Source organism: Schistocerca nitens, chromosome 6, assembly GCF_023898315.1.
Source record: "Schistocerca nitens isolate TAMUIC-IGC-003100 chromosome 6, iqSchNite1.1, whole genome shotgun sequence".
In the NCBI taxonomy this organism is placed as follows: Eukaryota; Metazoa; Arthropoda; class Insecta; order Orthoptera; family Acrididae; genus Schistocerca; species Schistocerca nitens.
In genome coordinates this window covers 660930732-660991679 of record NC_064619.1, presented here as the reverse complement: position 1 = coordinate 660991679, position 60948 = coordinate 660930732, and the positions used below count along the sequence as shown (strand labels likewise).

Sequence of the window (60948 nt, the reverse complement as noted above, 5' to 3'; positions counted from 1 at the left end):
CCAATTTGCCGTGGCATACGGAGCTCCATCGCAGTCTTTAACACTGGTAGCATGCCGCGACAGCGTGGACGTGAACCGTATGTGCAGTTGACGGACTTTGAGCGAGGGCGTATAGTGGGCATGCGGGAGGCCGGGTGGACGTACCGCCGAATTGCTCAACACGTGGGGCGTGAGGTCTCCACAGTACATCGATGTTGTCGCCAGTGGTCGGCGGAAGGTGCACGTGCCCGTCGACCTGGGACCGGACCGGACCGCAGCGACGCACGGATGCACGCCAAGACCGTAGGATCCTACGCAGTGCCGTAGGGGACCGCACCGCCACTTCCCAGCAAATTAGGGACACTGTTGCTCCTGGGGTATCGGCGAGGACCATTCGCAACCGTCTCCATGAAGCTGGGCTACGGTCCCGCACACCGTGAGGCCGTCTTCCGCTCACGCCCCAACATCGTGCAGCCCGCCTCCAGTGGTGTCGCGACAGGCGTGAATGGAGGGACGAATGGAGACGTGTCGTCTTCAGCGATGAGAGTCGCTTCTGCCTTGGTGCCAATGATGGTCGTATGCGTGTTTGGCGCCGTGCAGATGAGCGCCACAATCAGGACTGCATACGACCGAGGCACACAGGGCCAACACCCGGCATCATGGTGTGGGGAGTGATCTCCTACACTGGCCGTACACCACTAGTGATCGTCGAGGGGACACTGAATAGTGCACGGTACATCCAAACCGTCATCGAACCCATCGTTCTACCATTCCTAGACCGGCAAGGGAACTTGCTGTTCCAACAGGACAATGCACGTCCGCATGTATCCCGTGCCACCCAACGTCCTCTAGAAGGTGTAAGTCAACTACCCTGGCCAGCAAGATCTCCGGATCTGTCCCCCATTGAGCATGTTTGGGACTGGATGAAGCGTCGTCTCACGCGGTCTGCACGTCCAGCACGAACGCTGGTCCAACTGAGGCGCCAGGTGGAAATGGCATGGCAAGCCGTTCCACAGGACTACATCCAGCATCTCTACGATCGTCTCCATGGGAGAATAGCAGCCTGCATTGCTGCGAAAGGTGGATATACACTGTACTAGTGCCGACATTGTGCATGCTCTGTTGCCTGTGTCTATGTGTCTGTGGTTCTGTCAGTGTGATCATGTGATGTATCTGACCCCAGGAATGTGTCAATAAAGTTTCCCCTTCCTGGGACAATGAATTCACGGTGTTCTTATTTCAATTTCCAGGAGTGTATTTCGTCAGCAAGTTAGGTGCACAGATGTGCAACTTTAGCCTGTTACAGCAAGGAAGCAAGTGACTCGATGCCCATTCTTCTCTGCCAATCTATCAAACTGCGGACAAGTGGTCATTCAGCATTACATGATACATAAACCTCGGCAACCACCATACAATGGGCTATATACTGTACTCAGCAGAGTCAACATCATGGGAACGCCAACAACAGTTTTCACTGACAACCTTAAACCAACATATAGCACTGCTGATACTGGCACAGGCAAATCAGTTACCACACCACCTACAGACATGTCTGAACCACCCACTACCCAATCAGCTGCCGTCCATAAGTCACCACGGACATTGAGTTCTACAACTGACAATTTACAACAGCAACACCTGTTGTCATGTGATATGGACTCCAGGTTAAGTTTAATTGAGGATATCATTAACCTATGAGGGGGGAGGAGAGGGAGGGGAGTGATGTAGTGGCTGCATAGTGTTTGTGCTCTGAAGTGCATCAAGGTGTAGAAGTGTGCAAGTTGTACAGTGATTACATATGGATGTAATTTCTTGGGTTAGTATTTATTTTTTGTTTTATGGCATTATATTTATAGAGTGGTCTCAGATTGTGTTGTGTGAGCACACCAAACAATAAATGTTGTTTCAGATTTAAATTCATACTTGTTGCAACAAGCATTTTGTTTCAAGCTGCAGTTCACAGCATTCACAAGACAGAGAGGGCAAACTGCAAACGCATATAGATTACATTCTGGCAAATTATAAACTGGATGATGTAAGAAAATTCTGTATTGTTTTTAGAGCTACAAAAAGTAAATGAACCAGTGCTAGGAAAACGTGCAATAGACAGTACTTCAGCAAACAAAATAGAAACTTGTTCTATTGTAGAAGTAACTGGCAATTAGATCGTAAAATTAAAATTCTGAAAATTATGACAGACGTTTCGAAAGTTTTTTTGCACATTTTTACCAAAATTGTTTCCCCTCTAGATTTTGCCATAAAAAATGACAAGTGAACTAAAATGTACAACTGCTGGTATAACAGTGTTAAGGCCTTTGAAAAAAATAGATACATTATAAACAGAATTTTATTCAAATTTAGATGTTATAAACTATGTAATACTATATTTAGAAGACTAGTTAATGTAGTTAAAGAAACTGCACATAAAAAGTTAATTCCGAATCAAACAAATAAATCAAAGACAGTAGGTTCTGTCATAAAAATCTGAATTTGGTGTCATAGCTGACATTCCAAAAATCTCCAGAGAAAAAGAGTTAGGTGACAAAGAAGTTGTAAATTCAACAGAAACATCAAAATATTTGAACTTTTCTTTGCATACATCGAAATCAGATGGTGATGTAAGTTGTTGGTTAGCTAATGTTTAGAAACAGTAGTATTACACTTTAAAAAATTGACTAAATGGGATGAAATAATCACTAGAGTAACTAGCACAGTTTCTGGTATAATATCAGGGCTGCTTTCTGTAATAATCAGTTATTTGAAGAAGTGTGCTTCCTAGGTGCTTTAAAGCACATACTAGTAAAGCCACTATTCACGAAAGCCTCAAAAGAAGATACAGAAAACTACTGAGCAATAAGACTTCTCCCAAGCTTTTGAAAAGCAAATATTTTAAAATATTGCAACCAAGATCCGAAATGTCATATCAGAATCTAATATTGTGACGTTAAATCAGCTTGGCTTCCAGAAAGGCAAATGTACAATATGTGCCATCAACAAATTTGTTGAGAAAATTTGCTTGCCTTTGGACAAGTTTCAAAAACCAAAGGCATTTTACGTGACCTTGAGAAGAATTTTGACTGTGTAAACTACTTCCTTCTGCTTCATAAACTAGAAATATGTGGTTTCAACAGTAGTGCTTTGAAGTCATTGAAATCATATTTAGCAGAGAGAAAGCAAAGGGTAGTCGTAATGTCAGGTAAGGAAATTTTTATTAGTCTGGAAAATTGTTTCACAAGGATTTCCACAAAGTTCCATTTTAGGTGCAGTCCTGTTTTTATGTTAGACACTGCCTGGTAAAAGAAGTGAAATATTGAGAAGACATTGTCAGATGTCAATATATCTTCATAAACACCACTGTCAGTTATGTAATTGACTAGAGAGGCAAGCATCTGTGACTGGTAGAACTGCCACCAGAGTGGTTGTACTTCCTGGGAACATGGGGCAGTCATACTCGTTGTTAGGCTTCCAGATGACTACATCTGACCACCACAAGAGGGAACTGCCATCTTGTGCACCAAGAACATTGTAAGTCCTTCACACCTGCACCTGCCTTCTGAGAACAATTAATGGAGTAGCTGCAACATGCTGGGGTCATTCCACATCATTGGTCAGGGACTAGCAGCAGCGATATTATGGAATTCTCATCCCATGTCTAGGCTGCCATTAACATCGCAGAACAAATCGCTGTGTTTGGAGTAGTATCATGACTCGTATGCATATACTACTGATGAATTACAACGCATTTTGTTCATTTATGCACTAATCCAGATGACCCTCAACAGTGTGTATGGAAGCGATCTGGCGAGAGATTCCATTCCTCCAATGTTTTGGAGAGGCACAACAATGATGCTCCTGGCATCGTGGTGTGGGGAGCCATCAGGTATGACTCCAGGTCACAGTTGGTAAAAACTGAGGGAATTCTGATGGGCTCAGGAGTATATTACAGACATCGTGTTTCACCATATGTTATGTCACACGCAACAGTACGTGGTGCAGTTTTTGAACACCACAATACCTGTTCACATATGGCACATTTTTCTATGAACCATATACATGATGTAGAGGTATTCCCAGAGCCAGCAAGACCCCAGATCTGTCTCCTATACAACGTATTTGGGACTAGCTCAGATGTCAATTCTATTCCAATCCCAGTATCCAGGATATCAAATATGAGTTACAACAGTTGTGAGCCAGTTTGCATCATGGGAGTTTACAATTGCTTCATGACAGCTTTTCGACCAAATCTCTACATCTACGTACATCTACATATATACTCCGCTAGTCACCAAGCAGTGTGTAGTAGAGGGCACAATTCGCACCAAAGACTTATTCCCCCCCCCGTTCCAATCGCGGATAGCGCAAGGGAAAAACGACTGTCTGAACGCCTCAGTACGAGCTCCAATTTCCCATATCTTTGAATGGTGATCATTGCGTGATTTGAAATTTGGTGTAATAATATATGCTCTACATCCTCGGCGAAGATCGGACTTCGGAATTTAGTGAACAGCCCCTTCCGTTTAGCGCGTCGTCAATCTGCAAGTTTGTCCCACTTCAAACTTTCTATGAGTTTTGTAGCGCTCTCGCGATGGCTAAATGAACCAGTCACGAATCTTGCCGCTCTTATTTGGACCTTCTCAATCTCTTGAATCAAACCCAACTGGTAAGGGTCCCATACAGACGAACAATACTCTAAGACTCGACGAACTAACTTGTTGTAAGCAACTTCCTTTGTTAAAGGACTGCATCGCTTCAGGATTCTACCAATAAACGGCAATCTAGAGTTCCCCTTGCCCATTACTTGTGTAATCTGATCGTTCCATCTATATCTACATCTACATGGTTACTCTCCAATTCACACTGGCAGTGGGTTCATCAAACCGTTTTCATACTACTTCTCTACCATTCTACTATCGAATGGCGCGTGGGCAAAAGGAACACCTATATCTTCGAGCTCTGATTTCTCTTATTTTATTATGATGATCATATGTCCCTACATAGGTGGGTGTCAACAAAATATTTACGCATTCGGAAGAGGAAGTTGGTGATTGAAATTTCGTAAATAGATCTCGCTGCAAAGAAAACTGCCTTTGTTTCAGTGACTGCCATCCCAACTCGCGTGACACTCTCACCCCTATTGCGAAACGAGCTACCCTTCTTTGCACTTTTTCAATGTCCTCTGTCAATCCTACCTGGTAAGGATCCCATACCGCGCAGCAATATTCCAGCAGAGGACGGACAGGCTGTCTCTTTAGTGGGTTTGTCGCATCTTCTAAGTGTTCTGCCAACAAAGCGCAGTCTTTGTTTCGCCTTCCCCACAATATTATCTATGTGGTCTTTCTAATTTAAGTTGCTCGTAATTGTAATTCCTAGGTATTTAGTCGAATTGACAGCCCTTAGATTTGAGCGATTTATCGTATACCCAAAATTTATCGGATTTCTTTTAGTACCCATGTGGATGACCTCGCACTTTTCTTTGTTTAGTTGTAATTGCCAATTTTCGCACCATACAGAAATTCTCTCTAGATCATTTTGCATTTGGAATTGATCGTCTGATGCCGGCCGGTGTGGCCGAGCGGTTCTAGGCGCTACAGTCTGGAACCGCGCGACCGCTACGGTCGCAGGTTCGGATCCTTCCTCGGGCATGGATGTGTGTGGAGTCCTTAGGTTAGTTAGGTTTAAGTAGTTCTAAGTCCTAGGGGACTGATGACCTCAGCAGTTAAGTCCCATAGTGCTCAGAGCCATTTGATCGTCTGATGATTTTACTAGACAGCGCGTCATCTGCAAACAATCTAAGGGGGCTGCTCAGATTATCCGCTAGATCATTTATATAAATCAGAAACAGCAGAAAACCTAGTATGGCAATGCCTTGTGGAGCGCAAGATATCACTTCTGTTCTACTCGATGATTTACTGTCTATCACTACGAACTGTGATCTCTCTGAGAGTAAATCGCGAACTGAGATGATACTCCATATGCACGCAATTTGATTAATAGTTGCTTGTGAGGAACGGTATCAAAAGCATTCTGGAAATCTAGGAATATAGAATCGATCTGAGATCCCTTGCCGGCAGCACCCATTACTTCATGTGAATAAAGAACTAGCTGTTGGACAAGAACGATATTTTCTGAATCCGTGTTGGTTATGTATCAATAAGCCATTTTCTTCAAGGTGATTCATAATGTTAGAGTACAGTATATGCTCCAAAATCCTACTGCAAATTGAGGTCAGTGATTTGGGTCTGTAATTCAATGGGTTACTCCTATTTCCTTTCTTGAATATTGGTGTGACCTGTGCTAGTTTCCAGTCTTTAGGAACAGACCTTTCGTCAAGTGAACGGTTGTATGTGATTGCTAAGAAAGGCGCTATTGTGTCTGCATACTCTGAAAGGAACCTGATTGGTATACCATCTGGACTGGAAGACTTGCCTTTGTTAAGTGATTTGAGTTGTTTCGCAACACCTAAGATATCTACTTTTATGTCACTCATGCTAACAGCTGCTCTGGTTTCGAAACCTGGAATATTTAGTTCGTCTTCTTTTGTGAAGGAATTACGGAAAACTGTGTTTTTAACTCCGCTTTAGTGGCACCGTCATTGGTAACATTTCCATCGCTATTGCGCAGTGTTGTTATTGACTGTTTTTTGCCACTGGTATACTTTAGATACGACCAGAATTTCTTTGAGTTTTCTACTATATTTTGAGACAATATTTCATTGTGGAAATTATTAAAAGAATCTCCCATTGACATCCGCACAAAATTTCGAGCTTCCATGAAACTTAGCCAGTCTTGGGGATTTTGCGTTCTTCTGAAATTGGCACCTTTTTTCGTTGCTTCTGCAACAGTGTTCTGATGTGCTTTTTGTTTTATGTTGGATTAGTCCCGTCTCTTATTAACTTATGCTGTATGAATCTACCTATTGCTGTCGATACCCTATTTTCGAATTTGAGCCATATCTGGTCTACACTCACATAATTAGCTTGGAAGGAATGAAGACTCTCTCTTAGGACGACATTAAGCGAATTTTTATCTGCTGTTTTAAATAGATATATTTTGCGTTTATTTTTAGTGCCTTTGGTTGATACGGTTTTGAGACTCACTACAATGACCTTGTGTTCAGTAATCCCTGTATCTGTCATGACGCTCTCTATTAGATCAGGATTGGTTTGTGTCTAAGATGTCAAGTGTGTTTTCGCAACCATTTACAATTCGTGTGGGCTCATGAACTAACTGTTCAAAGTAACTCTCAGAGAAAACATTTAGTACAATTTCGGAAGATGTTTTCTGTTTACCACCGTCTTTGAACATGTATTTACGTCAACAAATCGAAGGTAGATTGAAGTCTCCACCAATTATAACTGTATGAGTGGGGTACTTATTTGTAATGAGATTCAAGTTTTCTTCGAACCGTTCAGCTACTATATCATCTGAGTCGGGGGGCCTAGAAGGAGCCAACTATTATTTTGGTACGGCTGTTGAGTGTAACCTCTGCCCATAGTAATTCACATGAACTATCTATTTCGACTTCACTACAAGATAAACTACTACCAACAGACACAAACACACCACCACCTACTTTATTTAATCTATCCTTTCCGAAAACGGTTTGCGCCTCTATAACAATTTCGGCAGATTTTATCTCCAGCTTTAGCCAGCTTTCTGTTCCTATAACAATTTCAGCTTCAGTGCTTTCTATCAGCACTTGAAGCTCTGGTACTTTTCCAACACAGCTATGACAATTTACAACTACAATACCGACTGTTGCTTCCATTTGAGATCATTTCGAATAGTCACACCCAGATACTTGACGGATGTTACCACTTCCCAAGACTGGGCATTTATCTTGTACTCATACATTAATGGGGATTTTCGCCTTGTTATATGCAGTAGGTTACACTCACTAATATTGAGAGATAACTGCCAGTCATTACACCACACATTTATTTTCTGCAAATCCTCATTGACTTGATCACAACTTTCGTGTGATACTACTTTCCTGTAGACTACAGCATCATCGGCAAACAGTCTAATGCCGCTGTCAATATCATCAACCAGATCGTTTATGTAAATTATAAAAGGCAGCGGATCTATTACGCTGCCATGAGGCACACCTGAAGTTATGCTTGTTTCTGTGAAGTCACCTCATTCAGGACGACATACTGCTCTCTGTCTCTTAGAAAACTTTCTATCCAACCGCATATCTCATCAGATAGACTGTAAGCGCGCACTTTTTGGAGCAAGCGACAGTGCCGAACTGAGATGAACGCATTTCGAAAGTCGAGAAATATGGCATTAACTTGGGAGCCGGTATCTAGAGCCTGTTGTATATCATGCACAAAGAGGGCCAACTGTGTCTCTCCTGGCCGCTGTTTCCTAGAACCCTGCTGGTTTCTGCAGATGAGCTTCTCACAGTCTAGAACACAAAATATGTTCCATGATTCTACAACAAATCGATGTCAGTGAAATTGGCCGGTAATTACGTTCTTCCGATTTTCTCCCCTTTTTATAGATTGCTATGACCTCGGCCTTATTCCAGTCCCGCAGAACTTTCCACTGTTCCAATGATCTCTGATAGATGATGGATATGAATGATGCTATATTTGTAGCATAGTCAACATATAATCTTATGGGGATACCGCCTGGGCCAGATGCCATCCTGGCGTCTAAGGATCTTAGCTGTTTTCCAACACCAGATACACTAAACACTATGTCAGCCATCCTTGCGCTTGTTCGATAAATGAAAGGACATTACCCATACTGTCAGCAAGAGAAGGTATTGAATTATTTGTAGCGTTCATAGATTTTATGTACGACCAAAATTTTTTGGGGTTATTTTAGAATCTGCAGATAAAGTATTGCTTTCAACTTCGTTAAAAGAATCTCTCATTGACCTTTCGACAACTACTTTCATTTTGCATAATTTCTGTTTGTCAGTGGGGCAGTGACTACGTTTTAAACGACTGTGCAAAATTCTCTGATTTCTCAGCAACTTCCTAATATGTTTGTTGTACCAAGGTGGATCCTTTCCGTCCTCTATATTTTTGCTACACACATATTTCTCTAGCGAGTGGTGGACAACACCTTCAAATTCCGACCAAAGATGCTCAATAGCTTTGTGTCCCACGGCGAATGCTTGGAGCTGACTATGGAGTTATTCATTAATGACACTTTTACTTGCTTTCCCAAACAAGAAAACTCTACGCTCGTTCTTTGCTTTTTTTTGCAACTTCCACTGACATAGAAGACACAATGACATTATGGTCACTAATACCTTCTTCTAGATTAACTTCCTCAAAAACATCAGGTCTGTTTGTCGCCATGATACCTAATATGTTCCCATATTGAGTTGGTTTTCTAACCAATTGCTCAAGGCTGTATGTTGAGAGCGCTCCCAGAATAACTTCACACGAGTCTTTGCTTCTGCCACCTATGTTAAACGTGTAATTTTCCCAGTCAATGGATGCCAGATTAAAGTCTCCACCTATAACTAATGGATAATTTGGATATTTATTTCCTATGTACTCAAGACTTTCCCTGAAACGTTCGGCGACATTTGTTGAGGATACTGGTGGTCTATAAAAACATCCTAAAACAATGGTCAATCCTTGTCTGGTTGATAGCTTTATCCAGACTATTTCACAGTCTGACCCAGTATCGATCTCAATTGCGTTTAAACAGCTTTTAACTGTAATGAACACATCACCTCCCATAGCATCAGTTCTGTCCTTCCTAAACACTGTCCAGTCCGAGTTCATAATTTCACTGCTATTTATGTCTGGTTGCAACCAGCTTTCGGTACCTAATACAATATTGGCATCGCTACTGCTTATTTCGGGGAGTAACTCGAGGATCTTACTACAGACATTTCGACAATTTACTAGCATGAGATGCAGTATATTTAAATCCTTTGGAATGACCTGTTTAGGCGAACTAACCATTTTTACAGTTGAGACACCCACATCAGTGTCATGAACTGGTAATTTTTCAGGCCAATGGTTTGTTTCCCATGGGAAGGATCCTAATCTAAAAAAAGCCCCATGTGTATGCCACTTTCATCCAGGCCAGAGAGGGTGCAATGCCATATTCAGGGATGGTTTAAGGCGGAAGCGGCAGTAGACGTTACTTGGTGCGCCAAGCTGAGGGGCATCAGAGGTGACACAACTGTAAGATTTTTATATCCAACATAACACAATTAGCATCGGCCACTTGCAGTACCAAGCTGAAAGGGGCCCCCAACTGCGAAATTTGTATGCAGTGCATATCATATTATGTAGTAAATAGTGACATGGGTGAAAGTCTAAAAACATGATCTTGAACTGGCTATGGTCATATTGATTAGCAGGTTCATAATGACAAATTCGATTTTATAATCACTGCAATAATGTCACATACCCTTTCAATCTGTGAAGTTTCACTTCTTTTACTCTTGCCCTACTGGTTTGCTCACCTTCATTGTCAGTCAGTGCATAAATAATTAACCTCTAAATATAACAGCTCACTCAGATTTATTAGCAGACGATACATCTGTACCTACTCAAAGCAGAAAAAATTTTCCAGGCACTGACACCATAAACACCTTGGATTACTGACATGATTAAAATACATCAGAATTATACATGACAAAGACCCAAGTGACACAGTTTGAAACTAAAAAATCAAAATCAAAAAACTTTCAAGTTAACCATAAAATCCAGGAATGTAGGGATGCAGACACTGTCAAATTCCTAGGCATATTACTGCAAAATAATTTTTGGTGGTCTTTTCACATAAACTACTTCGCAGACAAGGTAACAGTCTTGCATTCATAATGACAATACTGTCCTCTGCAGTTGATGTAAACCTTAGACCTTTTAATCACAGAACTTTGAAACTGTTGTAAGCTATGGACAAGTCTTTTGATGAAATATAAATAGTATGTTATCATCAAAAAATTATTATCAGGATGTGTAAACTAATAAGCCAAGCAATTCACACTGACCGCTATTTATGGAGCTACATATTTGAAATATTCTGTGTATTTAGATTTATAAAATTTTTAAATTTATACATAACAATGTAGAATTATTTGTAGGAAACAATATAAGATAAATGTATGATACCAGAAACAAAGGTAATTTCATATCACCCTCTTGTTGTTTAAAACTCTACTCCCAGGCTCCTCAGTACGTATTTAAGAGAATTTACAATAAATTAAAAATATGAAACTTTCACAGAATGGAAGTAAACTTGCTGAAAAGAAAGTTACATACCATATTTGAGCAAAAATGTTATTATTCCGCTATGGACTTTTTAAGTTTTGCTAAAGCTCACTTTGTGGAGTTACATAATAAACATGTCCTGGTGGTTCTGAATTAAGATTCAATTTCGTTTTTGTCAAATTGTATGTCTCAGTTATATTACGTATATTGACAAGTCTTCTGACATTAAATCGATAACTTATGTATGTATCTAGTGAGATTATATTAGTCTGAGTCTGACACTTTTTAATTAGGTCCAACATATACCTGAACACTTTGTACATTAGTAAAATATATGAGTAGGCATCACACAAGGTCTTGTTGATAATTGGTGTGGTATGGTATTATTGATGATATCCTGAGAATCTTACAGTCATACACACAAAAGCAGTGACAGATTGTACTCAAATGGAGAGGAATATCATACGGACAGAGACAGAAACACAGGGTGTCACCAGCATTCAAAAATGTACTTTTCTTGTAGTTTAAAGGCACATTTGCAGGATGGGCGTGGACATATAACAAAAACGTACTATACATATAATTTCAGAATATAATAATGAATTACATAAAATATTAATTAATATAAGCAGTTGTGGCGTGCAACCACTGAAACAGAATAATTATGTTGTTCAGTTGTCTTACCAAGAAGACGGCACCATTTTGTTCTAGAAGCTGTCCTGATTGGAAGCATATCTCATATCGCTGCAGATGATTATTTGGCACACTGCCATTAGTCTATGAGACACAATATCACTAGGCATACTCATAGTTGCACACAGCAACAGAATAAGTGTAAGTGTCTAAGTAATGTAATTTAGTATAATATTTTGTGAATACAGTGATATTATTTAATCTTGTGTTTCATTTATGTTGCAAGCTGTCGTTCCAATTCAAAGGCGTCTTGGCAAGGCTAAAGGTTCTGTGTTACAAATTAAATCAAAAGTCCAGTACGAACAAAAGCTTTCGAATTATTCAATGTATGAAGTCCAATAGAGGAATATTTTCAGAAAATCTCTCATGGTCAATCTTCAATGAATGCACCTTACGCAAAAAGCCATTGTCAAGTGCACAAAGTTTGTATAAACTGATTACATGCTATTATCATTACTTATTATTATTTGTTTATTGTTCGATATTCTCAAACCAGACAGGAAAAACCACGATAAATCAAACTGGCGAATTCATGTCTGCACCTTTTACTTATTTGCTACATTGTTTTTCTTTGTTGCATGGATAATGGAATCATATCTGATGAGCCATTGCCATTGGATATTTGTAAAGACCAAGGAAAAATAGAAACCATTGAAATTGTTGATGAAACCTGAAATCTGCACTGAATACTTGGATCCAAGGTAAGACATCGCATTTTTACATTAGCACACTAGTCCAAGCGCTTTCAGTAATTGTAGCTCGCTTTCTAGCTTTGTCAAAATTTTCCATAACCGCAGCAGTCATTTTTTCGCAAGGTCTCGTATTCCAAATTATTTTTATCATGCAGTTTTTTACAACAATACAGTCATACCATTCCACAAAATGGCTTAATTGTGTCATGAGCAAAGTAAAATGACAAGCAGCCATTAATGTTAATTTTTTCGTCATTAATTGCAATTCTTGCTCAGTTAAGCCAACATCTTGCCATATGGAATTCATTTCATGAATGCATTCTCAAACGAGTTTAAAGATTTGTCTTGCAATATACATTACGTATAGCATGGTGGTAACATGTAAACAATTAGCAAAAATGGAAAACGACAGACACAAACCGAATACAACCATAGAGTAAATATCTCTGGAGTGAGCATTCCGTTCTGCGCATGTTGTCAACATCAAACCAGGATTGTCACGTGTTTTCGGGACTTTGCTGTGTGTGTGTGCTGTCCGCAGAGTTTGAAGTTTATAATAACAAAAGTTTTTGTTGTGTTTTCACCGTCTGTTGATAGTGTAATAGCGATGGTGAATTACTGTTGTTGCTACAGATGCAAAGAAAAATATGTGGAAGGAAGGATAGTAACTCTTCATGGGCACTACGTTTAAAAATTTCGAGACGCATTATAATTAAGGCTTGATTCTCTAGACCTATTTTTTACGATTTTATGAGTATATAATAGATATTACGGCTCGTACAAAAGCTTACAAACAATCGCTTCCTCTAGTAAATTTGCTAGTGGAACAGGAAAGGGAATGTTTAATTGTTTCAGCAAATGCTATCCTCCATGCATTTATCAGTGACTTGTCATTATGTATATGGATTTGAAAGGCGGGAGACAGATAAATTCCATAGAGTGGGAGTCTGTAATTGTCTTCGTATAATATGTGTGTCCAAACCTTTTTGTTTAATATAAAGTTACAGTAGGAGACCATGTTAAGTGTGTCTAGGCCATGGAGAATGATTATGTGTGATTTATATTTTAATTTCCCGAAGGATGAACAACGAGTAAAGATGTGGCTCCAGAAAATAAGGAGGAGTAATTTTGTCCCCAAAAAATATTCCAAAGTATGTTCAAAACGCTTTGAAGAAGAATGTTTAGACAGAGAAAAATTTGGATGTGGTAGACGCTATACCAACTATTTTTAATTTTCCATAGCACCTACTACCAATTTCTGCATTCAGCTGAACTACATTTTCTGCACAAATCAAATAAAAAACACAATAGAGTAGCTAATCAAAGTACACATCCATCTTCTTTGGTGTATTTTGCCTTCAATTTATTTTCTTCACTATTTGGTTAAGAAGCGTAAAATATTAGTAAACATGTCTTGCCATGTTGGCAAGAGATCTGCTAGGAGAAGGAGATTTTCAGATAGTTTTACTATTGGTGTTTGTAATAGATATGACCAACTGTCAGAGTCTAGTGGAGAGGAATCTCTAGTAGCTGTAGATGTAGGAAGTATGCGGCAGACCTCAGCAGTTACGGTGGCTAGGACAGTTGCAAAGTCTAAGAGAAAGAAGAAGGTTCTGCTGTTAGGTAGTTCTCATGGTAGAGGTGTAGGCCAGCAGTTGCAGGAAGTTTTGGGGAGTGAGTACCAGGTCAACAGCATTGTGAAGCCTAATGCAGGATTGGCTCAGGTGACTTTTAACATAGGGGGGTTATGTAGGGATTTTACTAAAGAGGATCAGGTAGTGATTGTGGGTGGGGCTGGTAATAGTATTGATAGGGATGGGGAGTATGACATAGATGGTGACCTGGAAAAGATAGCCACTCAGACTGGCAGCACGAATGTGCATTTCGTGGAACTGTTTCAGCGTCACGATCGGCCTCATCTTAATACAGCCGTCAGGCGTAATAACATGAGACTTGGGGGTGCGCTGATGACAGAAGGCATGAGTCACATTTCAGTGGTGTCGGTGGAGTCTATCAGCAGGACGGGTTTCACTAGACATGGGCTGCACCTCAACAGGTATGGGAAGGGGAGGTTGGCAAAACTTATAGGTGACAGCATAGGTGGGGGTGGTGGGATCACTCATGGGAAAATTTCGGTTGTTGTGGGTGTTAGAGCTGTACCTTTTTTAGATTGAAGTCAGCTGATAGTTATTCCTGCTTAAGGGAAGTCTCTCTAACAAAGAAACCACTTTCTACAAAGCTTGGGTATTCGATTAATGAGGGAATTAGTATATTTCATCAAAATATACAAGGTATTAGAGATAAAGTTAGTGAACTGCTTATAGATGTTGACTCTGAAATTATTGGTATATCTGAACACTTCTTAAATAAGGAGACAATTCAGAGGCTTCCTTTACCGGGATACAGGTTGGCTGGCAGCTTTTTTAGGAGCTCTTTGCGGTGCTGGGGAGTAGCCATGTATGTGAAAAACGGTATCCCATTTGAGTCAATTGATGTTTCAAAGTACTGCACTGAAAAGGTGTCTGAATGTTGTGCAGGTGTGGTTAAATTTAGTGGAGCTAAACTTCTTACTGTTGTTATTTATAGATCCCCAGACTCTGATTTCACAACATTTTTGCTAAAGCTAGAGGAGGTTCTTGGTTCACTTTATAGGAAATACAAAAAGTTAGTTATATGTGGTGACTTCAATATTAATTGTATAAGTGATTGTGCAAGGAAAAGGATGCTGGTAGACCTCCTTAATTCATATAATATTATGCAAACCGTATTCTTTCCAACGAGAGTGCAAGGGAACAGTAGAACAACCATAGACAATATTTTTGTTCATTCGTCATTATTAGAAGGGCATTCTGTTAGCAAAAAGGTGAATGGCATTTCAGATCATGATGCACAAATTTTAAGTCTAAAAGATTTCTGTGTTGCAACACATGTTAAATATAGTTACCAACTTTTTAGGAAAGCTGATCCAGTTGCTGTACAGACTTTTGTAAACCTTATCAAGGAACAAGAGTGGCAAGATGTTTATAGTGCTGATACAGTAGACGATAAATATAATGCTTTCCTCAAGGCTTTTCTCGTGCTCTTTGAAAGTTGCTTTCCGTTAGGACGTTCAAAACAGGGTACTAGCACAAACAGGCAGCCTGGGTGGCTGACTAAAGGGATAAGAATATCTTGTAGAACAAAGTGGCAATTATATCAAAACGTTAGAAACAGTCACAATCTAAATGCAGCAGCCCATTACCAAACAGTATTGTAAGGTGCTTAAAAAAGTTATTAGGAAGGCAAAAAGTATGTGGTATGCAGATAGAATAGCTAAGTCTCAGGATAAAATTAAAACCATATGGTCAGTCGTAAAGGAAGTGGCTGGTCTGCAGAGACAGGTCGAGAATATAGAATCAGTGCGTAGAGGGGATGTCCGTGTTACTGATAAGTCGCATATATGTACAGTACTTAATAATCACTTTCTGAATATAGCAGGTGAACTAAATAGAAACCTAGTCCCAACAGGGAATCATATAGCGCTCTTAGAAAAAAGTGTTCCGAGACTGTTACCTGAAATGCTCCTCCATGATACTGACAAGAGGGAGATTGAGTTAATAATTAAATCACTAAAGACGAAGAACTCTCATGGATATGACGGGGTATCTAGCAGAATACTGAAGTATTGTTCCACGTATGTTAGCTCAGTACTTAGCCATATCTGTAACTTTTCCTTTAGGAGTGGTCGGTTTCCAGACAGATTGAAGTACTCGGTAGTGAAGCCACTTTATAAAAAGGGAGACAGGGATAATGTTGACAATTATAGACCTATTTCTATGCCATCGGTGTTTGCTAAAGTTATCGAGAGGGTTGTATATACAAGGTTACTGCAGCATTTAAATTCACATAATTTGCTGTCAAATGTACAGTTTGGTTTCAGAAATGGCTTAACAACTGAAAATGCTATAGTCTCTTTTCTCTGTGAGGTTTTGGACGGATTAAATAAAAGGTTGTGAACGTTAGGTGTTTTCTTTGATTTAACGAAGGCTTTTGACTGTGTTGACCACAAAGTATTACTGCAGAAGTTGGAACATTATGGAGTAAGGGGAGTAGCTTACAATTGGTTCGCCTCCTCCTTTAAGAACAGAAAGCAGAAGGTAATCCTCCGCAATATTGAGAGTGGTAATGATGTTCAGTCCCAATGGGGCACTGTTAAATGGGGCGTTCCCCAAGGGTCGGTGCTGGGGCCACTGCTGTTTCTTATTTATATAAATGATATGCCTTCTAGTATTACAGGTGATTCAAAAATATTTCTGTTTGCTGATGACACCACCTTGGTAGTGAAGGATCTTGTGTGTAATATTGAAACATTATCAAATAATGTAGTTCATGATATAAGTTCGTGGCTTGTGGAAAATAATTTGATGCTAAATCACAGTAAGACTCAGTTTTTACAGTTTCTAACTCACAATTCAACAAGAACTGACATTTTAATCAGACAGAATGGGCATGTTATAAGCGAGACTGAACAGTTCAAGTTCCTAGGCGTACGGATAGATAGTAAGCTGTTGTGGAAAGCCCATGTTCAGGATCTTGTTCAGAAACTAAATGCCGCTTTATTTACCATTAGAACAGTATCTGAAATAAGTGACATTTCAACACGAAAAGTAGTATACTTCGCATATTTTCATACGCTTATGTCATATGGTGTTATTTTTTGGGGTAATTCTTCTGATTCAAAAAGGGTATTTTTGGCTCAAAAACGGGCTGTTCGAGCTATGTATGGTGTAAGTTCGAAAACCTCTTGTCGACCCCTATTCAATAGTCTGGGAATTTTGACACTGCCCTCACAGTATGTATTTTCTTTAATGTCGTTTGTTGTTAGCAATATTAGCTTATTCCCAAGAGTTAGCAGCTTTCACTCAGTTAATACTAGGCAGAAATCAAATCTGCATGTGGAATGCACTTCCTTGACTCTTGTGCAGAAAGGAGTGCAGTATTCTGCTGCATCCATTTTCAATAAGCTACCACAAGAACTCAAAAATCTTAGCAGTAGCCCAAACACTTTTAAGTCTAAACTGAAGAGTTTCCTCATGGCTCACTCCTTCTATTCTGTCGAGGAGCTCCTGGAAGAGCTAAAAAATTAAGCAAATTCCAGTGTTACATTCTTGATTTTCTTTATTTAAACTAACGACTTGTCGCCTGAATATCTTTCTTATATTTCATTTCATCTGTTTCTACAATCGTGTTATAATTTCATGTATTGACTCGTTCCATGACCATGGAGACTTCTACTAAATGTGGTCCCACGGAACAATAAATAAATAAATAATAAATAAATAACTCTTTCATTTGTATCACTTTCCACTTCCCTTAATAGTGTTATATGAGTTGACTCTTACATGACCAACTGTATTTGCTTTACGGTACATTTATTTTCCGATCGCCTTTTTTCCCCCTTATTACTCAGTCTACTATTTAATAAACTGGGAGCAAGTACGTAAAATGCGTTAAATCAACACTTCAAAGTGTCACAAGTAAAAAAAATTGTGCTTTCGGTCGCAAAAACGAGAAAATAAATACGTAGAAATAGCAGAAAAAAAGGGAGAATTAGCAATGATATAATCGCTAAGGTGTGGCAAATTCATGTTTTTTGGACACTTGCAAAAGTACTAGCGTACTGTCAAGTCGTTTTGCAAGACTATAACTGCAAAAATGTACGTCAGGCTCTGTAATACTATAACGTGCCGTATCGTACCAAAAACTACTAAAAATCTAGTGCATCTAAACTGTGAAACCTATCGCAAAGAAGTAGAATGCAATATCACTTGCCCTTAAAAGTTACGTAGCTGGTTTATTCTCGGTATCAAATGGATACTGTTAAAATGTCTGCGCAACATATATAAATAATCCACGACACGTACGAAAAGAATCCGTCTGTACTAGGGATGTAGTGACATTCGAAACATACAGGACACTATACGGACAAACACACGACGTCCCGAGAACACGTGACCAGGCCGGCAATGTATGTTGGCAACACAAAATCTGTTCTGCGCATGTGAATGCTCACTCCAGAGATATTTACTCTATGAATCCAGCTTGACATTGAACAATAGTGACAGTGACTCCAGATTTGACTGCAATAGTAACAATCAATCAGCAGTTAAGATGCCTAGTGACGGAAATTTCGTAACTAGGCTGACCACTAGTCAAATAGCTCAGAGCACATTCTTGTCCGTGACGTCACGTCAATCCACGTGGCGGAGGCAGAGCAGGTTCATTTGACAAATATTGCCAGTATATCTGACGCTACTATCAAACAAATGACTGAAAACAAAAATCACATGACATCAATACAAAATCAGATCTCTAAAAACAAGGAAGACACCTCCGCACATATGATATCTATACATAATCAGATGACTGAAACCAAAAATCTGATAACCAAAAAAAAAAAGACATTGGCGAACATATGTAAGTTTTAAAAACGCGACATGACGAAATTAAGGCTGAATTAAGGGCACTAAAAACTTGTAATGATACTTTGTGTGAAAGAGTAGACGAGATTAACACGAGACTGAGCAGCCAAGTATCTGAACTTGACTCAAAATTTTCCGAATTGAACTCACAACAGGAAAAAATCGCAAAAGACTTAAAAGATATTCAAACTGAAGTCAAACATTTAAATGCTACATGCGAAGCTGTTGCCACTCAAGTGAAATTTTATCCATCAGTTCGTGACCCAATAAAAACATGCATTACTGTAATTGAAGGCAAAGTTAACACTATGGATAAGCAACTTACAGACAAACTTAATTACACAATGACAGCCATTTTGCCACCATAAAGAAAGAATTTTATGACTAGGTTGATCAGAAAAACAAATATTTTGACCAACACATAGAGGAAAAGTTCTGGACAGTTGTGCACAACACCATAGCCTAATTTGATAAAAATAATAAACATGTCGTAACAGAGGCAGCTCAGTCCAACAAAGCACAACAGGAACAACTAAATGATGATATACAACCAGAGTGTAATAATGCTAATAATCAAAGTGCTCGCTTCAGTAATGAAAACAGATATATGTATGATACGTATCTTCCATACACAACACATACCTCACAGCAACAACCACACACACCAATACACGTGACACCTAATTATAATTGCAACATTTATGGGCAGTATATTCCATTCCATTCACCAGCCGATCGCTACAATAATTACAGTGCCAAAGAAGAAGAAAGTCTGATTAAACATAGGCAATTTCAATCTTTCATCCCAGAAAAACGTACTGTACAACCTGTAATATCTATGAAAGCATTTAGAATCGCGTTTGCGAGAGTGTAGATTGGCCAAAAGAGAATTTCTTACGTTGTAGGTTACATGCAGGGTGACACAGCTGTCTGGGCATATAATGAAGCCGACAGGTGCGTGACATATGAGCAGTTTGAAAGAGCTTTCTTGGCCAAATTTTGGTCTCAGTCAGTGCAAGAACAACTAAGGAAACACATTGTGGAACCATAATATATCATACCCAACAAGCGACAACCCACACAAGAGGCGCTGCAACAATATAATGGAAGTAACAGAAACGGAAACAACAAAAACTGGAACAAAAACAGAAACAATTATTAGTCTGTACAAAAGCAACAGCAAAACTGGAAAAGTAACTACGGTAACACGTACGAAATTACTGATCCACCACCTCAGTACAACATCAACAGAGGTCCGTGGCAAAAGCCGCCACAGCCTGTACAAAATCAAAATTGCGCTTTACCCACCAATCAGCAGGTAAGGTGCTCAACCACAAAAGCCACAACAGATTGGAGAGTGGAATACACAATTCCCTAATGTTAACATAGTACAAGTCTCACGTGAAACTCCACCTCCATCTGCATCATCACCTGCACCAATTACGACGACGTCAAAGTAAAGATAGTCACTACTGGGCCCCAGGTCGTGGCTGAAGAAGGTATGGGAGGCGACTTCAATATCAAATCATTGTTTGATACACCCACTGATGATCAACACAATGATTATGTAGCAAATAGTTTTAAGCAGCAACTACTGTTATTTATACGCTACAATCATGATGAGAGGTTATCTGATGAACTATTGCAGGAAAATACACAATGTTGTTCATCTAGCAATGAAATAGTTTTAGCTACAACTAAAGGTATGGTAGGAGGTATTCCAACCAGTATCGTTTTTGGACACAGAAGGGGCTGTGAATGTTATGTCCTATAATTTCTATAAGGAAATGACTGAATTTGAACCTGTACCAGAGTTCCCTGTTCAAAAGCGTAAGATTTTAACTGCCATTGGTAATAAGTCTAGTAGAGTTATGGAACAGGTTTTTATGACCATTAAGATAAGTAATGTAACAGTACAATGGCCATTGCTCGTGGTCCAGAATTTAGTTACTAATTGTTTATGGGTTTAGATATGTTATGTGAGAAGGACAGGATTTTGACTCCTCGAAATGTAAATGTTTCCTTGGACATAAGAGCAGTGAAATGACGATTGACTTGGATACCAGGACTCTCAAACAAGACAAGTATTGTACAGGGTACAAAATTCAATTTTTGCAAGAGAACGACGAAACAAGCATACAGACACCTGATACTGAATATGATGACTTGAAAACACTGATTAGCCACAAGTTAAGTGAAACCACTGATATTACTGGTGATGAACGCAATGAGCATTGTCAAGTATTATCTAAGTATATACAGGTCTTCAGTAAACGACCAGGTGTCATTAAGACATATGTTTCTAAAATTGAAGTCGAGCCTCACCAAATTTTCTATCACAAAACCTATAGTGTACCACTATCTCAACGACCTGTGGTGTGGCAAGAACTTAAACAGATGTTAGAGTGGAAGATCATTGAACCTTCCACATCTCCCTACTGTAGTCCATTACTTGTTGTCAAGAAACCTAAAGGAAATATTAGTGTGGTGTTGGACACACATGCCATAAATGAAATTATACTACCTGTACGCACTAAACCAGAAAATTTAGAGGAACAATTACAGGAATTTTTTGATGCTAAGTAGTTTTCCATGATCGACTTGACAAATTCGTTTTGGCAAGTCGCAATCACTCCTGATTCCAGAAAATATACTGCTTTCATATTCAGTGGGCGAACATATGAATTCTATGTTCTTCCTTTAGGACTGAGTGTCAGTTCAGGCGTATTTATTACTTCTTTGGATACTGTGCTTGGTGACGAGTTAGTCGAGACTGTTACACAGTATGTCGATGTTCTTTGGTGACTACTAAGACTTGGAATGAACATCTTGACACCCTTGAAAAGATTCTGGTTAAATTTGCACAAGCTGGTGTAACAGCTAACCTAAATAAGTCAAAATTTGCTTGTAGTGAGATTAGGTATCTTGGACACATAATGAATGCACAAGGTATACGCCCTGATCCAGGTAAGTTGGTCGTTATTAGGAATTTTCCTAGTACTCGCACTAAAAAACAACTGAAGTCATTTTAGTATTCTTTCTTTGCTTCGACGTCTCCTGTCACAACAGCTATTGAACAGTAAGCATCTCCTAGTTTACTTAGAAAGAATAAGGTATGGATCTGGTAAGAGCAGTACCAGCAAGAATGTGATAAGATTAAACATGCATTGGTGAATGCAAACATTTTAGACCATCCAGACTTTAGTTCAGATTTTTGTATGACATGTGACGTGTCATGCAGTGGCTTGCGTGGTTGCCTGTTTCAAGTAGTTAAAGATGGAGAAAGGAACAGGTAAAAATCATTGGATTTGCGAGCCATAGTTTAAGTGAATGTGAACGTACTTATTCAACTAATGAAGTTGAAACTCTTTCTATTGTTTGGGCTTTCAAAAAGTTAAAGTATTATTTGTATGGTAAACACGTACGAAAATTTATACAGACCACCAAGCTCTGACATTTTTGTTAACATGTAAGTTAGTTCATCATAGATTATGACACTGGGCTTTATCTCTGCAGAATTAATCATTTGAGACTGTATACATTAAAGATACAGATAACATCACTCCTGATGGTTTGGCCCATCTTCCACAAGGTATGGATGATTGTAACACTGATCTTTATGATGTGAACGACTACAGAGTACTCCTAATGCAGGATAAACAATATTACCAATATTACATTGATTTGTATAGAAATATGGCAGCTTTACAAAAATCTGATACACACTGGAACAAGGTAAAAACTTTAGTCATAGATCAACCTGACCATCCACTGTCTAGACATTATATGATATTTAATGACATGTGTGTATATATTCCCAAGGACTTCGAACACAACTTATTCTGGCATGCACACTTAGTTTGGGGACATTATGCAAGTCCCTTGCAAAACTTAGCATGTATTGTTATTTCTCTAATATGAGACGAAAAATTCGCAGTGTACTTAAAACATGCATATGTTGTCAGAAATATAAACTTCAGAACCTATCTTCGAAGACAAATCTACGTTCCATACTACCCAACAAATCTCTGGACATAAGTCGTCCGCTTTCAGCAAGTAGTGGTGGTGTAAAGTATATTTTAGCATGACATGTTTTCCAAACATGTTTTGCTGTACGCCATAAAATCTGCAACTGCTAACGCAGTCATCAGACGATTCTCACATGACTACAATCCCCACGTGCGAAAACCCAAGGTAATTTTATCTGACAGCGTCATCTACTACACAGGGTACAAATGGGGTAAATACTTAAAGAAGAGTAGCATTAAGAGCATCTTTATCTCGAAGCTTAGAGCACAATCTATTTCTACTGAACGAATTTTCAGAGAACTGAAGGGATTCATGAGGACATACTGTAGTTCATAAGTCTCAGAAGCTGATTTCCTGGTTTTAAAACAATTTCGCACAGACTCGTTGCTCCGTTTTTGCGTCCATTTTCACGCAGACAGAATCCGGCAACAAACCCTAACAGACCCGCACTCAGCCAGCTGTCACAACGAACTGAATAAAGGAAACGCAGTTTCCTGTCAGAGGGCGTTCAAGGACAAGACAATGGATCACTCTCCATCCTCTATGTACCTGCCCGCCAAACCAGTAAGCAGTAGCGGATCCATTCTTAAAACTTTCCAGTCACATCTCGAATATTGCACAGCGTTATGGAGCATTGGCTCTCGCGATGTGGATAAATATAAAAGGAGTTTCACTCATATGGTAGCTAGAACTGTAATGTCTACTCGCGATAGCACTATCAGTACCAGTTAAGAGACAGTTCATGTAGTAATACTCACACTGTGCAAACTTTCTCTTCATAACGAGCACTTCAACTTTCATAACACTCTGCCTCAGTAATCTGAATTATCAATCTTAAAGTTACACGTTTCTCTGTTTCACGAAGTTTTTCATTTCTAATCAACAATGCACCCCTCACCATACTGCCACCGCACACATTCTAACACTTTCTCACTGTATATCGCAGCTCAACTATTCCTCTCGATATTGCTTTTGTGCTTTCATGTCTGTGATTTACATAACAGTTCTTCACGTAGCAGTTAATATTATAAATGTGTATAATGCAAACAAAGGGATTTAAAGTCTTTCCATATTCAAGCAAAAATAAGGAAACATATTTACCTCTAAGAGAAAAAGAAATAAATTGCATTTATGTTTTAACATTAGTACCACACACAGCTATGCTACACCATCAAAGATATAAATACTTAATATAAGAAAGCGAAACAAATTACAAAAAAAGAGAAAATTCACTATCACTAATGGCTATTTCTTCATATGCACCCTTAATTTTATCATAAGATGTTCCCAAGAATCTATCAGGATAAAATGTTCTTGACACATGTCAGATATTCACTACCCCAGAATTTATCAAAGTTTTTGTAAGTATTAGCTTGTAATGTTCAAAATTACTGAAATCCTTTTTTACATTAAAGATCACCTAAATAAAGAAAAATTAGTGGGCAGTTTTTTCAGCAATAATGAACACAACACCTTACATTACATAAACAAGTCTTTGAATGATTGATTAAGTGCTACATTATAAAAGTAACACGAAGCAATGTGTGGGTTCTAGTTTAAAATTTCAAAATTAATAGTACCCTTATACTCTGGTGAAGATCAACATTGTTGATTTTTCACTTATCAGTTGTTAGTTAAAGTATGAATGTCAGTGTAACTCGTCCATTTTTTACATTTCAGTACTTCCTTTTACTCACATATGTCAACTTACACAAACCAAAATTTAAACCAAGTGAATTACACAATATAAATAATAAAAAATTGCTCTTTAAATGTATAACTCAGCTAATGTAACATGGCGGCGAGTGAGTGACGTGTGTTAGCTTGGCTCGCAAGTTTACGTGAAATCTGGAGGTGTTTTAAGCAGTTAGGCTAGTCTACATATACTAAAGCCGTATATCTACTGCCGAGTGTCGTATTTTACATCACATACTGAGCACCAATTACACGGAATCGCACTTAAAATGGAAAATCGCCGAACAACGCGCAGTGCAGCCAACGGCCAGGCCGACGACAGCGCAGGCGTGGAGTCTACACCGGGAGCTGCGGCCGCTCCGCCCGGCATCGTTGACATGGCCGCACTCGTGAAGGCTGACGTGAGTGCCGCGCTACAGGCTAAGGAGATGCTCAGGTTCGTTGTTCAAACCATCACTGATGCTGTCACTGCAGCAGTGACGGACAAAATACAGAAAACTCTGGAGGCGAATGCGAGCGAGATCCTTGCACTGGACACATCGTTAAAAGCAAGTGAGGAGAAAGCACGACTGCTCAAAAAAAAATTGATCGAGTAGACGGACGAGCTCGAACAATATCAGAGATGCAACAATCTCAGACTGTTCGGCATTCCAGAGAGCAGCAGAGAGAACGCAGATGAACTTGTGATAAACCTTGTCCAAGAAAAGTTAGGCGTGCAGGTGACTCTGAGTGACATTGACAGAAGTCATAGAGTGGGACGTAAGTCGCCAGGTTCTACAAAACCAAGACCTATAATAGTGAAATTTATGTCGTATAGGAAAAGATCTGAAATCTTCAGAGCAAAGAAGAATCTCGCAAAGTCGGGTCTGACGTTATGCGAGGACCTGACCTCTGAAAGACTAAACATTTTGCAGAGCGCGTTTTCGAAATTTGGGCTACAGAATGTATGGCCAAATGACGGCAGGATAATGGTTACGACCGAAAACGGAAAGAAAACAATTTGCAGTGTTAATGAACTCGAAAGCTTGTGCTTTAGAAGCTAAATCATGTCTAATCTTGCTGCCACTAACCTGTATGTTTATATTGTTTACACTGTCAACCACATCTTAACTAATGTATTATCAAATTGTTCGTTTCTCTACATAACTATTTTTTTTATCTCTAATTTTTTTTCCTCGTGTAATTTGTGTTATTATTTGTATTATCAACTTTTCGTTTCTCCACATAACTATTTTCATCTTTAATTGTTTTTCTCATGTAATTTTGTTAATTATTATATAAGGTAGTCTCACTTCCATCCTTAATTAGCAACCCACCATCATACTTTAGTTGTTATCCTCATAAGTGAAATTAATATCACACTCTGTCGTAACATGCAGATTACTCTCGTTGTGTTTAGCGAAATTCCTTCCCCTGCCAGCCCACGGCTACTTCCAGAACCGTTGCAGACCTTGCTGACCTTGGCCGCAGATCCCGTTGCCTCCCCGGGGACCTACCCCCTCCCCCTCCCGGCCACTTTCACTGCACAGAACTGGGAGGACACTCCCTCACCCCCCCCCTCCTTCACACGCCTTCCGCATTCCTCATGTCAGACCCTCTTGTAACCGCTAACCACGACCCGCATACATCGGTCGGCATCCTCCTTGGGCAATCAACCCCCGAACGCAAAAAGCTGCATATTGCACATGCAAATGTCCAGTCTCTGCCAGCTCACTTCGACGAGTTCAAATATATATTTCAAACTGCTGATATTCACGTAATATTCTTGACAGAGACTTGGCTCAAACCAAGTATTCCTACAACTTCCGTAAACCTAGATGGCTATATCTTTCTCAGGCACGACAGATGCAACAGACGAGGGGGCGGAGTGGGGGCGTACATACGCTCTGATTTGTCACCTACAGTACTACACACATCCGACAACAATGTAGATAAACAAGTGGAATATATGTTCATAGAGATCAAATCACTTAACAGAAAGTGCTTAATATGTGTCCTTTACAATCCTCCTAAAGTAGGTGGGTTCGCCTGCTTCGAAACTGCCCTCTCTAATCTCGAATCGTCATATGAACATGTAATTATGGCAGGTGACACTAACATTAATTTTCTGTGCAATAGTCCTTCCACTGGGAAATTTAAGAGGATGCTTTCTTCCTCAAATATGACGCTACTTCAGCTGGCACCTACTCATCACACGACTATCAGTCACACTTTCATAGATATAATCGCAACGAAATCTCCGAACAGAATAATCCGCACCTCTCAATATCTGCGCCTGGCATATCTGCCCATTACATCATTTCCATGACGTATTCACTAGAATGCCCTAGAAAGAAACAAAAACTGTCTACATACCGAAACCTCAAACGCATAAATTTGCCTGAACTCGAAACTGAGGCACAAGAAATAGTTTGGGGGATGACCTCTACTCCCCTCATGGACATAAACGACAAACTCCAGGATTTCACTAACAAAATTTCTCAACTATATGACAAATATGCTCCAATAAAGACCAGAAAAGTAAAAAGGCAACCTGCACCTTGGCTGACTGATGAAGTAAAACAGCTCATGAATCTCAGAGATGCTGCACATCGAGCATACAAGATACACCCTACACCTGAAAATCATGCTGTATACAAACAGAAACGAAACAAAGTCAGTCAAGTGGTGAGAAACGCTAAACTCAGACATGCCCGCACATTAGCTTACAATAGATGTACACCAGCTATCCTGTGGAAAATCTCCGTAGTCTCGGTTTAGGCAAAATAAAAGTTGCAGAAAATCCCATGGTCCCAGCTGAAGAACTAAACCGATTCTTCACTTTACCTACAACCAAAATTGAACCACAAAAAAAAAAAAAAAAAAAAAACAGAGAATCATTGATTACTTCATGGGGATGAACGACTGTAGCAAAGAAAAATTCTATCTACAGCACGTCACTTGCAGTACTGTCAAGAAAGCCATAATGTGGATTAGATCAGCATCTACTGGACATGATGGTATCACTATCGAGATGGAAAAACTTATTATTGACCAACTACTGCCCTCTATAACAGACATTTTCAACGATTCATTAATCACAAGTGTTTTCCCTGAGGCCTGGAAACTGGGACAAATTAAGCCACTGCCTAAAAAGGACATCGCCACAGCTCCCTCTGACCACCACCCCATCTGCCTTCTTCCTGCACTATCAAAGGTCTTAGAATATATAGTTCATGACCAGTTCACCAACTACCTAACTACTAACAACCTACTAGACGAATACCAATCAGGTTTCTGTAAACATCGAAGCACAACATCTGCACTGATAAAGGTGACAGATGACCTGAAACTTGTTGCCATGGACAGACAAGAAGCGACTATCATTTGCTTCTCAGATTTCAGCAAAGCATTTGATACTGTCGACTTCGACGTCTTACTAGCCAAACTTAGCGGTCTAAATTTCTCACCAAGTGCAGTGCAATGGTTTCGCTCATACATGACGTCTCGTCAGCAACGCATCCTGTCTGGGAATATAAAATCACAATGGCGGCAGGTAGTGTCAGGCGTTCCCCAAGGCTCAGTATTAGGTCCTATACTCTTCTCTCTGTATGTCAATGATGTGTCATCGGTTCTGACCAATTGCAAATATCATATGTATGCTGATGACCTTCAGTTGCATCTAAGTGCGAAACCAAGCAATCTCAAGAAAGCTATTGAAAATTTCAATACTGACCTCGATGCACTGTCAAAACAGGCATAGGACATAGGTCTAAAACTAAACCCATCTAAAACCCAAGCGGTACTTGTTGGTCACTAAGCTCATTAGCCCAAAACATCGGGAATCCGTACCACCTATTATCCTAAATGGAACAAATATTAACTTCTCTCCCTCAGCAAAGAGTTTGGGAGTAATAATAGATGAAAATCTAAATTGGACAGAGCGCGTAACTGCAGTGTGCAAAAAAGCATCAGCATCCCTTCATGTCCTACAAAAATATAAAAAACTCTTCCCTTTTGTAAGGGGTCCGTAGGCCCTTACTGTAAGTTTGCACTCGGCACAGGTCGATAGGACAAACAATCGATAGTGTCGGGTTGTGTGAGCGAGTATAGAGTTGAGTCAGTTCCGGGTTGCGGGCCGAGCCGTGCGGAGGCCGGTTGCTGTGATACAAGGTTTACAGACAAAGGGAGTGGCCATCGCCGCGGTTTAACCCCTTTGTGTTAGAATAATACGGGAAAGTGAAGAAGTTTGATTACGAGAGTGATCAGTGATATTTTTGTGACGATATTTATTTGGTTTCGCGTCTACCACGCCAGCATCATTTGGATTGCAGTGTTGGATTGCAGTGTTGGATTGCAGTGATGGTATTTAGCGTGTGACGATTATGAATAACGAAGAAGCCTGTGCTGAGATTAGCCATAATTAAACATGTATGACGAAGGCAGTGGCTGTCTCCTTTTTCTTGTGTTTTAGAGACGAGTATAGGTTCTTGATTAATGAAGCTGTGTTGGCGTTCTTCTTGTCACCAGACATTTCATTATTACAGCATTTGAGAAGGACAAAATGGAATGTAACAACTCCGTAGCAGTCAAATCCGATTGCCAGCCCCATTAGGTACACGGTCACATTAACTAATATTTATTTGGGCTGCTATTCAGATCCCGATCGAGCGGGAAATATTTAAATCGGAGTGTTACACCCTTGGCTTACCGTGAAAGGACTAGTGCAATTTTCGGACGAATCGTAAAGAACAATAGGTAATTTTATCTTGCTTAATGCGAGAAAATATTTTTTCCAATTTTGGATCGAGATAGAGCATTAACTTTAAAATCGCGACGAGAAACAGTGCATTTTTGAACAATACGAAGTAATAGCATCTTACGATTGTGACTAAACTTTTTCCTTGCCATATTAGGTAAGAATAATAATGTCAATAAACTGTGTTATAATGTGCAAATGCGTAAATCCGCGCGAAAAACTGTGAAAAGTGAACGCCAAAGAAAGACACGTGTGAACATTACAACAGCAAAACGAACTAAGGATTCGTCACGAAAGCTTTACAGAAGTGTTTAATAGTAATATTGTGACTGGAACTGCTTTTTAAATAGTGAAAATCGGACAGCTTCATGTGGACCTATAAACTGTTATGCGGACGACAATTTGTGTGGCGACGCAATTGTTGAGTGACGTCACGCAGACCCGTGTAGCAGTTGCGCCAAAGAGCTTCGATCTGCGAGGTGATTTCACACGTCATCCCAACTACCTGTGCAAGGAGTAGTTCAAGCACAGACGCACTACACCAAACGCCGACCCGGCATCTAGCGGCCGAACTACAGCTACGCCCGCCTGCAGCGCCATGGAGCGGCCGGCTGAGAACTACGACGTCCCACCACAGCGAGCAGCGCGACTTCGAGACACCGAGCGCTGACCCAGCATCTAGCGGTCGAACTACAAACTACGCTCGCCTGCAGCGCCACGGAGTGGCCTACGGAGAACTACGACGACTCGCCGCAGATCTTCAGCGCGACTTCACGCAGCTCCAGCGGCAGTACAGCGCCACGCCCACTTCAAACGTCAAAACATCGCGACTCGTGGTAACGTCAGTTGGTGAGTGAAGACGACTGGTTAGCATAACATTAAATTGTAGTGCGCAGTCTTCGCGGTAAATAAATAATTATAAACGGAAGTTCACATTAGGAAAAGTGCCCAATTACAGTAATTTCCGAAAAGTTTGCGAAACATACTCTGAAATATAGCATACTTATTTATGCATACTGCGCAGTCTAAATGGTAGTTATACAGATATGCTTATTGTTTTTGGGGATTTTACATTTATAGATTTTATGAGTGGTGTGATTTATCTTATTTAGAACATTTTACATAAACTGTGTATGTGGAAATCGTTACTTGAAATTATTAGGTTTTGAGGGTTGTTATGTTCGGTATTCATACATGTTGTATCAATTTGGGATTGACTGAAGATACTGCAGGTACTGTTTGATTAGTTTCGTGGTAATTAGGAGTGTTTTGGGTTACTAGAGGTTATTCTATATTACTTGCCTGTGCATTAAAAATAAACCAAACATGTCTACTGAAGATAAGCAGGTTTGTGAGGCAGTAGTTGAAAGGAAAGGGATAGGACAGGAAGACAGAGATGATTCGGGAATCAGTGATTATGGAGTGTCATTGGATAGCCCATTAGCACATTCAACTAGTTATCCCGAGACACCGGGACAAACGACGAGAAATAAGCCAGTTTCAGAGGGTGCCGATATGTGGTCGGTGTTGGCAGACTTGCTAAAGGAGGTTAAGGCAACTAGAGAAAGGGGAGAGATACTCCAAGAAGCATTAGAGAAGAGTTCACAAGAAACAAGAGAATCACTAAAAGGTTTACAAGAAAATAACGCATCATTAGAGAAAGGTTTACAAGAAGCTAGAGAAAGGGAAGAAGTATTCCGCAAATCATTAAAGGAAGATTTACAAGAAACTATAGCACAAGAGATCAAAACATCGCAGATGAAGATGGAATGTAATCTTAAGAAGGAAATGCAGGAGTTACAAGAACGACTGAAGATGGACATCGACGAGAGAGAGAGGAAGCTACAGAAGAGCGTAGACCAAGTCCAAGGAGACATGGAGAAGATGGAAGGAAAGTTGACAAAAAAGATAGAAGACGATGTTGAAGAAACTAAAGCCGAATTGGGAGAAAGGATCGCCGAGGTGACGCAGATGCAGAAACAATGCAATGATGCAGTTAAGGGGATAGGAGATAGGCAAAACCAACTGGCTGTCAATCTGAGAAATGCTATAGCCGTGCAACGAGAAGAGGATAACAAGAGGGTTGCAATGGAGGTCAGACAATTACAACAGGGAGTGCAGCAATTAGAGAGCAAGACAGAAGATATTGATAAACGAATTAGCAATGCCACTTTAACCGTTGGGGAAGGTAAGGTTGTTACCTTGATGAGCAGTGATAATCGGTACGTCCAAAATAATACAGGGCAGAAATTTAGACCGAAAGGAGGGTTGCACCCAATGATATTTATGAAATGGTTAAAAGGAGTTTTCCCAGCACATCTTAAAGACTCAGACAAGATTCAATTTGCAATAGATAGAATGGAAGGTGAGGCCTTCACTTGGGGAGTCAGGAAGAAGGAAGGGACTACTAGTTATGATCAGTTTGAAGAGGAATTCTTGAAGAAATACTGCTCCAAAAGTCATCAGTGCGCAGCAATTGAGGACCTACTCCACCGCAAGTCACTTAGTACATGGAGAGGAACATTGAGAGAGTTTGCCGAACATTTGTGGGAATTGAACGAGACCTTGGAACAACCCCTGAGTGATGACGTAATGATATCAGCGATAAAAAGAAGAATGAGCCGGAGAATGCAAGAAACTGTATCCGGGAGCCTAATTAAAGATAGGGAGGCCTTGATGGAAATACTGGAACAGTTGGAATCTGTTCGATCACAGGAACACAGTCAAGCTAATGATCAAAGCCGAGAGGGAAGTCATGACCCAAAGAATCATTTTAATCATTCGTCTGATTATAGAGGAAGAGGTGGAGGGACCGGAAAACTGAAGGACACTCCAGGTGAGGTCCAGTCAAGAGTGAGGGCTACAAGGACCCGAATAAACCTGCTAAGATATATTTAGAACATTTAGTTGTTAAACGGACATTTGAAAAAGGGAAATGTTTATTTACATTGTGTTTTCTGATGTATTATAATTAGAATTGCATATTTCATATCGACGATTACCTGAGAATGGGTATAAAACCTGAAACAACTAATTTGTAGTATAATAATTCATATGTCATGTGTTCAAGTAATAATTTTTGATTGTATGTTGTGTGTTTCATTCAATATGGACTATAGAGGACTATTGCTGCTTGATAAAAAATTGTAATTTGGACAATACCATGTTTATGAGATGTAATAACTTTTTGTAGAAATTATTGTGGAGGCAGCCCACTACCGGAGTCGAGGGATTATTTGGTGAATTGTAATTTCATTAATTATTTACACTATGTGTTTTGTTCAGATGTAGCAATGTCTAATTCCCTTGCCGATTCTTTTACGCCAGTGGCTCCAAAGAACTTTTCGAGGGCGGGGATGTAAGGGGTCCGTAGGCCCTTACTGTAAGTTTGCACTCGGCACAGGTCGATAGGACAAACAATCGATAGTGTCGGGTTGCGTGAGCGAGTATAGAGTTGAGACAGTTCCGGGTTGCGGGCGAGCCGTGCGGAGGCCGGTTGCTGTGATACAAGGTTTACCGACAAAGGGAGTGGCCATCGCCGCGGTTTAACCCCTTTGTGTTAGAATAATACGGGAAAGTGAAGAAGTTTAATTACGAGAGTGATCAGTGATATTTTTGTGACGATATTTATTTGGTTTCGCGTCTACCGCGCCGGCATCATTTGGATTGCAGTGTTGGATTGCAGTGTTGGATTGCAGTGATGGTATTTAGCGTGTGACGATTATGAATAACGAAGAAGCCTGTGCTGAGATTAGCCGTAATTAAACATGTATGACGAAGGCAGTGGCTGTCTCCTTTTTCTTGTGTTTTAGAGACGAATATAGGTTCTTGATTAATGAAGCTGTGTTGGCGTTCTTCTTGTCACCAGACATTTCATTATTACAGCATTTGAGAAGGACAAAATGGGATGTAACAACTCCGTAGCAGTCAAATCCGATTGCCAGCCCCATTAGGTACACAGTCACATTAATTAATATTTATTTGTGCTGCTATCAGATCCCGATCGAGCGGGATGCATAAATCGGAGTGTTACACTTTCGATCTGAAAAAGAAAATTGGACAAACGCTTATACTCCCAATCATTGACTACAGCGATATTATCCTACAAGGCCTCTGTCAGGAAAATACCCGACATCTAAAACTGGTCATGAATGCCTGCGTCTGATATATCTGTGACATTCGACTTTTTGATCACATTTCACCAGCATATGCAAAATTGTCCTGGCTGCGTGCAGACAAACGCAGAGATTTCCATACACTCTGTCTCATCTACTGCCTTACAAATGTACACTGCCCCTCATATCTCTCCTCGTCCCTAACGCTCATGTCGGAACAACATGTCAGAAACACACATTCCCATTATAATAAAATCCTCTCCGTTCCACTGCATCGCTCAGTCACCTTCTCCAAGTCCTTTACAGTAGCGGGAACCCGACTATGGAATAACCTCCCTCGTTATGTTAGAGAACTTAAAAACATGTCCGGCTTCAAAAAACAGTTAATGACGTATCTACTTAAGCAACAGTAATGCCTTTCTCTGTACATGAATGCACTTCACCTCATTACTTCCCTCTTTCCCCCTCCTTAAATCTCCCTTCCCCAAAATTCGCTATACTAGTAAACATCTACTTTACACACAACGATATTAATGTATATCTGCACAAACCTTCATTACTATTGCCAATCTCTCTGATGTTTATCATTATTATTTGATTTTTTTTACTGTTATTATTACTGATTTTATCATAATCTGTATGTATAGCACCTGTTGTAAAAACACTGCCAGCATTTACTTTATTAGGTCTTAGTCATGTTTATCATTATTATTTGATTTTTTACTGTTATTATTATTGCTTTTATCATAATCTGTATGTATAGCACCTGTTGTAAAAATACTGCCACATTTACTTTATTAGGTCTTAGTCACTACTCTTTATTCATATTGTCACTAGAGTAAGCTAATTTTCTCGTTTAAACTATGGCCATGATGTAACTCTGATGTGTGAAATGCTGCATGTGTGGAACACTGGTCCGATGTAAGAGAGGGCCTGATGGTCCTAATCTGATCAGGTTAAAGAAAATAAAAAATTAAAATTGTCATTGTAGACTACTTTTCTACCATTCCCTCTGGATCCCCTGTACTGCTCTCAATGCACCACGTTTCATAACAATCATCTTCACTGACTGTGCCACTGTAGCCTGATACAACTTTAAAATCCAGTATGATCTTAAGACCAAATTTCTACCTTGACTTTAGATAAAATAAATAGAATACATTCAGGTGTGATACATTCATCACCTCAAATGGACCTATTTATACATAAAAGTTTTAATATCCCATTATTTATTTCTCTGGATTTTTCATATGCCTTGACTAACACTGAATTTTCCATTTAAATATCAACCTTCTTTATTTTCTCATTATATCTTCTCTCTCTCTCCTCCAGTTTCGTTTCCACCAATTCCTTGATTCTATTCTTATTTTCGTTCCAATTTAATTCATTTCGAAGGGGAAAAGGAGGTTTCTCTTCTACAAAACTCAAAGATCTCTCTCCCTTCATAATCTCATTACATGTTCAATACTCTCTACAATATCTCCACATGAGATATAATTGTTGCTACAGTATGTGTCTCACAACTATCCAAATTCCTGCATATAACACACTGGTGGATGCTCCATTTTTGATATGTTAACTGTGACCTGTTATCAGAAAGCATGGCTTTTGGTTTATTAAATTTAATAAAATATTCCTTTTTATTCATAACTTAGTCAAAATCGCTTTGCCAGTTGCTTTACACAAAAGATAGAGCTTTATAACTGTAAAGAATACTTCCAACATTACAAAAATATTGGCAAAACCTCCTTTTGTCTTCAGCAAACGGACATAAGAAACCACTGCTAACAGTTCCATCAAATCGTTGTATGGGAAGTCTGAACTGTGGCTGGTAGCCTTCGCTCTCTGACACTTGTCACACATTTTAATATGGTTATTTACCCTTCTCACAACGTTGTCAACAAATACACGCTCTCTCAGTTTTTGTATACACTTCATAGAACCTACATGTCCGAAACTGAAATGGACATAGTCAATACATTCTCATGAATTTACAAATTTCTTGCTATTTTATTCTCTTCCTGAACTCCTTCTATATGAAACAATTTTACATGTACCTCATCTACATCTTGTCTTATCTCATTTTTCTCACCCAGTGATAGTTTGGATAATGCATCAGCTACTCTGTTCTGTGTACCATTGGCATACTTGATTTGAAATTCAAATTGTTGCATGAACATGGCCCATCTTGTCAATTGTGTATGCATCAGTCTAAACTTCTTGAAAAAAAATAAGGGCTCAATGATCAGTATAAATGATAGTTTTGTTTCTTCACAGATAATCTCAGAACTTTTTATTTTTAATTATCGACTAGTTTAATAATTCACTACCACCCCGTCGAAAATTACTTTCACTTCTAATCTTTCACTACTGAAATTGATAAAATTCTCTCCACAATTTATTTCTGCTCTGAATTCCATTAAGCAATCCATCCCTAAAATAATAGCCATACTCAGACCAGTTACGACAAAAAATTGTGGAACAGACTAATGCTCCCAAGACCGAATTCCAAAATAATTTGATGCTTAACAGCTTTGGCCAACAGCCTTGCCGCAGTGCTCACACCAGTTCCCGTTAGATTACCACAGTCAAGTGCTGTCGGGCTGGGCTAGCACTAGGATGGGTGACCATCCGGTCTGCCGAGCACTGTTGGCAAGCGGGGTGCACTCAGCCCTTGTGAGGCAAACTGAGGAGCGACTTCATTGAGAAGTAGCAGCTCTGGTCTCGGAAACCGACATACGGCTGGGAGAGCATTGTGCTGACCACATACCCTCCATATCTACATCCAGTGACGCCTGTGGGCTGAGGATGACACGGCGGCCGGTTGGTGCCTTTGGGCCTTCATGGCCTCTTCGGGAGGAGAGTTTTTAACAGCTTTACTCAGTTTATCTTCAGCCCTAATACTCTCACATCAATTACCTCATTATCATCTGTTATACAATTATAAAATTCCTCAGCAACTGTACCACTTCCCAAAAGAGCTTTTCCTTTCCTACCATAAGACCTTATTCTCACAAATGGTTGTACAGATTTAATGTCATCGACATGCTCTTCCTCATGTAATAAATCTCTCTCACTATTGCATGTTCCTCACTATCAACACTTTCAGTTTGTATCATTTTATCTTCATTTCTGTTATCTCTCCACTCCTCTTCATATTCTTTAATACCATCATACATCTGGAAAACACTGACTTTACATTAATTATTCAATTAACTTCAGGCACTATCTCCTCAATCACCAAATTCTGACTTCCACATCTCATATGACAATGACTAATATTACGTGTATTGTATATTAGTAAACTTCTTGCCTGACCATGGCGACTTGTAATATTGGAAGGCCTGAACATCTGAGCTACCCCAGTGTTGGCCATCACTATTGTGAGGTACCATTTCCCATCTGAAATTCTCCTCTTCTGTCATAAGCTCTACTGTTACCTCTAAAAAATATTCCACCTCTTAATCTGTGCCTCTCACATTTATTTGCTTCACTCTCTTTGTCTACTCTCAGTTCTTCTGCAACCACTCAGACTTGCTGTTTTCATGAAATGAACGATTTGTTTTCCATCTGCCTACATCCCTCACATTATTCAAAAAGTCTTTAATATTATTGTTATGCCCTATAAATCTACAATCTTGTTAGGAGGTAAATCCCCCATTAATATCTCTTTAGTTCCCTATCAATCCAATTACTACCCAAATGTTTCATATTATTGATCTACCTCTCCCAAAATTCTCACATATTCTCCCTGTTTCTCCTATCCTAGAAGAGAGCTTTCTTAAAAAATTTTATAATATTACTTTGTTTTTCTTTGGACCAGTACCCTGCCAGAAAAGCTGACTGAAATTCCTGAGAAGTTTCATATTTATCAGGTACATCTGCTCACCAATACAAACATTCTCCTTTTAAGCATGGACTGGCCATCCTTATCTTATCTTTCTCTGTTCATGATTTACATTCCCTTTGTGTTATTAAAACTACTGCCATTTCTCACATGTACTATCGCAACTGAAGCTGCATCACTTCTGCCTTGTACTATTCTCTCGAATGTCTCTACCCTATCCTCAATCACACAAGCAGTTCTTTTTAACTTCTTTCATTTCCACCTTAGTCTTTTGGCTTTTGAAAATGCTGTCGCAATATTCGTTCACTTCAGTATCCCTTTTTCCGCTTTTGGGTTTCATCATTTTTAGCCAAGCATTCTACCTTTTCCTTTACTATGTTCTCAAATTCAGTTTCCTTAAAAGGGTCTGTAACATCGTCTTTGAATTAATCAGAATCTTTATTTTCCTCCAACTTGAGCTTAGACATCTTTTGTATCCCATCTTCCAACTCCCTTTTAAAATCCTTCAAGCTTTGTTTGAATTTTTTATCCAGCTCCTTTTTTGACTGATCGAAGTTTTCCCTAACAGTTTCTATTTGTTCACTAAGTTGTTTCTTCAATTCTTTCTGTCCTTTTTTATTTTCTCTTCCCTTTTTCCTGTGGTCTGATCTCGGATTTCATCTGCTCACTCAGTTTTTTATGTCCTTGCTCCATTTTCGCTAACAGCAATTCAAACATCTTTTGTACTCATCCCTTTCCATCTACTTCTCTTTTGACACCTGGTCCCAATTTCATGGTTGTTCCTTTTTTCTGCATATTCCATAACAAGTCCTGGACCTTTATCTACCAATATGTTCACTTCCCCCTGTCTGTAACTAGCCACCCAATAATCCTCTTTAACTGTAATTTTATACACTCTAGTAGATAGGAAATGTATGTTCTACCCCAATTACCGAAATCAGCTATTTAAAGCCATTTTTATGCTATTTTTAGACCATTTTACATCGAAATCAGCTATTGTTCATATTTTTACAATGATACAACCACAAAATTAGGGAAATGCATAAAGTGTCTCTTTTAGATAGTACTATATATATATATACAACATTTATAATGGTGTTGAATAATAAAAATATATACAATTATAGATGGTGTTGGTTATTCTAAATATATACATATATACAATTACAAATAAATATGTTTACATAATATATACATAATATATACAATATTTACAATAAACTATAATGTCCAAGTGGTAATGTATTTATTCCATCATTCAGAATGTGTCTTTTATCATCATTTGCACTTAGTGCTATTTTATTTAATTTTACTGTATATATTTCATGTTTATAGCTTCTAATTAAATTCATTGATCTATATAATTCACTATTATTGAATAAGCAGTCTTTATAGTCATCCATTGATATTTTATTCATTACTACTGATTTCTTAACACCTTTAGATTTTTTATTTTCTTTTTCACCAACACAATATGCATACATTTTAGCTCTCAAACCAACAAATTCAGTCATTATTTTACCATTACATTCATCTTTCATTTTACCTAATACCTTTTTGTTCATTTGTGGTATATTGTACACATTATTTGTTGCATAATCACTTGTATCAAAATGTTCAATCATATTTTTCATATCTTCATAAAAGTCATCTGTTTTTATATTGTATATATAACTATCAGTATCTTGGTAACATAACTCAATATTTGTACCATATTTAGGTTTCATTACATCATAATGGAAACTATACATTAATTCTTTTGATAAATCTAATATACTCATTCCAACATAAATTGGTTTATTAAATTTAATTTCAGTTTTATTCATATGAATAGCTACCAGATTTTCATTAAATATTGTTCTATGTTTGAAATTTGGTTTAGCTATTAATTTATCACATTTTTTACCATCTGATACTAATTTTATATTAACTCTGTTTCTTATATTTTCCATTGTTTTTCCAAACACACTATTGTTCATCAGTTTAAAGAAATCTTTTTCAAAATCATTTTTAGCTTTTGTTCTCATTTCTGTATTTAAGTCAATGTACTTTTTCAACCAATCACTTTGTTTGAATTTTAATGCACGATGTATTTTTGTTAATTTCAATCCTAATTTTATACATTGTTTTAGGTTTCTATAATGTACAACGTATTTATATTTATTGTTTAATGTTGTTAATAATTTATGTCCATTTTCTGGTGCTAATGGTAAATCTTTATGTTTGTCATGTAATTCAATTGGACATTGTATATCAACTTCTAAAATATATCCATATTCAGATTTATCTGGAATGTTCATTACATCAATGTTTAAATTATTTTCCCATTCAAATCCACCATATGGTAAATATTGTGACATTGCATATCCATATAAATTATTAGCATCTAAATACATTAAATAATTTGATTCTTTATTTTTATTGTAATCTTTCATGTATTTATTATTTGCTTTAACATATCTTTTACAACATTGTGCTATACCACCTCTAATGCCTTTTTCAACCATTAATATCATATCATAATCATGTAATAATTCAAGTGGTTGTTTAGTCATTTTTAACATTGCATCCCATGATAAACCAGGTGCCGTATAATACCATGCTGGATCTAAATCATATGATTTCATACATGTATCTCTAAAGTTTTCAAATACATCAGCTAACAATAACACATCTGTTTTCAAATATAAATCATGGTATTCACCCATATTTTTTATATTAAATTTATTCCATACTAATTGTGCATGCTCATAATCATCATCACTTATATTACATTCATTGATCTTACTATAGAATTCATTTTTAGGTGGTAATTGTGTTTCATTAAATCTATTCCAATTATCCATATAATCATATGGGTAAACACCTTTTCTAATAACTAGATCTACTTTATCTTTTTGAAAGAATAATTCAATATTTTTCATTTTATCTTTTGATAAATTAGATGATAGTTTATCTAATGATGATGCCATGAATCTAAATGTATCAATAAATCTCATTTTTAAGTTATTTGTTTGTTTACCAAAACTTATATATTTTTCTTCATTATTTGGTATCAATTCTATTTCCTTATCATCATAACCAAGTTCTTTAATAAACAAATGTGAATCATAACCAGTTAGATTGTGTAAGAATATAGGCACAAATGTTGGTTGTTGAATTTTAAGATTACATTCATTACATAATGGTGCTATATAATTACCAGTTAAATGATCATGATGATGTACTTTTTTATTATTTGGTGTATATGGTGATTCACATAATGTACATCTTTTAGATAGGTTATGTATTTTTATTTGATCATGTGTTAACTGTTTCATTGGTTCTATTTGTGAATATATGTGTCCTATTTCTTCAACTTCATTTTTAATCATCTCAATAAATTTAGTTTTAGCATTTGGTCCTCTATAAACAACAGGATCTTTATAATGATTATGAATGTATTTCACATAGTAACAAAATCCAGATGGTTCATGTTTTTGATATTTCATTGTGTACGATTCATTTGGATTTGGTTCACATGTGTCCATTTTCAATAATAAGCTTTCAAAATCAGCATATATAACAAATGGAACAGGCATTGTATGTTTATAATTCTTAAATGTTATGTATTCACCTTCATTTGGTACTCCAATTTTAACTGATTCATTTTTAGAACAATCTTCTTTATGTACATTTAGTTTACTTTCTGAATTAAAGTGTTGTAGACACATTTTACATAGATGAATATTTTCAGTATGTTTTGTACACTGAGATCTAATTAATCGAGATAGATTTTTAATCCAACAATAATGTGAATTATTATTATTTTTCATGTATAATAAATCAATATGTGTTGATTTTTCTTCTTTAGTTATCTTTAATGGATATATTTCATATTTCTCATCATATGCATACACATTAATCGATATATTAAGTTTACATTCATATTTAGGTATATTATCAATTTTAACTGGATATTCAATTTGACCAATTTTAGTTTCTAATTGTTTGACACATTCTATATAGTTACTAGTTTGTAGGGAAGCAGCCTACTCACGCTGTAGTAAATGCATATCAGTCTTTCCATTGTGTGCCAGCCAGTCCTGTAACTAGCTCTGACGTCATAAATGTTGCGCAATACCTTAAAAATCAAGCAAATGACCTAAAACTGTTCTATTATGTCAGAAGTAATGTTAAATTAATGTGTGTTAAATATCAGTTCGATAACTTAAGCCATTTCCGTAATTTGGACGTTTTTCTGCAAAAATAATTGGCGCAACAGAAAAGAGCTAGAGACTTCAAAATTTATATTTAGATTCAGCTTTCATAATGATTTAATAAAAACTGTACTTTGGATTTCACAAATTAAGATTTTAGTGGAGATTCACGATTTTGTGGGTTTCGTCTCAATACTGAAGGAAGCAAGATAGATTAAGTAGGTTAGTAATTAAGGCTAGGATGTTTAGATTTAAATAGGTTGGAGGTCCGCTATGATTATGAAGATGTGTGAAGTTTCTTTTGGATACCTATAAAATTCTAGCAATAGCGGATCTCAAAAGGGACAGTTCAGAGCTCATATTCTGCGTGCAGTGCAATTAAATAAATTCTCTCGCCCAAGTTATTTAACTTAGCCACGTCAAAATTTTATTATCAATACTTATCTACGTGCTGAATGCATATATAAATTAGGAGCTTCATCGGCCTTCAGCAAGAGAAGCTAGAATTTATTATGTAACTTGAAGTGGTGCGTTACTAGCCCAGCGGCTAGTCGAGGCAGCCGACTTGATCGAGCGTTCCCTCCGCCGTCCGCACCGCGGCTTTATATATAAGAGCACTGTGCGAGGAAGCAAGGCCCCAGTTCTCTCCAGACGCTGAATGACACGCCATCTGTGTCGGGAATCGCGTCGCGCCAGTATCAGTGCTACTAACCGCCTCGGGTGCCGTATTATGTTATTCGAGATGCGCGTAACCAGGAAAGCGTTTCAAGTAAAGTCTTAACTTTGGGATGATTTTCATTATCTAGTCTCAGTGTGCGTATTGTCGTATTTTTCACGTGCCGTCGCGGGACAGACATTCTACTACTTATTTAGCGTGGCGTTTGATGAGATATTTCATCAAATTATGGCGAGCATTCATTTCAATATTTAATTCGGACATTTATAGTTGCATCAGCGCAATAGACTCTGAACTGTTCTGTTAGTTAGGTTGTAGGGATACTCATGTGTGTATTTGTGATTTGGAGCATATACCCAAATATTTTGGAATATTGTTTTTGATTAGAAATCCCGGACAATCTCCTAGTTACTCAGAGCTATAAGCTGCAGCTATAATAATATTTCTCAAAGTGGACACTAGGAACTCTATTTACAGGCTTCAGGTTTTGTCAAATCGCTTTCTGGGAGTCAAGAACGTTAAATGGAGAGCCAGTGTTGAGAACGGCGAAAGACAGCATTAACAGCATTTTAAAAGCTAGAAATTGACTCGACAAACAAACATTTGTACTGCAATTATATTTTCCCTTATCAACCGCCGCCCCACATATGGTGCATCGGCCGGGAAATCAACTAAGTGAAAGCGATTTTTAACTATTCGGATTCGCGAGTGAAATGCGACACGCAGCTGAGTAATAGAACAGTGAAAGTGTTACGTGTGCATGTGAGCGACGCAATTGGATTAACATCGCATCTGGATTCACGGAGCTGGCACTGAGTCTAGCGGTGCAGCCGGCATCGCGAGAAGCCAGTTTCGCCTCACCGCAGTCGTCCGCCGTAGCAGCCGGATACGCGCCTGCAGTTACGGGCCACGCAAACACACCACAGCCGTCGGAGTGCCGTCTGCAGTTCAGCGAGTTGCGTCGCATCAGTAATCCTGGTACGCCGCTCCGACAACGTCGTGCAGAAGGAACTAAGTTAAGTGCAAAGCTGTTAAAAAATTTTACTAACCTGCACTAAAAGAATGTCGGCGATGGAACCGCCAAAAGAAACTGAGTTTAAACTTAAATTAGAACCTATGTCTGTTGAGGGAACTGTAAATTCAGACAACGGTTCAATTGTACATATGCATGAAAATAATAGTGTTAAGGTGAAAAATGAAGTATTGTCTCCTGACAGTAGTGTGGGAAGGGGCAATGAGTCAGTGATAGAGACCCCTGTAGTAAAGCCGAAAATTGAAATTGTAAATTTATTGGACGATAGTTTCTCTGATGAATTAAAAATGAAACAGTCATCAGAGATAGTAGAATTTAAACAAAAGAAGTTAGACATGTCTGATCAATCAGAAGTTTCATTTAGTTTTGATGATTCTGGTATTGGAGCTAGTTTTTCGTCACCTGAGTGTGAAAAGAAACCAGTTATTGAGCAACCCAAAGATACTGGGGCTGTTGATTTAAATGTTATATTACAAGCAATAGCTGCCAATCAAACAAATTTTAATATGCGGTTTGAGGCAATGAGCAATAAATTAGAATCCAATAATGCTGAACTAAAGTCTGAAATAAGTGAACAGGTCAAAAGCAGTAATGCTGAATTAAAGACTGAAATAACTGAGGTCAAAAGCAGTCATGCAGAAATGTCAGCTAGAATGAATGCTGAATTAAAGCATGAAATTGTGGCCAGCCAAACTAATTTTAATAAACGATTGGAGGAAATGGACAATACCTTCAAGGCTGGTTGCAATAAGTTGAAAGAGGATCTAAACAGTTTGAATAATAAAATAGATTTCAACCATGAGGATATTAAGAAAAAGGTTGCTCAACAGTTTTCTGAGATGTATAAAACCGTAAAATCCGAAGTTGCTGAGGTTCGCAAAGACTTCCAAATGGAAGATGTGAAACTGGAGCACAAGTTAACAGAAAAGATCGAGGCGGAATCTGAACTGTGCTCAGATAGATTTAAAGACGTTAATATAAAAGTAAATATATGTCAAGCTGACATAGATGCAATCACAACTGATACTACTCATATTGTACAAAGAGTAGATAATGTTGAGATGAAAGTAGAAAATATAAGTACTAACATTGCTAACATAGAGAGTAAAGTAGCTTCAGTAACTTCTGGTAATGGTAGTATACAACAAGTTGTAGCTGCAAACGCCGCTTTTATCAGGTGTCGGCAGTTCTTGCGGTTCGATCCAGATAAAAATATCCATCCACTAGATTTCTGGAACGATTTTGAAGATGTGATTCCACCAACTTGGTCTGAACGAGAGAAAATCTCATTTATTAGAAGCCATTTAGCAGGTGACGCCATGCGCTGGTCAGCTGATGTTATGTTAAAGTGTAAAACATTAGCGGAGTTTAAAACAGCTTTTATTAATGAGTATTGGTCTAGTAATAAGCAAAATGAAGTGTTGAGAGAATTTTGGAGTGGAAAACGCTTCAATGCAGGCAAGGAATCCATTAAAGAGTTTGCTAGGTCATGGATTTCACGTTTGTCACATTTGGACGAAAAGCTGAAACCTGAAATGATTATACTAGGTCTTGAAGCCAAACTGCCATGGTTTTGGCAAACTAGAATTATATCTGCCCCTAGAGATAATCTGGATCGTTTCATTGAATATTTGGAACGCGTAGAACGTGTTGCTGCCAATGAGGAGCAAGCACGTAATAACAGAAATGCCAATAACAATAATAGTAATTTTAGGAACGAACAAAATGGCAATGTAAACATCAGAACAGTAGGGGTTCGCCATCCTAAGAGAGGTAGGAATTGGGGAAATAATTATCAGAACCAACAATGGCGTCCAAATGACAGCAATTTTGTTCCAACCAGAAATATGCATGTAAACAATAGTACGGAAAGTAATGCTGTGCCAGTCAATTATAATGAAAATAAAGGAAACAGTAGTAGGCCGAGGCAGGAAAACTAGTTCCCGTCTATGAGGACACTGGCGCTCACCAGGCGGTTACTTTTCCTAAGCCAGTAGTTAAGGGAATTGGTAAGACAGATCAGAATACTCAAACTGAACATGTAGATGAAGAGTCGGTAGCACCTAAGGATACAACAGAAATATTAGATCACTCACAGTATTTGATAGATACCGTGTTAGAGACGCTTTCTAAGTGGGAAGAGAAAGAGAAGGCGCAGCAGTGTTATGGTAGGGAAGAGCTACAAAATATTGAATTGTCAGGTGAAGAAGCAGAAGAAATTCATGCTTATATTTACGATGAGGATGATGTGCTCTTATCTAAAGTGCCTGTGCAGGATGTTGATAATGTACTAATAGATTTAGGACAGGAGATATGTGAGAATGTAGAGGGTAGGCTGTTGGGGGTCGATGAACCCGGTAGCTGTGACCAGTTGTCACTTGAGAAGGAAACCGACGATAATGGTGAAAGTTGTTTAGCTGTAACTAGTGTTATGCCCGGTCTGGAGGCGCAGAATCGCTCAGACTACATTAATTTGGGTCATGTACAGCAAACTAAATGTAATGAAGTCGTGCGATGTTTCGATTTAAAATTAATAGACCGACTGGAAAAGGCAGCTGAAAATGTAATTCAGGAAACCCCTACACACTGTGACCTAAATGTAATGAAGACAGATGTTGATCACTTTAGTTGGAGACGAATCCAAAAGGAACTATTAGATGAATTTGAGGAACCACCTGTACAACCTAGAATAAGCCACCCTATAATAATAGTGAATATGTTGGGTATCAATGTACGTTGTCTCTTAGACAGTGGAAGGGAGGTGAGTGCAATATCTCAGTCCTTCTTTGATGCATTACCTGGTAAAGACAAACTTACAGTAATGAGGGTATCAGGACTAAGAATAATTGGTGCTACTGGCAAGGTGTCAAAAATGGTAAAGCAAGAAGCTTTACTGCCCTTTAACGTTAATGGTAATTTAATTGATCATCCATGTTTAATTGTAAACAATCTCAGTATTGAAGTTTTAATTGGCATAGATTTCTTGTCAAAATATCAGAGTGTTGTTGATTTTGAAAGAAGCCAGTTAAAAATGGTCTTGCCAATAACCGGAGTAATTACAGTACTTTCTAGTGATAAACATGTAGTAACTGATGATGTAACTTGGGAGCTGCCTATACGAATTCTGAAAAATAGGAGGTATTGGGACGAGGATGTTAATCTTAATACAAGTAAGCTAAACACAGAAAAAGAAGAAGAAGCAATTATTGTGGAGAAAATAGAAGCTAAATTGCAGGAAATCGATAAGATTTCAGACGATCAAAAGGAAGAACTGAGACCGGTTCTAAAAAGGCATCATAAAGTATTTTCAGATCGACGTGGCGTGTTCATAGGCAGCTAATGAATGCTGTAGGGAGGAGGTTGTTCTGTAACCTCTACACAGTGTGGCAGCTGTGCAGTCCCAGCTGTGTGAGATCTTCTTTCCCTTTTCAGGTCTCACTCAATCTTCACCTTTCCTGTCCACAAAAATTTCGACCCCTTCTTTCCATTATGAAAATTTTCTGAAGTCAGCATTCAACTAATGAGTGCTGTAGGGAGGAGGTTGTTCTGTAGCCTCTACACAGTGTGGCAGCTGTGCAGTCCCAGCTGTGTGAGATCTTCTTTCCCATTTCAGGTCTCACTCATTCTTCATCTTTCCTGTCCACAAAAATTTCGACCCCTTCTTTCTAATATGATAAATTTTCCGTTATGACTATCAAGCCAGCATTCAACTAATGAATGCTGTAGGGAGGAGGTTGTTCTGTAACCTCTACACAGTGTGGCAGCTGTGCAGTCCCAGCTGTGTGAGATCTTCTTTCCCATTTCAGATCTCACTCATTCTTCATCTTTCCTATCTACAAAAAATTTCGACCTCTTCTTTAAAACAAAATTTCTGTTATGGCTATCAAGCCATGAATTATGTAACCATTCTATCCACCGATTAGTGAAACAAAATACCTGATATGACAAACCTAATAGTGACAAACAATAGAGAAGTATGACGTAAATTAAGATACAAATGTATTTGAGTAACAATTATGTATAGAAGCTTGGTAATATTGTAAGTACAAGTGTTGTTTATTGGAAATGGTCCCATAATAGTAATTTAAAAGGAAGTACAAATTCATGTACAAGCAGGATCTGAAGTGGTAGGGAAACCTAGTGTATGCATAAGAGCTAACTAATAAATAGTAATAAAGAGATTGCTTAGTGTTATAAGAAAAATATGCAGATAAGTTGTAATAATAAACTCACCTTATGTAGCAAGGAATAGCAGTGTAATAGAATTGAGCAGTGTTTGTGGTTGAGACGTGAAGGACACGTCCCTGAAGTATTTATAAGGTTGGAGCTGGCCATTATTTTGGTGTAGTGTGTGACAGGATACACCTACACGTATTGAGGTTATGAGTTGGAGGCGTGAATGCGACCATAGGTACCCTTATGTTAGATGAGACAGAGAAGCTCATGGTGTCCTATAGGTTTCAGGAATTTAGCATTACGCACGTCCATAATTACTTGATGCATTTTAGTGGTAGGTCGAGAGAGACTGCCTGTGGTTTCAGCGTCCGATCGAGTGGAAATGGATTGCCACGTGAGCAAACTAATCAGCTGCAATACACTATGAATATGAAATAAATGTGCTATCCTATGCTTTAAATATTAATAGAGTGAGTGTTACATAAATAACACACTAAGCAAAGTAAAATAAGTAACATAATGGCAGACGTAAAACATTATTTTAGCTCAGCATAAATACACTTCAAAGTAAGTAAGTACCTAATTGCAGATGTGGAACTGACAACAGCAGAGGACCAATAAGTGGATTTAGTAGTCAACTGAACGTAGTGTGTTTTGAACACTCACAACTGTACTATTACCAAAGGTTACTCACATGTACAAAGAAGCTGAGAAAACAACCACTAATCATACTCATACTATCTCTAAGAATAAGGTACTCAAAGATGAGTCAGCTAAGTGAATAAAATACAAAGGTGTCAGTGAATGTACCGAGCATTGGTTCAGTGTTCCGGCCCCGAAATAATAAATTCAGACTAAATATGATTTATGATTATATGCCTTGAGCATAAATTTTCTCGAGTACATGACTAAAGGCGTTTTGAGCCATTTGTTTATCGATTATGACAGTTAAGTAACCGTGAGAGTGAAATTAAAAAGATTCTGTTAACTTTGTTCCAGCAAAATATTGAAAGCGAAAATGTATATATCCCCATTTCATTGTGACCCACCCTTAGATATTAAGTGAACAGAGTCTGAGGCACTCTTTTTGTTTGTTCTACAGGACAAACCAGATAATGGCAGCCTGGTAGCTGCGTGAAAGCGTGGAGTGACTTGGACACAACTCACAGTGACCCCTCCCCTTTCCCCATGTAATTTAGAGTGATCGAGAAGGACGCACACCATAGCAGCTTCCCCTCCTCTACCCTTGTGAATGGAAGTGTAGGACGCCAGCCAAAGCGGCTACAACCACGTGAGTAAAAATTATTTGTAAAATTTTCTTTCAGGTTTAGAAAAGACTGCTAAGAGATAATCATCTGTTTATGTATCTTGTTATTTTCTTTGAATTTGTGTATGTAAAAATGTATCTAAGATTTTCATAATTTTTCAATTTGCATGTGTTTGTTTGTCTAAGGCAATATGTATGCCAAAATATTTCATTGACTTTGCTTAAAATTTTGAGTAATGACATTTTTTAAAAAAGGCAGTGAACATGCCCACAGTTTAAATAATTAATGTAGGTAATCAGTTTTCTATTAATGTTTCTACAGGTTTACATTTCAATTTTGATTTTTCATAGAGAGTTAAATTGTACTCTTGCTTCCCTTTTTGTAATTAAATTTTTCTTTTTCATTCATTAACATTCATAAACAAAAAAAATTTAAGTAGAGGGTGATGTAGGGAAGCAGCCTACTCACGCTGTAGTAAATGCATATCAGTCTTTCCATTGTGTGCCAGCCAGTCCTGTAACTAGCTCTGACGTCATAAATGTTGCGCAATACCTTAAAAATCAAGCAAATGACCTAAAACTGTTCTATTATGTCAGAAGTAATGTTAAATTAATGTGTGTTAAATATCAGTTCGATAACTTAAGCCATTTCCGTAATTTGGACGTTTTTCTGCAAAAATAATTGGCGCAACAGAAAAGAGCTAGAGACTTCAAAATTTATATTTAGATTCAGCTTTCATAATGATTTAATAAAAACTGTACTTTGGATTTCACAAATTAAGATTTTAGTGGAGATTCACGATTTTGTGGGTTTCGTCTCAATACTGAAGGAAGCAAGATAGATTAAGTAGGTTAGTAATTAAGGCTAGGATGTTTAGATTTAAATAGGTTGGAGGTCCGCTATGATTATGAAGATGTGTGAAGTTTCTTTTGGATACCTATAAAATTCTAGCAATAGCGGATCTCAAAAGGGACAGTTCAGAGCTCATATTCTGCGTGCAGTGCAATTAAATAAATTCTCTCGCCCAAGTTATTTAACTTAGCCACGTCAAAATTTTATTATCAATACTTATCTACGTGCTGAATGCATATATAAATTAGGAGCTTCATCGGCCTTCAGCAAGAGAAGCTAGAATTTATTATGTAACTTGAAGTGGTGCGTTACTAGCCCAGCGGCTAGTCGAGGCAGCCGACTTGATCGAGCGTTCCCTCCGCCGTCCGCACCGCGGCTTTATATATAAGAGCACTGTGCGAGGAAGCAAGGCCCCAGTTCTCTCCAGACGCTGAATGACACGCCATCTGTGTCGGGAATCGCGTCGCGCCAGTATCAGTGCTACTAACCGCCTCGGGTGCCGTATTATGTTATTCGAGATGCGCGTAACCAGGAAAGCGTTTCAAGTAAAGTCTTAACTTTGGGATGATTTTCATTATCTAGTCTCAGTGTGCGTATTGTCGTATTTTTCACGTGCCGTCGCGGGACAGACATTCTACTACTTATTTAGCGTGGCGTTTGATGAGATATTTCATCAAATTATGGCGAGCATTCATTTCAATATTTAATTCGGACATTTATAGTTGCATCAGCGCAATAGACTCTGAACTGTTCTGTTAGTTAGGTTGTAGGGATACTCATGTGTGTATTTGTGATTTGGAGCATATACCCAAATATTTTGGAATATTGTTTTTGATTAGAAATCCCGGACAATCTCCTAGTTACTCAGAGCTATAAGCTGCAGCTATAATAATATTTCTCAAAGTGGACACTAGGAACTCTATTTACAGGCTTCAGGTTTTGTCAAATCGCTTTCTGGGAGTCAAGAACGTTAAATGGAGAGCCAGTGTTGAGAACGGCGAAAGACAGCATTAACAGCATTTTAAAAGCTAGAAATTGACTCGACAAACAAACATTTGTACTGCAATTATATTTTCCCTTATCAACCGCCGCCCCACAAGTTCTGTCTGGGTTTTTACATTTTGTAGGGTCAACTGGATTTAATGCTGATGCTATTGACCACAAGAAACATTTTTCATCATTATTCTTAACATTTATACATGCTTTTTTATCTTTTATTGTTTTTGGTAGTTCAATATATGATGAACCATTAAGTGGTGTATATTTGTTAATTCCTAATTGTAAACCAATTACACTATTTAACATCCAGCCTGATCCTCTATCTTGAAAATTTTGCCCGTGTGTTAATATTTGTTGTTTACCTTTTGTATAAAATTTATTTAGATCTTTTTCATTTGTGATTGTATAGTTGTATGTTGAGAATCTAAATTCTTTTATTTCATTAGTAGTATTCAATTTGAATTCACAGTACAATATTAGATTAACTTTTAATCCATTGTATATTTTAAGATTATCTTTTATTAACTGAAATACAATAGGTTTTGCTGATGTCATAATGTGTTGTGGATCTTTAATTTTTAAGTTGTTTTCAATATTGTATGTTTGTAATCTATTTTGAAATGCTTTTTCAATTGAATGATAAACATGAATTTTTCGTTCATTAGGATGTTCAAATATATCTGTAGCAAATGGAAATAGTGTTTGAGTATTTTGAATCAACTGTAACAAATCACTTTTACATAATTTAGAATATCCACTAAGATTTAAATGTTTAGCTAATGTTTTAAGTTCATTAACATTCATTTTTGATGGATCTTTATCTTCTATATTAGCAATAGATTCATTTTTAGGTGTTCTTTTTCTTTTATTAGATTCCTTAGCAATATCAATTGTATGTGGAAATAATAAATCCATCAATTCACTTTTACGCATTTTAGAGTAACCTTTAATCTTTATGCTTTTAGCTATTGCTCTAAGTTCATTCATCTTCATCTCCATTATGATAGCTCTATTTATTAAGGAAGAAAACTATTATTTTTGTTGTCTGTATTTGTTGTCTATTTACTTATGTAATTATTATTCAGAATATTTGGTAACTGTATTTTTACAAATAGATACAGATATATCTATTTATTAGGGATAAAAAGTAAACTAATTGTTGTCTGTATGTGTTGTCTCTTTTGTGTTTTTTTATATTACATAACTGATATTTATTAGCCTTATTTTGATAACTAGATACAGTTAGATGTATCTATTTACTTACATAATAATTATTCAGAATATTATACTCTATACAACATATGGTTATATAATTTGATAAAAAATATATTATAAGAATTAGTAGATATTTATAGATTCTTTTTCTTTTATAAGATCAGAATGAATTAATGATTTTTCATGCTGTTTAAGTTTACATCTAGCTACAATTCTACCACATTCACATGCTACCTTTTCAAATAATTTATCTTTGTTTGCTTCATAATATCTTTTAGTATAATAACATGCACACTGGTTACATACTCTATGGTGTCCATCTTTTACAAATTTATCAAAATGAAATTCATTAATATTTTTATCTTCTTTACATCTACAACATTTCTTAGTTGTATCCATTTATTACACTTAAAAACTCTAATTTATTGTTGTCTAAATTCTAATACATGTACCTTTTTATCTGATCTATCCATCATTCCTTTATATACAATATTACAACCAATTATAGCTGTACAATCATCCCAACCAATCATTTTTGCATATCTATCTGGTAGTATTATATTAAATTCATTATTAAGTTCAATAAATGTTTTAAAACCTAATTTATTATTTTTGATTTCTACATTTGTAATATGATACACTTTATCCACTTCAATGTCACATAATTTCACCAATGGTGTATTTTTATTAACACTATTAAGTCTAGTTAATAGTTCCATTTATATAGAAGAAAAATGTTTTAATTGTTGGATTGTATTGTTTAGTACAATTATTAGTTCTGATATTAACGAAGATGATTTAATACAATCTATACCAAATAGTGATAAATCAAATATACCATACTTTACTACTTTTTTGGTGAATTCATTATATTCATAAAAGGCATCATCTCTAAAAAAGTACAACATACCATTAATGTACCTAAATACTGAATTTATACCAGTTGGTAATCCAGAATATTCTCTACTTATAATACCACGTACTTTATATTTAAAATTACATTCATCTATTTCAGCATAGAAAAAGTCATTAAAGAAAATAAATGTTCTACCAGAATAAGTGTTCACTATACCATTTAATTTGAAATTATTGCGTAAACCTATAATAGATAGTGGTTTTGGATATCCTGATATCAATTGTAATGTATGTAAATGTATCATATATATCATATTATTGAAAAATATAACAAGTTCACCACTAGGTCTCTGATATATACCATCTATACGGTTTACATCATTTGGTAAAAATGTTAACCAATCAAGTATTAATTAATTTTTTGGTATTGTATTTTGAATTATCCACACCCATTTCTGATAAAAAACATATAAAATCCCATTCATAAATAATATGTGATCAATATGTTTAGTTTCACATAATGATATAGGTTCTGATTGTATAGGTGGTGAAATTGGTTTAATTGGTAATTGTGTTGGTTGTGTTGATTGTTTACCATATAAACTTTGAATAGCATCAATATCATCTTGAGATAATTCTAAATGCGATCCATTATAGTATGCATACATTATTGAACCATAATCATCTGAATGTCGTAGACCTAATGAATGACCAATCTCATGTATTAATACTTCAAATAGATTTGTTTGTCCTTTTGGTGTATTAGTATTCATCTCTAAATACCATATTTCATCATCATCCATATGTATTTCTACAGGATTATTATTCATATCTGGAAAAAATGCATGACCTAAAACGTTGAACAATGTATACTTTTATCAATTTCAAATTTATGTTTACGTCTTTTATTTGTAATTAAGATATCAGGATTATTGCTATCATGTTTAAACTGAATATCTATTTTATCTTGCCATATTTTAAATGCTGCATCTGTTACATGTAATACCTTTTTAGTAGCACCTTTATAATGCCATTTTATATGTTTCTTATTCCATTTATACAAACTAGTTCTATAGCTACCAAAATCATCTTTTACACCACATCTAGACATGTTCATAAAATTTAAAGTGTCATCACTTAATTCACCACTTATTTCAAGATTATATGTTAACTGAAATAACATTAATGCTTCTCTAAATGTATCATCACTAACATGAGTATTATCATTAACATTTGTAATATCTAAATATCCATAATCACTTAAATACTTTATTGCTTTATTCTTATCATTGCCATATATAATTTTAAACAACAATAAGAATATTGTTGTTTTCATTTATATAGACTTAAAAAATTCAATCTTAATATTCTCATTCTTATCACTAAAATATAAATCAATAATATGGTTATCTATAGTTGAAGAAAATTCCCAATCAGATGATGTAATTGATTCTTTAAAATTTAGAAATACCTTTTCATCATAATTATAAATAATAATTCTATAAGTCGTATACAACATTTTTTCATATTTAATATAACCAATTCTAAGATTATTATGTAAATAAAAATCAATGTTGAATTGTTCAAGTTTAGATATGACTTCTATCAGCCTCATTTATTATATAAAAAATAAACAGTTTGTTTCTTAAAATACTCATAAACAACACATATTTCCTCACCATTCAGATCATATACATAATTCAAAGATTCGTCATTTAACTGATTAATGAATATAGATACATCATCATCAGGATAACAGACAGATAGAAAAAACAGAAGTGCAAACTTCTTCATTTATATATATAACAATTATTCACGTAATTATGTTGTCCTTACTAACCCAACTATTATGTGAATTATCAAATCCTAACCATTTAACATATACTTTATCACCTTTTGTTCTTAACACCTTTTCAATAAGATATACATCTGGATATTTTGTTTTCTGTATCTCATGTTCATAGAAATTACCTTTAATATCTTTTAATTTATATGTAATTGGATCTGAATAAATAACATCTTCAATTTCAAATAATTCTGTTGACCAATTAGCAGTATATCCTTTTTCAAATATTCCTTTTAATTTACTTATTCTAACTTCATCACCAATAGAATATTTAGCTTTATATGGATATATTACAGTAGCATTTGGTTCATAATTTTTATCATTAACATCTATTGGTTTCATTTTTATTGTACTATGTTTAGTATTATTATAGTCATTTACTAGTTTTTGTAATATATCAACCCATTTGTAGTTACCTTGAATATCAAATTGTTTCCACATTTTCTCTTTTAGTGTTCTATTAAATCGTTCTACAACTGATGCTTTAATTTCAGTAAATGTAGAATAGTGATTAACATTATATATTTTCATTAGTTTATTAAAATATTTATTATAAAATTCTTCTCCATTATCTGTTTGTAAATGTTTTTGTGATCTAATTTTAAATATATTATCAAATGCATTTGCTACATTTTCACCTTATTTATCCTTAATTGGAATAGCCCATGCATATTTAGAATATACATCAATAACAGTTAACATATATTTATATCCTTTATTTATTTTTGATATACCTTTTAAATTACCTGAATCCATTTCAACTAAATCAGCCTGCCATAAATCATCTATTCCAAATGATTCTACTTTTCTTCTATTGTAATTTTTTCTCATTGGTTTATGTAATTCATTTATTATATTTTCTCTACTTACAATTAAATTTTTTTTAAAAATTTACTCTTTTTTGTTTTACATACTGAACATATACCTTCAATTCTTTGTCTTCCATTTTTAGTTATTGATCTATGTAGATCATGTGTATCTGTAAATGTTTTACACTTTAAACAATATATGTGATCATTCATTTATATAGCTTAAAATTGTTATTAATCACCAGGAAATGTAAATAAATCACCAAATACATAAACCTTTGCTCTATATGGCTTAAATTGAATTGGTCCATCATAATGTATACATAAACTTTCATTACTTTTTATCAACTGTGTGAAATCAGTGAAAGGTGTAGTTGATTTAGGAAATATAGACATTTTAAAGCTTTTAGGATTAACAATTACATCTTCAACAGTATATGCATTTATTATAACTTTCTTGATCATAAGCCAATATGGAATTACACATTTCTGACCCTCAGTAGAATCGTTAAAAGTAATGTCAAAAACCAATTTATCATGTATCTTATTTTCAAGATTATTTATTTTATTTAGGTATGGCGATAAATCTGACTTTGAGAAATAATCTGAAAAAGCCTTTTCAATCTCCTTTTTTGTAAAGTAATTCTTAAAAGTGTTGTAGTTATCCTGATGAATCTGATTAATTTTTTCATTAAATTTTGTATTGGTAACATAGTTATTAAATTGTGTTAAAATAGACATGTATTCAGGTTTCGTAACATATTCTTTCTCTAAATACTGTTTTGTAACTGCATCGTAACCACTAACTGGATCTTTTATATTTACTAATCGTCTACCTTTAAAAGTAATATAAGTTTTTGTAACAACAAAAATCTTATGCAATTCTTTTTGAAATTCCTTCACTAAATTATTTATTTCTGATTCAATTTTTTCTTCTATTTCATTTATGTTAATTTTTCTATTATTTTGCTCATTTTTAGGCCACAGTTTGTTTCCAAAAATGTCCATTTATTAGATTCAAAATATCACTGAATTTATAACCATCTGATAGTAGTTTTAGCATGAATAAACATAAATGACCACATACTACTTCATTAAAATTTTGGATTCTTTGATTATTGAAGTACAATGCATTTTGACCTAAATATTTAACTAGTTGTTTTGGTACATTGCCACCAAATGAATCAAACACCAATTTCTTACTATTGTTCTTATAGTAACATATCCAATGTGTACCAACATGATCAGATGTGTCTAAATTAACTATTCCACATTCAACTTTATTTGGTTTGTTAGGTAATTCATCAATCATGAAGACACCACGAAAGTGTTTAATTTTTAATTGTTTCACTAGTTTTTCTATATCAAAATTACTTAATGCATTAGGATACTTATCTATTACTTTTTGCAACGTTTTTTTAACCCTGTACCTTTCTTCTCTATCTCCATATTATGTCTCTTTTGTTCAGCTAACTCTGCATCGTCTTTTTGCTTCTTATGAACAGCACTTGTAATTGCTGCAGCTCCACCCGCTAAAGATCCCAATGCTCCTAATGCTGCAAATAGTAAAGGTAGAAAACCACCTTCATGTTGATTTAAACCAGAACCTTCTTTCTTTTTTGTTAGATATTCAATAATCTTTTTCACAACTGGAATACCTAGTGTAGTAAGTAAATTACCACCAATTTTTTTATCTCTTTTTCTTTTTTGAGCATTAGTTAAAAACTGATCAATACTATTTAGTTGACCTTTATTGGCTTTTATTTTAAGTGCTTTTGGTTTAATTTTTCCACTAGGTAGTAAAGTATAGTCAATACTAAATGTATTCATTTATATAGATTAAAAATCCCATCTATCTCATCAAGATAAAGTCCCATTCCTAATTTCCGTTTTCCATACATTATTCCTCTAACAGCAGTAGAAGCTAATTTTTCACCTAATGATGCATCTGAACTATACATTCTCTCTTTTGCTACATTTTGTAATATTTTATCAGCTATATGTCTTTTTTCTATATCTTTATTATCCCTATATGCAATATCATGTTGTTTACATGCTTCATCTAATGGATTTATACCTTTATCACCTCTAGATAACCTTTCATCTAATTTTGTACCTGGTCCACAATAATTATAACCAGGTAGATGCATTTCAAATGGTAATTTATTAATTAATGTATTTATCAAGCCTTTACCATATTTTTCATTCTTCCAAAATGTATATGGTATATTATTCAAGAACCTAATTAAATATGGAATACCTTTTGGATCATTAATTATAAAGTCATTAAATTTATTTGTTAACATTTTAGTTATTCCTACCTTTTCATTGTAATAATTATTATTACCAGCCATTTCCTCACCATGAATTACCATTGATCTATTAATTAGTTGTCTAACATCATTCATCCATATATATTCAACTGGTTTATTACTATATTTTTTTACAAATCCTGTACCTGATTTGGTTGGGGACACATCTGAATAATCTGATGAATCTATAGTTTGTTTTCTTTTTTGGGGGAAATAAATATCAACAATTTCTTTTATCAAATTATTGTATTTAACACCTTTACTTGATTTTATTTTATTTGGATTTTTATCAGAATATAATGCATCTGATTTGTATAATATATCTGCATAATTTGATAGATCAACAGGATAAAATTCATCATTCAAATCATCCATAGAAATATGTTTTTTAGTCAAAAGGTTCATTAATCCATCTGTACCATCATATTCATGTCCACCAATGATTAGTTTATCCCCTTTGAATTCTACAGGTAATTTACCAATGTACTTAAACATTCCAACAGGTCTTAATCCAAAAACTGGATCCTCACTGTTATTGATATATTTTAACATTCTTTCACTTATATTTATAATTTTACCTTTGCTATCATCATTTTTATTAAGCATTTTTTTATTTTTTATTTCTTCATCATATTGAGTTAAAACATCTCGTATTTCAGATTCACTTAATGTAAAATCATTAATTGGTGCTATGTCATGATGGTGATGATATGGAATTATTTGTTTTTCTACCTCTCTATTTTCTTCAATAGCTTTCAGAACATTATCACCTATTTCTTCAAACCCTTGTTTTAATCGTTCTATAGCATCAATAACAGGTTGATCCTCTTTTTTATATTTTTCATATTCTGTTCTTGGTTGTTTTTTCCATGTTTTAAATTGTTCTTTTAATTTTTCTGCTTTTTTTCTGTTACGTTTAGCTTGTTTAACTATAGCTGGATCATATTTTGTAAACATTTATTTAGAATGAAAATGTGTTTATGTTGATGTTAACGTTTATGTTAACGTTTATGTTTATGTTTAACATTTATGTTTATGTTAACATTTATGTTTATGTTTATGTTTACGTTTATGTTCTTATGAAATGTTGTATTTTATTTCTATATTTTCCATCATTACATTTCCTTGTAATATCTATTGTTATAAAACCAAATTCATCATTCCAACATTTACTACATATTTCTTTAAATTCGTTAAATTTTAAATCACCACCAACAAATTCATTATAAACATGATGTTGATTTGTATCATCCTGTCTAAATATATTTAAGAAATTCAGATTATCTCTGACTAACTGTTTAGGTATTTTTGAGTATGTTTGAGCTAAATAAAAACAATCAATTCCTTTATGTCTACCTCTAGTAAAATATTCTCTTACGATATCTTGATTTTCTAGGATAAAATCATCAAATATTACAATTGAATTATCATCACAATCATCTAATGGTACAATGTCATCATTGCTACTAATAAATGATGCTAATGAATCACCTGTTATATCTTCAATTTTATTACATTTTTTAATTAGTTGTTGATATTTTGATTGATCTAAGCTTTTAGAATAAATATATACATGGTTTATTTTATCCCAATTTAACCAGCCTGGTGCTAATAAATAGTTATCAATCATTAATGTTGTTTTACCACATCCACTTGGTCCTATAATTGCACATCTAATTGAATTAGGTAACAGTTTACCATGCTTATTTTTTACCTTTTTCTCTGCTATTCTAATTTTTGGTTCCCAATCAATTTTATTCATTTAATTAATAATAAATGAGTAGATTATTTCAATTGAGTGGTAATTCATCAGTACTTAAAAAAAGATTAAATGTACCTATTAGAGATAACTTTAATAGTGTAGCATTAGTTGGATTTTATACAACATTTTTAACACCTAATATAACATCTAAAAATAATAAATTATATTGTGATGGTGAAACAATTGTATTTCCTATTGGTCAATATAATTTAAAAAATATAGAAAAATTTATTCATACAAAAAACCCTAATATAAATATTAAAGCAGATGAAATTTTAAATAGAGTTGTTATTGAGAGTGATAAAAAAAATATATGGATATACAAAAAGATGATAATATAGCACCTCTGTTAGGTTTTACTAATCAAACAATTAATCCAAAACAAAGAACTGTTGCTAATGATGTACCTAAAATTATACCATTTGAATAAATTAATATTAATTTTAATTTAGCTGATGGTATGTATATAAAGCATAATGATCTTTTTCATAGAGAAACTAATATTATTGCTTCTTTTAAACCAAATGTTGAATTTGGTGCACCAATAATATATGAACCATCTCATCCATTATTTGTTCCTATTCATGATAAAATATATGATTTAGAAGTGACTATAACTGATGACAATGATAATTTAATTGATTTCAATGGTGCACAAATAACAGTTATATTGGAGATGAAATGATACATTTTTCTTCTTAATAAATGAAGAAGATTGAAAGCTATCAATTTCAATCATTTCCAGTGAATGAAAAAACAAAAAATAACCTAAATATTCCCAATAAGGATACAGAAATTAATATACATGTTGGTGATGGATGGTTGCATCCTAATATGGCTCAATTGTACATGAATTTTAGTATTATTAAAACTGATGGAACTAATTATCCAACATATGATGGAAAATCCAATAAGAAGCTAATTGATAACTATGTAGCAAAACTATTTGACTTTATAACCATAAGAAAGGGTAATCATGTTTTATCTAGAATTGAACATCCATTTATTTCATCATCAGTTCTGTTGCATTTAACATCATGTGTTACTGATAAAATAAGTATGGAAGGACATATAGTTAACAATGGAAAATTAAGAAAGAAGTAAAATGAAGTATTGTATCCATTGGAAATGTTAGGTGGATTTTTTAATGATTACTTAGAAATGATGTTTGAAGGTGATCTTACTGTATGTTTCACATGGTCATCAAATGCAAATGATTGTATTTTGAGATGGGCTGATTATAATAATGCTGGAGTTGAAATTAAAGATACACTTCCAAGTGAAGGTAAAATCATAGTTGAGAATATGGAAATTCGTGTACCTGTTGTTAAATTTGAACCTAATTATGAACTTGAACTACGAGAAAATATACTGAAAAATCCAAAAATTCCGATATCATTCTATGAATTGCAAACTGTAGAAGTAGCTGGATTAAATGGTAAGGAAAAATTCGAATTAGACATCACAAATTATTATAACTCAATGGAATTTGATATGCCTTA

General features: G+C 36.2%; 2 protein-coding genes across 2 annotated transcripts in view; one reads left to right on the top strand and one right to left on the bottom strand.

The window, feature by feature from the left end:
* Window positions 1–1428: 1428 nt before the first annotated feature.
* Window positions 1429–32380, top strand: LOC126263558 (kinectin-like). Its single transcript, XM_049960651.1, has 2 exons — window positions 1429–1627; window positions 31017–32380. Exons 1-2 carry the CDS (start codon window positions 1429–1431, stop codon window positions 32378–32380), a joined length of 1563 nt encoding a protein of 520 aa, XP_049816608.1.
* A 19904-nt stretch (window positions 32381–52284) lies between these two features.
* LOC126263557 (collagenase 3-like) overlaps window positions 52285–60948 on the bottom strand; it is a 9399-nt gene continuing 735 nt past the window's right edge. The window contains exons 2-4 of the mRNA XM_049960650.1: window positions 53618–53959; window positions 53313–53567; window positions 52285–52409 (exon numbers count right to left, since the gene is read on the bottom strand). Of these exons, the coding sequence (XP_049816607.1) occupies window positions 52285–52409; window positions 53313–53567; window positions 53618–53959 (722 nt within the window). The remainder of the gene's footprint in view (window positions 52410–53312; window positions 53568–53617; window positions 53960–60948) is intronic.

Bases quoted from the DNA above. Each gene is read 5' to 3' on its own strand.
- LOC126263558 (XM_049960651.1), top strand. From the start codon at position 1,429: ATGGGAACGCCAACAACAGTTTTCACTGACAACCTTAAACCAACATAT. The intron at 1,628-31,016 runs GTGATATGGACT...CGGTGTTGGCAG, and splicing joins ACAGCAACACCTGTTGTCAT to ACTTGCTAAAGGAGGTTAAG.